General features: G+C 48.5%; 1 protein-coding gene across 1 annotated transcript; it reads left to right on the forward strand.

Annotated features, from left to right (window-relative positions):
* The first annotated feature begins 805 nt into the window (after positions 1-805).
* Positions 806-55,999, forward strand: LOC139276989 (uncharacterized). Its single transcript, XM_070894988.1, has 6 exons — positions 806-900; positions 22,348-22,492; positions 25,695-25,797; positions 36,693-36,764; positions 52,284-52,393; positions 53,952-55,999. Exons 2-6 carry the CDS (start codon positions 22,359-22,361, stop codon positions 55,492-55,494), a joined length of 1,962 nt encoding a protein of 653 aa, XP_070751089.1. The 5' UTR covers positions 806-900; positions 22,348-22,358; the 3' UTR covers positions 55,495-55,999.
* The last annotated feature ends 16,090 nt before the right edge of the window (positions 56,000-72,089 follow it).

Raw genomic sequence — 72,089 nt, forward strand, 5'->3', positions numbered from 1 at the left:
AGGGGTATATGGGGGTGAGGGGGTATATTGAGGGTTATATGCAGGGTGAAGGGTATATTGATGGGTATATTCGGGATAAGGGGGTATATTGATGGGTATATGCGGGGTGATGGATATGCGAGGTGAGGGGATATATTGAGGGGTATATGCGGGGTGAGGTGTATATTGAGGGGTGAGGGGGTATATTGAGGGGTATTTGCGGGGTGAGGGGGTATATTGAGGGGTATTTGCGGGGTATATGGGGGTGAGGGGGTATATTGATGGGTATATGGGGGTGAGGGGGTATATTGATGGGTATATGCGGGGTGAGGGGGTATTTTGAGGGGTATATGCGGGGTGAGGGGTATATTGGGGTGTAGATGCAGATTGAGGGGTATATGCGGGGTCAGAGTATATTGAGGGGTGAGGGGTATATTGAGGGGTACATGCGGGGACAGGAGGTATACAGGGGGAGGGACTCAGTCCACTCCCAGGTTACTCACGATGGCCCGTGGCCGAGTTGCGCGGTGCCGCGCTTTGGCTGACTCGTTCCCATGGCAACGCTTGGCGCCATTGCACATGCCGTTGAGGGTCGACGTAACTGGATTCACATCAGGGCTGACCTATCAGTGGAACTGAAAGCCATTAACCATTGGTTGTGGGACCAATCAGCAGAGCGCTAGTGTGGCCGCCCTGTCACGCCAGGCAGCCGCGGAGCCTTGCATGCTGGGAGCTGTAGTTTACTTCCTGCTCTCTGGCCCGCGGTGCCCGTGCAGAAAGACTACAGCCCCCAGGAGGCTGTGCGCCGGGTGAAGCGGTCTGTCGGGCGCTGTTTGTTTTCAGTATTGAGCAGGAGACGAGAGCGCCGAGAGAGGGGCCTGGTCCACTTCACCTCACCGTCCTCTACAGGCCGGCCGGTCGGTGAGTGCACTCACTGTTCATCACAACAACTGGATCTTTCATATTAATGTACCATTAAATGGAAATACAGTCTGTTATTCCCATTACTATTTACTCTCTGATAGATACCATCGATATAGATTTATTCTGTATATATACACCATCGATATAGATTTATTCTGTGTATATATACCATCAATATAGATTTATTCTGTGATGAGCATAAGAAATAGGAACACGAGTCGGCCATTCGGCCCCTCGAGCCTGCTCCGCCATTCAATAAGATCATATCTGATCATGGACTCAGCTCCACTTCCCTGCCCACTCCCCATAACCCTTTACTCCCTTATCACTCAAAAATCTATCTCCGTCTTAAATATATTCAATGACCCAGCCTCCACAGCTCTCTGGGGCAGAGAATTTCACAGATTTACAACCCTCTGAGAGAAACAATTCCTCCTCATCTCAGTTTTAAATGGGTGGCCCCTTATTCTGAGACTATGCCCCCTAGTTCTAGATTCCCCCACGAGCTGTTCCAGTACAGCTACAACACTGGCATCTATCCGACAATGTGGAAAACTGCCCAGGTATGTCCTGTCCACAAAAAGCAGGACAAATCCAATCCGGCCAATTACCAGTCTACTCTCAATCATCAGCAAAGTGATGGAAGGTGTTGTCATCAGTGCTATCAAGTGGCACTTACTCACCAATAACCTGCTCACCAATGCTCAGTTTGGGTTCCTCAGGACCACTCGGCTCCAGACCTCATTACAGCCCTGGTCCAAACATGGACAAAAGAGCTGAATTCCAGAGGTGCATCTACCCGGTCAAGCCCCCTCAGAATCTTGCATGTTTCAATAAGATCACCTCTCATTCTTCTAAACTCCAATGAGTACAGGCCCAACCTGCTCAACCTTTGTATGACAACCCCCTCATCTCCGGAATCAACCTCGTGAACCTTCTCTGAACTGCCTCCAATGCAAGTATATCCTTCCTTAAATACGGAGACCAAAATGCACGCACTCCAGGTGTGGCCTCACCAATGCCCTGTACAGTGTAGCAGGACTTCTCTGCTTTTATACTCTATCCCCCTTTTCAATTAAGGCCAACATTCCATTTGCCTTCCGAATTAGTTGCTGTACTTGCATACTAACTTTTATGTTTCACAGAAGAGGACCCTCGGATCCCTCTGTACTGCAGCATTTTATAGTCTCTCTCCATTTAAATAGTAATTTGCTTTTTTATTCTTCCAATCAAAGTGGATAACCTCACATTTTCCCACATTACACTCCACTATATCATTAATATAGATTTATTCTGATATACAACATTAATATAGATTTATTCTGTGATTATGTCCCAATTTTTTTATTTGTTCATGGGATGTGGGCGTCACTGGCAAGGCTGGCATTTATTGCCCATCCCTAATTGCCCCTTGAGAACGGGGTGGTGAGCTGACTTCTTGAACCGCTGCAGTCCGTGTGGTGAAGGTGCTCCCACAGTGCTGTTAGGGAGGGAGTTCCAGGATTTTGACCCAGCGACGATGAAGGAACAGCCGATATATTTCCAAGTCAGGATGGTGTGTGACTGGGAGGGGAACGTGGAGGTGGTGGTGTTCCCATGCGCCTGCTGCCCTTGTCCTTCTAGGGGACAGAGGTCATGGGTTTGGGAGGCGCTGCCGAAGAAGCCTTGGCGAGTTGCTGCAGTGCATCTTGTAGATGGTACACACTGCAGCCACGGTGCGCCGGTGGTGGAGGGAGTGAATGTTGAAGGTGGTGGATGGGATGCCAATCAAGCGGGCTGCTTTGTCCTGGATGGTGTCGAGCTTCTTGAGTGTTGTTGGAGCTTCACCCATCCAGGCAAGTGGAGAGTATTCCATCACACTCCTGACTTGTGCCTTGTAGATGGTGGACAGGCTTTGGGGAGTCAGGAGGTGAGACACTTGCTGCAGAATACCCAGCCCCTGACCTGCTCTTGAACCTCAGTATTTATGTGGCTGGTCCAGTTAAGTTTCTGGTCAATGGTGACCCCCAGGATGTTGATGGTGGGGGGATTCGGCGATAGTAATGCTGTAGAATGTCAAGTGGTGGTTAGACTCTCTTGTTGGAGATAGTCATTGCCTGGCACTTGTGTGGCGTGAATGTTACTTGCCACTTATCTGCCCTAGCGGAATGTTGTCCAGGTCTTGCTGCATGCAGGCATGGACTGTTCCATTATCTGAGGAGTTGTGAATGGAACAGAACACTGTGCAATCATCAGCGAACATCCCCACTTCTGACGTTATGATGGAGGGAGGGACATTGATGAAACAGCTGAAGATGGTTGGGCCGAGGATACAGCCCTGAGGAACTCCTGCAGCGATGTCCTGGGGCTGTGATGATTGACCTCCAACAACCACAACCATCTTCCTTTGTGCTGGGTATGACTCCAGCCAGTGGAGAGTTTTCCCCCTGATTCCCACTGACTTCAGTTTTACTAGGGCTCCTTGATGCCACACTCGGTCAAATGCTGCCTTGATGTCGAGGGCAGTCACTCTCACCTCACCTCTGGAATTCAGCTCTTTTGTTCATGTTTGGACCAGGGCTGTAATGAGGTCTGGAGCCGAGTGGTCCTGAGGAACCCAAACTGAGCATCGGTGAGCAGGTTATTGGTGAGTAAGTGCCGCTTGATAGCACTGTCGACGACACCTTCCATTACTTTGCTGATGATTGAGAGTAGACTGATTGGGCGGATTGGATTTGTCCTGCTTTTTGTGGACAGGACATACCTGGGCAGTTTTCCACATTGTCGGATAGATGTCAGTGTTGTAGCTGTACTGGAGCAGCTTGGCTAGAGGCGCGGCTAGTTCTGGAGCACAAATCTTCACCACAACGGCCGGGATGTTCTTGGGTTGAATAGCCTTTGCTGTATCCAGTGCACTCAGCCGTTTCTTAATATCACATGGAGTGAATTGAATCGGCTGAAGACTGGCTTCTGTGGGGACCTCCGGGGGAGGCCGATATGGATCATCCACTTGGCACTTCTGGCTGAAGGTGGTTGTAAACGTTTCAGCCTTGTCTTTTGCACTCACATGCTGGGCTCCGCCATCATTGAGGATGGGGTTATTTATTCATGGAGCCTCCTCCTCCCGTTAGTAGTTTAATGGTCCACCACCATTCACAACTGGATGTGGCAGGACTGCAGAGCTTTGATCTGATCCGTTGATTGTGGGATCGATTAGCTCTGTCTATAGCATGCTGCTGCCGCTGTTTAACATGCATGTAGTCCTGTGTTGCAGCTTCCCCAGGCTGGCATCTCATTTGTAGCTGCTCCTGGCATGCTCTTCTGCACTCCTCATTGAACCAGGATTGGTCCCCAGGCTTGATGGTAATGGTAGAGTGAGGGATATGCCGGGCGTGTGGCGGAATACAATTCTGCTGCTGCTGATGGCCCACAGTGCCTCATGGATGCCCAGTTTTGAGCCACGAGATCTGTTCTGAATCTATCCCATTTAGCAGACAACACGATGGAGGGTGTCCTCAATGTGAAGACAGGACTTTGTCTCTACAAGGACTGTGCGGTGATCAATGCTACCAATGCTGTCATGGAAAGATGCATCTGCGACAGGTACATTGGTGAGGACGAGGTCAGGTAGGTTTTTCCCTTGTGTTGGTTATCTCACCACCTGCTGCAGGCCCAGTCTGGCAGCTATGTCCTTCAGGTCTCGGCCAGCTCAGTTAGTCGTGATGCTACCGAGACACTCTTGGTGATGGACATTGAAGTCCCCCACCCAGAGTACATTCTGGGCCCGTGCTATCCTCGGTGTTTCTTCCAAGTGGTGTTCACCATGGAGGAGTACTGATTCATCAGCTGAGGGAGGGCGGTAGGTGGTAATCAGCAGGAGGTTTCCTTGCTCATGCTTGACCTGAAGCCATGAGACTTCATGGGGTCCGGAGTCAATGTTGAGGACTCCCAGGGCCACTCCCTCCCGACTATACCACTGTGTTGCCACCCCTGGTGGGCCTGTCCTGCCGGTGGGACTGGACATACCCAGGGATGATGAGCGAGGAGTCTGGGACATTGGCTGAAAGGTATGAGTATGATTCTGTGAGTATAACTGTGTCAGGCTGTTTGTTGCTTAACTAGTTGTCCTAATTTTGGCACGTCCCCAGATGTTAGTGAGGAGACAGGACATACCCAGATTTACTCTGATATATACATTGATATAGATTTATTCTGTGATACATACCATTAATATAGATTTACCATTAATATAGATTCATTCTGTGATATATGCCATTAATATCGATTATTTATAAATGTATATATATATATATGTAGATATCAGCCATGTCTCAGTGGGTAGCACTGTTGCCTCTGGGTCAGAAGGTTGTGCGTTCAAGTCCAGCTGCAGAGACAATATCCAGGCTGACACTCCAGTGCAGTACTGAGAGAGTTCTGCACTGTTGGGGTTGCCGTTTTATAAATGAAACGTTAAACCGAAGTCGGACAAGGTGGATGTAAGAAATCCCATGGAGTTCTCCCAGGTGTTCTGGCCAATATTTATCCCTCAACCAACACGACTAAAAACAGATTATCTGGTCATTATCACGTTACTGTCTGCGGGAGCTTGCTGTGCGGAAATTGGCTGCTGCGTCTCCTACATTACAACAGTGACTACATTTCAAAAAGTGCTTCATTGGCTGTAAAGTGCTTTGGTACGTCCTGAGGTCGTGAAAGACGCTATATAAATGCAAGCCTTTCTTTTTACATTGATTCATTATGTGATACATAAATTAACTGTGATTTATTCCTGTAATATAGATTATTTGTGGGTGCAGTAGCATAGTGGTTGTGTCACTGGACCAGTAATTCCGAGGCCTGGACTAATGATCCGGAGACGTGAGTTCCAATCCCACTATGGCAGCTGGGGAATTTAAATTTAGTTAACTAAATAAATCTGGAATAAAAAGCTAGTGTCAGTAACGGTGACCATAAAACTATCGGATTGTCGAAAAAACCCATCTGGGTCACTCCTTCTTCTTCTTCTTTCATATGGTAGTAGCAAAGTAAATCAAACGTCCGTATCCAAGTTGAATATCCAGGCCAAAGCTTCCGGTGTAACAGCGTGGATATCTTGTAGGCTGCCTGAAAATTTCCTCTGAGGGCAGTGCTCGATGATGTGCTCCAAACATCATGTGCTCCACTGATGGGGCTGCTTTAATATTCCACCTAATCTTGTTCACTGATGTCTTTTAGGGAAGGAAACCTGCTGTCTTTACCCATACTGGCCTATATGTGACTCTAGACTCTCAGCATTGTAGTTGACTCTTAAGTGCCCTCTGAAATGGCCCAGCAAACCTCGATGAAAAAGTATAATAATAAAACCGGATGGACCGCCGGGCATCGACCTTGGCACCGGCTATGGACATGACAACGGCACACCCAGCCCAGTCAACCCTGCATAGTCCTCCTCAGCAACATCTGGGGACTTGTGCTAAAATTGGGAGAGCTGTCCCACAGACTAGTCAAGCAACAGCCCGACAGAGTCATACTCACAGAATGATACCTTTCAGCCAATGTCCCAGACTCCTCCATCACCATCCCTGGGTATGTCCTGTCCCACCGGCAGGACAGACCCACCAGAGGTGGTGGCTCAGTGGTTTACAGTCGGGAGGGAGTGGCCCTGGGAGTCCTCAACATTGACTCGGACCCCATGAAGTCTCATGGCTCGGTAGCATCACACCGATCTGGCCGCGTCCTGAAGGACATGGTTTCCAGACTGGGCTTACGGCAAGTGGTGAGTGAACCAACACAGGGGAAAACTTTTTGATCTTGTCCTCACCAATCTATCTGTTGCAGATGCATCTGTCCATGGCAGTACTAGTACGAGTGATCACCGCACTGTCCTTGTGGAGATGAAATCTTCACACTGAGGACACCCTCCATCATGTTGTGTGGCACTACCACAGTGCTAAATGGGATAGATTCAGAACAGATCTGGCAGCTCAAAACTGGGCACCCATGAGGCACTGTGGGCCATCAGCAGCAGCAGAATTGTATTCCACCACAATCTGTAACGTCATGGCCTGGCATATCCCTCACTCTACCATTACCATCAAGCCCGGGGACCAACCCTGGTTCAATGAGGAGTGTAGAAGAGCATGCCAGGAGCAGCACCAGGCGTACCTAAAAATGAGGTGCCAACCTGGGGAAGCTGCAACACAGGACTACATGCATGTTAAACAGCGGAAGCAGCATGTTATAAACAGAGCTAGGTGATCCCACAATCAACGGATCAGATCAAAGCTCTGCAGTCCTGCCACATCCAGTCGTGAATGGTGGTGGATCATTAAACAACTAACTGGAGGAGGAGGCTCCATGAATAACCCCATCCTCAATGATGGCGGAGCCCAGCACGTTGGTGCAAAAGACAAGGCTGAAGCGTTTGCAACAATCTTCAGTCAGAAGTGTCAAGTGGATGATCCATATCGGCCTCCTCCTGAGGTCCCCACCATCACAGAAGCCAGTCTTCAGCCAATTCGATTCACTTCACGTGATATCAAGAAACGGTGAGCGCACTGGATACAGCAAAGGTTATGGGCCCCGACAACATCCCAGATGTTGTGCGGAAGACTTGTGTTCCAGAACGAGCCGTGCCTCTAGCCAAGCTGTTCCAGTACAGCTACAACACTGACATCTACCCCACAAAGTGGAAAACTGCCCAGGTATGTCCTGTCCACAAAAAGCAGGACAAATCCAATCCGACCAATTTCCACCCCATCAGTCTACTCTCAATCATCAGCAAAGTGATGGAAGGTGTCGTCGACAGTGCTATCAAGCAGCATTTACTCACCAATAACTTGCTAACCCATAGCCAATTGGGTTCTGCCAGGACCACTCCGCTCCAGACCTCATTACAGCCTTGGTTCAAACATGGACACAGAGCTGAATTCCAGAGGTGAGGTGAGAGTGACTGCCCTCAACATCATGGCAGCATTTGACCAAGTGTGGCATCAAGGAACCCTAATAAAACTGAAGTCAGTGGGAATCAGGGGGAAAACTCTCCACTGGCTGGAGTCATACCTAGCACAAAGGAAGATGGTTGTGGTGGTTGGAGGCCAATCATCACAGCTCCAAGACATCGCTGCAGGAGTCCGTCAGGGCAGTGTCCTAGGCCCAACCATCTTCAGCTGCTTCATCAATGAGCTTCCCTCCATCATAAGCTCAGATGTGGGGTTGATTGCACAGTGTTCACCCTGCCTTGATAATCCACGGCATTACAATTGCTGAATCTCCCATCATCAATATCCTGGGGGTCACCATTGACCAGAACCTTAATTGGACCAGTCATGTAAATACTGTGGCAACAAGAGCAGGTCAGAGGCTGGGTATTCTGCAGCGAGTGACTCACCTCCTGACTCCCCAAAGCCTTTCCACCATCTACAAGGCACAAGTCAGGAATCTGATGGAATACTCTCTGTTATATATGTAAACTTGTATTTACTCTGTATAGCCACCAGAGGGCTCATCCCCTGGAGTCCAATGGATCCCATAATCCCTTGGGAGCACAGGTATTTAAGGAGGCTTCACAGGTTGGAGAGGCACTCTGGAGACCTGCAATAAAAGACTACGGTCACACTTTACTTTCAGTCTGACTCTTTCTCTACACATAACAACTGGCGACGAGATACAGATAACGAACCCAAAGATGCAGAGAACAGTGGGCATCCTGGTAAAATTCTCGGAGGGAGATGATTGGGAAACTTTTGTAGAGCGACTCAACCAATACTTCATGGCCAACGAGCTAGATGGGGAAGAGAGCGCTGCCAAACGAAGGGCAATCCTCTTCACCGTATGTGGGGCACCAACGTATGGCCTCATGAAGAATCTGCTCACTCCAGCGAAACCCACGGAGAAATCATTCGACGATTTGTGCACACTGGTCCAAGAGCATTTGAACCCGAAGGAAAGCGTTCTGATGGCAAGGTACCGGTTCTACACCTACAAAAGGTCTGAAACCAGGAAGTGGCAAGTTATGTCGCCGAGCTGAGACGCCTTGCAGGACATTGTGAATTTGAAGGATATTTGGAGCACATGCTCAGAGACTTTTTCGTACTTGGCATTGGCCACGAAACCATACTTCGCAAACGCTTGACTGCAAAGACCCCAACCTTGAGTAAGGCCATAGCGATAGCCCAGGCGTTCATTGCCACCAGTAACAATACTAAGCAAATCTCTCAGCGCACAAGTGCTGCTACAAGTACTGTGAACAAAGTGATGTTGCTTTCCAATCGTAACATACAGGGCAGGTCACACATACCTGCAGCAACACGTCCGCAGTTGTCTCAGAGTTCACCATCAAGGGTGATGAATGCAAGGCCATTAACACCTTGTTGGTGCTGCGGGGTTGATCATCGTTTCCATTCACCACGAATTGTCCCCAGATAATGCTGAATGTTGAACTAAATGGACTCCCGGTGTCAATGGAGCTGGACATGGGCGCGAGCCAGTCCATCATGGGCAAAAAGACTTTCGAAAGGTTGTGGTGCAACAAGGCCTCAAGGCCAGTCTTAACTCCAATTCGCACGAAACTAAGAACTTACACAAAAGAACTGATTCCTGTAATCGGCAGTGCTACTGTAAAGGTCTCCTACGATGGAGCGGTGCACAAGCTATCACTCTGGGTGGTACTGGGCGATGGTCCCACGCTGCTCAGCAGGAGCTGGCTAGGAAAGATACTCTGGAACTGGGACGACGTCCGAGCACGATCGCCCGCTGACGACACTTCGTGTGCCCAGGTCTTAAACAAATTTCCTTTGCTGTTCGAACCAGGCATCGGGAAATTCCAAGGAGCAAATGTGCAGATCCATCTAGTTCCGGGGCACCATCACAATGCGAGAGCAGTATTGTACATGATGAGAGAAAGGGTAGAGATCGAGTTAGATCTGCTGCAAAGAGAGGGCATCATTTCACTGATTGAGTTCAACGAGTGGGCCAGTCCTATTGTCCTAGTCCTCAAGGGAGACGGCACTGTCAGAATCTGTGGTGATTACAAAGTATCTATCAATCGTTTCTCCCTGCAGGACCAATACCCACTACCAAAAGCCGGCGACCTCTTTGCAACGCTGGCGGTAGGAAAGACGTTCACGAAGCCGGATCTGACCTCAGCCTACATAACGCAGGAACTGGAGGAATCATCCGAAGGCCCCCACCTGCATCAACACGCACAAAGGTCTTTTTGTTTATAACAGATGCCTGTTTGGAATCCGATCAGCGGCGGCGATATTCCAGAGAAACATGGAAAGTTTACTGAAGTTGGTCCCACACACCGTGGTCTTCCAGGACGACATCTTGGTCACAGGTCGGAACACAGTCGAGCATCTGCAGAACCTGGAGGGAAGTTCTTCGTTGACTCAACCGCGTGGGGCTCAGGTTAAAATGCTCGAAGTGCATTTCCTGGCGCCTGAAGTGGAGTTTTTGGGAACGAGGATTGCGGCGGATGGCATCAGGTCCACCAACGCGAAGACGGAGGCAATTGAGAACGCACCCGAGGCCACAGAACGTGATGGAGCTGCGATTGTTTCTGGGACTCTTGAACAACTTTGGTAACTTCTTACTGGGTCTCAGCACACTGTTAGGGCCCAAGTTTCCACACGAAAAAAAACGGCGCCTAAAAAAAACCGCGCTATTCTCGAGCGCCCTGCAGCTCCTTGTCTGCCTGGCACAGCGTGCAGGGGGGCGGAGCCTACACTCGCGCCGATTTTGTAAGTGGGAGGGGGCGGGTACTATTTAAATTAGTTTTTTTCCTGCCGGCAACGCTGCGCGTTGGAGCGTTCGCGCACGCGCTGTGTGAAGGAAACATTGGCACTCGGCCATTTTTGTAGTTCTTTGTAGCTGTTTAATTTTTGAACATTTTTTAATAAAAGCACATTGCCATCAGCACTGAGGCTTCTTGCAGCAGTGAGAAAGCCTCAGAAAGTTGAGGCAGCCGTTTCCCTCCCCACCCCCGCCCGCCGTCGGGAATGCACTGAACGGCTCTCCCCCCCCCCCCCCCCCCCCCCCGCCTCCCGCCCTCGCGGGAATGCACTGAACGGGTCTCCCCCCCCCCTCACGCCCCGGCGGGAACGCACTAAACGGCTCTTCCCCCCCCCCCCCCGCCCCTGGTGGGAACGCACTGAACGACTCTCCCCCTCCGGGAACGCACGGAACGGCTCCCGCCCCCGCGGGAACGAACGATGGCTGAAGCACTTTCACACAGGTAGGAAGATGGTTTATTTAATCTTTTCTTTGCTTATAAATGTTTATTCAGGTTGGATTTATTTGTATAATATTTGTAGAAGTATAAATAAGAATTTATTGTAGAATTTCATGACTTCCCTTCCCCCCCCCACTTCGTTCTGGACGCCTAATTTGTAACCTGCGCCTGATTTTTTAATGTGTAGAACAGGTTTTTTCAGTTCTACAAAAATCTTCACTTGCTCCATTCTACTATAGTTTGGAGTACGTTTTCACTGTGGAAACTTTCAAATCAGGCATCAGTGGCTGGACACGCCCCCTTTTGAAGAAAAAATTCTGTTCCAAAGTAGAACTGTTCTACCTCACTAGAACTGCAGAAAAAAAAATGTGGAGAATTGCGATTTCTAAGATAGTTCGTTCTCCACCAGTTGCTCCTAAAAATCAGGCGCAAATCATGTGGAAACTTGGGCCCTAAGAATCACTGCATGTCCAACTACGAAAAGGGGGCGAATGGGTTTGGGGTAAAAGCCAAGAAAATGCCTTTGTAAAAGTGAAAAAATTGTTATGCTCAAACAAATTGCTTGTGTTGTATGATCCATGTAAGCCTTTGGTACTAGCATGTGATGCATCGTCATATGGCATCGGGTGTGTATTGCAACAAGCTAATGATTTCTGGAAACTGCAACGGGTTGCTTATGCATCCAGAAGTCTGTCTAAGGCTGAGAGATACTACAGCATGATTGAGAAAGAATTGTTAGCGTGTGTCTATGGGGTAAAGAAAATGCATCAATACCTGTTTGGGCTAAAATTCGAATTGGAAACTGACCATAAGCCACTTATATCTCTGTTTTCCGAGAGTAAAGGGATAAATATCAATGAATCGGCCCACATCCAGAGATGGGCGCTCATGTTCTCCGCATACAACTACGCCATCCGCCACAGGTCAGGCACAGAAAACTGCGCCGATGCTCTCAGTAGACTGCCATTGCCCACCACGGTGATGGAAATGGGGCAGCCCGCAGATCTAGCCATGGTTATGGAAGCATTTGAGAGTGAGCAATCACCCGTCACTGCCCGTCAGATCAAAACCTGGACAAGCCAGGACCCCTTATTCTCGAGTCAAAAGCTGTGTGCTTCACAGGAGCTGGTCCAGTGTCCCAGTGGAAATGCAGGAAGAGATAAAGCCGTTCCAGCGCCGCAAAGATGATATGTCTATACAGGCAGACTGCCTTCTGTGGGGCAATCGAGTAGTGGTTCCCAAGAAGGGCAGAGACACCTTCATCAATTACCTCCACAGTATCCACCCAGGCATCGTAATGATGAAAGCGATAGCCAGATCCCACGTGTGGTGTCCCAGTATCGATGCGGACTTAGAGTCCTGCGTTCACAGATGTACGACATGCTCGCAGTTAAGCAATGTATCCAGGGAGGCGCCGCTAAGTTTATCGAAACATAGAAACATAGAAAGTAGGTGCAGGAGTAGGCCATTCGGCCCTTCGAGCCTGCATCGCCATTCAATGAGTTCATGGCTGAACATGCAACTTCAATACCCCATTCCTGCTTTCACGCCATACCCCTTGATCCCCCTAGTAGTAAGGACTACATCTAACTCCTTTTTGAATATATTTAGTGAATTGGCCTCAACAACTTTCTGTGGTAGAGAATTCCACAGGTTCACCACTCTGGGTGAAGAAGTTTCTCCTCATCTCGGTCCTAAATGGCTTACCCCTTATCCTTCGACTGTGACCCCTGGTTCTGGACTTCCCCAACATTGGGAACATTCTTCCTGCATCTACCTGTCTAAACCCGCCAGAATTTTAAACGTTTCTATGAGATCTCCTCTCATTCTTCTGAACTCCAGTGAATACAAGCCCATTTGATACAGTCTTTCTTGATAGGTCAGTCCTGCCATCCCGGGAATCAGTCTGGTGAACCTTCGTTGCACTCCCTCAATAGCAAGAATGTCCTTCCTCAAGTTAGGAGACCAAAGCTGTACACAATACTCCAGGTGTGGCCTCACCAAGGCCCTGTACAACTGTAGTAACACCTCCCTGCCCCTGTACTCAAATCCCCTCGCTATGAAGGCCAACATGCCATTTGCTTTCTTAACCGCCTGCTGTACCTGCATGCCAACCTTCAATGACTGATGTACCATGACACCCAGGTCTCGTTGCACCTCCCCTTTTCCTAATCTGTCACCATTCAGATAATAGCCTGTTTCTCTGTTTTTATAACCAAAGTAGATAACCTCACATTTATCCACATTATACTTCATCTGCCATGCATTTGCCCACTCATCTAACCTATCCAAGTCACTCTGCAGCCTCATGGCATCCTCCTCGCAGCTCACACTGCCACCCAACTTAGTGTCATCTGCAAATTTGGAGATACTACATTTAATCCCCTCGTCCAAATCATTAATGTACAATGTAAACAGCTGGGGCCCCAGCACAGAACCTTGCGGTACCCCACTAGTCACTGCCTGCCAATACCCATTTACTCCTACTCTTTGCTCAACCAGTTCTCAATCCACGTCAGCACACTACCCCCCAATCCCATGTGCTTTAACTTTGCACATTAATCTCTTGTGTGGGACCTTGTCGAAAGCCTTCTGAAAGTTCAAATACACCACATCAACTGGTTCTCCCTTGTCCACTCTACTGGAAATATTCTCAAAAAATTCCAGAAGATTTGTCAAGCATTATTTCCCATTCACAAATCCATGCTGACTTGCACCTATCATATAACCTCTTTCCAAATGCGCTGCTATGACATCCTTAATAATTGATTCCATCATTTTACCCACGACCGATGTCAGGCTGACCCGTCTATAATTCCCTGTTTTCTCTCCTTTTTTAAAAAGTGGGGTTACATTGGCTACCCTCCACTCCATAGGAATTGATCCAGAGTCTATGGAATGTTGGAAAATGACTGTCAATGCATCCGCTATTTCCAAGGCCACCTCCTTAAGTACTCTGGGATGCAGACCATCAGGCCCTGGGGATTTATCGGCCTTCAATCCCATCAATTTCTCCAACACAATTTCCCGACCAATAAGGATTTCCCTCAGTTCCTCCTTCTTACTAGACCCTCTTACCCCTTTTATATCCAGGAGGTTGTTTGTGTCCTCCTTAATGAATACCGAACCAAAGAACTTGTTCAATTGGTCTGCCATTTCTTTGTTCCCAGTTATGACTTCCCCTGATTCTGACTGCAGGGGACCTACGTTTGTCTTTACTAACCTTTTTCTCTTTACATATCTATAGAAGCTTTTGCAGTCCATTTTAATGTTCCCTGCAAGCTTCCTCTCGTACTCTATTTTCCCTGCCCTAATCAAACCCTTTGTCCTCCTCTGCTGAGTTCTAAATTTCTCCCAGTCCCTGGGTTCGCTGCTATTTCTAGCCAATTTGTATGCCACTTCCTTGGCTTTAATACTATCCCTGATTTCCCTTGATAGCCACGGTTGAGCCACCTTCCCTTTTTTATTTTTACGCCAGACAGGGATGTACAATTGTTGTAGTTCATCCATGCAGTCTCTAAATGTCTGCCATTGCCCATCCACTGTCAATCCCTAAAGTTTCATTCGCCAATCTATCCAAGCCAATTCATGCCTCATACCTTCAAAGTTACCCTTCTTTAAGTTCAGGACCATGGTCTCTGAATTAACTGTTTCATTCTCCATCACAATGTAGAATTCCACCATATTATGGTCACTCTTCCCCAAGGGGCCTCGCACAACAAGATTGCTAATTAATCCTCTCTCATTACACAACACCCAGTCTAAGATAGCCTCCCCCCAAGTTGGTTCCTCGACATATTGGTCTAGAAAACCATCCCTTATGCACTCCAGGAAATCTTCCTCCACCGTATTGTTTCCAGTTTGGTTAGCACAATCTATATGCATATTAAAGTCACCCATGATAACTGCTGCACCTTTATTGCATGCATCCCTAATTTCCTGTTTGATGCCCTCCCCAACATCATTACTACTGTTTGGAGGTCTCTACACAACTCCCATTAGCGTTTTCTGCCCTTTGGTATTCCGTAGCTCCACCCATACCGATTCCACATCTTTCCTTACAATTTCATTAATTTCCTCTTTAACCAGCAACGCCACCCTGCCTCCTTCTGTCTATCCTTCCTAAATGTTGAATACCCTTAGATGTTGAGTTCCCAGCCTTGGTCACCCTGGAGCCATGTCTCCGAGATGCCAACCACATCGTATCCGTTAACTGCTATCTGCACAGTTAATTCGTCCACCTTATTCCGAATACTCCTCGCATTGAGGCACAGCGCCTTCAGGCTTGCCTTTTTAACACACTTTGACCCTTTAGAATTTTGCTGCAAAGCGGCCCTTTTTGTTTTTTGCCTTGGGTTTCTCTGCCCTCCACTTTTACTCATCTCCTTTCTGTCTTTTGCTTCTGTCTCCATTTTGTTTCCCTCTGTCTCCCTGAATCGGTTCCCATTCCCCTGCCATATTAGTTTAACTCCTCCCCAACAGCACTAGCAAACTCTCCTCCTAGGACATTGGTTTCGGCCCTGCCTAGGTGCAGACCGTCCGGTTTGTACTGGTCCCACCTCCCCCAGAACCGGTTCCAATGCCCCAGGAATTTGAATCCCTCCCTGCTGCACCACTGCTCAAGCCACGTATTTATCTGAGCTATCCTGCGATTCCTACTCTGACTAGCACGTGGCACTGGTAGCAATCCCGAGATTACTACTTTTGAGGTCCTACTTTTTAATTTAGCTCCTAGCTCCTTAAATTCGTCTCGTAGGACCTCATCCCGTTTTTTACCTATATCGTTGGTACCAATGTGCACCACGACAACTGGCTGTTCACCCTCCCTTTTCAGAATGTCCTGCACCTGCTCCGAGACATCCTTGACCCTTGCACCAGGGAGGCAACATACCATCCTGGAGTCTCGGTTGCGGCTGCAGAAACGCCTATCTATTCCCCTTACAATTGAATCCCCTATCACCGTCGCTCTCCCATTTTTCCTACCCTCCTGTGCAGCAGAGCCAGCCACGGTGCCATGAACTTGGCTGCTGCTGCCCTCCCCTGATGAGTCATCCCCCTCAACAGTACCCAAAGCGATGTATCTGTTTTGCAGGGGGATGACCGCAGGGGACCCCTGCACTAACTTCCTTGCACTGCTCTTCCTGTTGGTCTTCCATTCCCTATCTGGCTGTGGACCCTTTACCTGCGATAAGACCAATTCGCTACACGTGCTAATCACATCATTCTCAGCATCGTGGATGCACCAGAGTGAATCCACCTTCAGCTCCAATTTTGCAACGCGGTCCGTCAGGAGCTGGAGGCGGATACACTTCCCGCAGATGTTGTCGTCAGGAACACCGGAAGTGTCCCTGAGTTCCCACATGGTACAGAAGGAGCATATCACGTGACACGTGACCGAGCTCTCCTGCCATGACTTAACCGTTAGATACACTTAATTTGGCGACAACAATGTTAACAGGTTTCTTACTGATATAAGAAGAAAAAGAAAAGCTACTTACCAATGACCAGCCAATCACTTACCCCTTTGGCTGTAACGTCACCTTTTGATTTCTTTCTACTTTTTTGCTTTCTCTCCCCGCTGAAGCTGCACAAGCTGGGCCTTTATAGGCCTCACCAACACTGCTCCTGGCTCTCGCCGAGTGCCGCCGCCTCTCGACCTCCCGCTGGGCCTTTTACAGGCCTCACCAACACTGCTCCCGGCTCTCACCGACTGCCGCCGCCTCTCGACCTCCCGCTGGGCCTTTATAGGGCTCACCAACCTGGTCTTGGCCCTCCAAACCGTGGTCTAGGGTATACGTCAACTATGCAGTCCCATTCTTAGGTAAAATGTTCCTTGTGGTTGTAGACACGTACTCCAAGTGGATTGAATGTGAGATAATGTCGGCTAGCACGTCCGCTGCCACCACTGAGAGCCTGTGGGCCATGTTTGCCACTCACGGCTTACCCGATGTCCTGGTGAGCGACAACGGGCTATGTTTTACCAGTGTTGAGTTCAAAGAATTCATGACCCGTAACGGGATCAAACATGTCACATCTGCCCCGTTTAAACCAGCGTCCGGCAGAGAGAGCAGTGCAAACCATCAAGCAAGGCTTGAAGAGGGTAACTGAAGGCTCACTGCAAACTCGCCTATCCCGACTCCTGCTTAGTTACCACACTCACTCACTGGGATCCCACCTGCTGAACTGCTCATGAAAAGAGCTCTTAAGACAAGGCTTTCGTTAGTTCACCCTGATCTACATGAACTGGTAGAGAGCAGGCGGCTTCAACAAAGTGCATACCATGATAGTGCAAATGTTTCACATGAGATTGGAATCAATGATCCTGTATTTGTATTAAATTATGGACAAGGTCCCAAGTGGCTTCCCGGCACTGTCGTGGCCAAAGAGGGGAGCAGGGTGTTTCGGGTCACACTTAGACCAAATCGACCTCAGATTCACGGACTATCCTGAGCAACCCACCTTGGATCCTACCTTTTTTGTTCCCCCAACACACACACCAGTGGCAACTGGCACCAAGGTTGACCATGAAGCAGAACCCATCATCCACAGCAGCCCAGCAGGGCCCAACACACGAGGCAGCCCAGCAAGGCCAGCTGCATAGCAGCCCAGCGAGGGCCCAACAAATGATTCAACAACACCAGCTTTCACACCGAGTCGATCAACCAGGGCAAGAAGGGCCCCAGATCGACTCACATTGTAAGTAGTTACACTATTGGGGGGACCAGAGGGCTCATCCCCCGGAGTCCCAAGGGATCCCATAATCCCTTGGGAGCACAGGTATTTAAGGAGGCTCACAGGTTGGAGAGGCACTCTAGAGACCTGCAATAAAAGACTAAGGTCACACTTTACTTTGAGCTCACAGTGTTCAGTCTGACTGACTCTCCATACATAACACTCTCCACTTGCCTGGATGAGTGCCGCTCCAGCAACACTCAAGAAGCTCGACACCATCCAGGACAAAGCAGCCCGCTTGATTGGCATCCCATCCACCACCTTCAACATTCACTCCCTCCACCACCGGCGCACCGTGGCTGCAGTGTGTACCATCTACAAGATGCACTGCAGCAACTCGCCAAGAAGGACAAGGGCGGCAGGCACATGGGATCACCACGACCTCCACATTCCCCTCTAACTCACACACCATCCTGACTTGGAAGTATATCACCATTGCTGGGTTGATCGTCGCTGGGTCAAAATCCTGGAACTTCCTCCCTAACAGCACTGTGGGAGCAACTTCACCACATGGACTGCAGCGGTTCAAGAAGGCGGCTCACCACCACCTTCTCGAGGGGCAATTAGGGATGGGCAATAAATGCCGGCCTTGCCAGCAATGCCTGTGAATGAATAATTAAAAAAATGATTATACCATTAATATTACTTTGTGATATATACCAATAATATAGATTGAATTTGTGATGTATACCATCAATATAGATTAGCTGTGGGATAGATACCATTAATATAAATTAATTGCATGATATATGCTATTAATACAGATTTAATGCGCAATGCACACCATTAATAAGAACATAAAACATAGGAGCAAGAGTAGGCTAGTTGGCCCCTCGAGCCTGCTCTGCCATTTAATAAGATTATGGCTGATCTGATCATGGACTTGGCTCCACTTCCCTGCCGCTCCCTATAACCCTTGACTCCCTTATCTTTCAAAAATCTGTACCTTCAATGACCCTGCCTCCACATCTCTCTGAGGCAGACAATTCAAAAGATTCGCGACCCTCTTGAGAGAATAAATTCTTTCTCATTTCAGTTGGACAATCCCATATTCTGAAATGATGCCCCCTAGTTCTAGATTCCCCCACGAGGGGAAACATCCTCTCTGCATCCACCCTATCAAGACCCCCTCAGAATCTTGCACGTTTTAATAAGATCACCTCTAAGTCTTCTAAACTCCAATGAGTATAGACCCAACCTGCTCAACCTTTCTTCATAAGACAGCCCCTTCATCTCAAGAATCAACCTCATGAACCTTCTCTGAAGTGCCTCCAGTGCAAGTATATCCCTCTTTAAATACGGAGACCAAAACTGTACGCAGTACTCCAGGTGTGGCCTCACCAACGCCCTGTGCAGTTGTAGCAGGACTCCTCTGCTTTTATACTCTATCCCCCTTGCAATAAAGGCCAACGTTCCATTTGCCTCCCTGATTACTTGCTGTACCTGCATGCTCAGTTTTTGTGTTTCATGTACAAGGATCCCCAGGTCCCTCTGTACCACAGTATTTTGTAATCTCTCCCCATTTAAATAATAATTTGCTTTTTTATTTTTCCTATCAAAGTGGATAACCTCACATTGTCCCACATTATACTTCATCGTATAATCTGGATTTACTGTGTGATATATGTTCCTTGTCCTCCTCCCTCTATTTAACATGAGAATATTTGAGGTTCACTATTCATAGAAACATAGAAAATAGGTGCAGGAGTAGGCCATACAGCCCTTCTAGCCTGCACCGCCATTCAATGAGTTCATGGCTGAACATGCAACTTCAGTACCCCATTCCTGCTTTCTCGCCATACCCCTTGATCCCCCGAGTAGTAAGGACTTCATCTAACTCCCTTTTGAATATATTTAGTGAATTGGCCTCAACTACTTTCTGTGGTAGAGAATTCCACAGGTTCACCACTCTCTGGGTGAAGAAGTTTCTCCTCATCTCGGTCCTAAATGGCTTACCCCTTATCCTTAGACTGTGACCCCTGGTTCTGGACTTCCCCAACATTGGGAACATTCTTCCTGCATCTAACCTGTCTCAACCCATCAGAATTTTAAACGTTTCTATGAGGTCCCCTCTCATTCTTCTGAACTCCAGTGAATACAAGCCCAGTTCATCCAGTCTTTCTTGATAGGTCAGTCCCGCCATCCCGGGAACCAGTCTGGTGAATCTTCGCTGCACTCCCTCAATAGCAAGAATGTCCTTCCTCAAGTTAGGAGACCAAAACTGTACATAATACTCCAGGTGTGGCCTCACCAAGGCCCTGTACAACTGTAGCAACACCTCCCTGCCCCTGTACTCAAATCCCCTCGCTATGAAGGCCAACATGCCATTTGCTTTCTTACGCCTGCTGTACCTGCATGCCAACCTTCAATGACTGATGTACCATGACACCCAGGTCTCGTTGCACCTCCCCTTTTCCTAATCTGTCACCATTCAGATAATAGTCTGTCTCTCTGTTTTTACCACCAAAGTGGATAACCTCACATTTATCCACATTATACTTCATACTTCATCTGCCATGCATTTGCCCACTCAGCTAACCTATCCAAGTCACTCTGCAGCCTCATAGCATCCTCCTCGCAGCTCACACTGCCACCCAACTTAGTGTCATCTGCAAATTTGGAGATACTACATTTAATCCCCTCGTCTAATTCATTAATGTACAATGTAAACAGCTGGGGCCCCAGCACAGAACCTTGCGGTACCCCACTAGTCACTGCCTGCCATTCTGAAAAGTATCCATTTACTCCTACTCTTTGCTTCCTGTCTGACAACCAGTTCTCAATCCATTAATTAACACCGAGATCATGCTATAATTTTATAAAACTCTAGTTAGGCCTCAGCTGGAGTATTGTGGACAATTCTGGGAAAGATGTAACGGCCTTAGAAAGGGTACACAGGTGTACTGGGATAGTGGCAGGGATGAGGAAGTTCGGTTATGAGGAGAGGTTGGGAAAGTTAGGGCTGTTCTCCTTGGAACAGAGAAGGTTAAGAGATGACCTAGTGGGTTTCATGGTGATGAGAGGATTTGATAGAGTGGACAGAGAAACAATTCTCTATGACAAGTGGGTCAATAACCAGAGGTCATAGATTAAAAAATCATTGCCAAAAGATCTCGAGAGGAGATTAGGAGAAATGATTTCACTCAGAGTTATCGGGATCTGGAACGCTCTCCCTGAAAAGGTGGTGGAAGCTGATTCCAGCAATAAATTTAAAAGGGAGTTGGAGAGATGCTGGAGGATGAGGAACCTACGGGGTTACTGACAGAGGGCAGGGATGTGGGACAGAGCCAGCACAGGCACGGCGGGCTGAATGGCCTCCTTCTGTGCTGTAAGTTGCTATGATTCTATGAACAAAATCAGATTGACATTTGCTGCAGGAAACACACTGGGACGTGCATGAAGAGTAATCAAGTTGTGCCTGGTGACACTGATCGGCAGCTGTCTGAGCAATAAAAGCTGATGATTTTGCTGCTGCAGAATTATAAGGCAACTGATAGCGTGCATTACATGGCTAACATCGAGATCTGGCAGTGATTGGAAAGCTGCAGTACCATTAGGTGTTGTAAACGGTAGCTTTAGTTTTTGAGTAGCTATAGCTGTCACCTGAAGTCCCAAAAGGAGAAAGTGATAAAAAGGCACGACAACAACAACTGCATTTATACAGCTCCTTTAACGTAGCCAAATGTTCCAAGGCACTTCACAGGAGTGTTATCAGTCAAAGTTTGACACTGAGCCTCATAAGCAGATACTAGGGCAAATGACCAAAAGCTTGATTTAAAGAGGTAGGTTTTAGAAAAAAAAGAAAGATTTGCATTTATACAGCGTCCTTCATGACCACCATACATCCCAAAGCACTTTACAGCCAATGAAGTACTTTTGAAGTGTAGTCACTGTTGTAATGTAGGAAACGTGGCAGCCAATTTGTGCACAGCAAGCTCCCACAAACAGCAATGTGATAATGACCAGATAATCTGTTTTAGTGATGTTGATTGAGGGATTAATATTGGCCAGGACACCAGGGAGAACTCCCCTGCTCTGCTTCGAAATAGTGCCATGGGATCTTTTACATCCATCTGAGAGTGCAGACGGGGCCTCGGTTTAATGTCTCACCCAAAAGACGACATCTCTGACAGTGCAGCGCTCCCTCAGCACTGCACTGGAGTGTCAGCCTAGATTTAAGTGCTCAAGTCTCTGGAGTGGGACTTGAACCCACAACTTTCTGACTCTGAGGCAGCTGAGCCACAGCTGACACTAAGAATCTAAAGGAGGAGCAGGGGGTAGAGAGGCAGGGAGCTCAGTGCCTGGACAGCTGAAGATTGTCGGTGGTGGGGTGAAGGGAGTGGGGGATCGACAAGAGATGCACTGGACATTGACCCTCCCAGCATTCCTGTTGAGAAGCTCTGTAGATGATGTGGGTGAGGCCCATGACGCTGGGTTGTAAGGCCCTCTGATTTCTGGCTGTTGACTCTTTCCGTATGCTGTGTTTGTGTTTTTCGCAGCGTGCAATGCAATGGGTCCGGACCGATTACCGCACCGGGTGTATATGACCCTGACCGCTGACACCTGGGAAGCCAGCAGACTCCAGAACATGAGCAGCAAACCAATTGTGGTCAAGAAAGGATCAATGCCCGGGAATGGAAGCGGGTAAGAGTTTGTGTAAACTCCAGTCACACTGCACCGACGGCAGCACAAGAGAATTAGACTAGGAGACTCCGATACATTTCCTGGCTAATGGGATCTGGGTAGGGAGATATCAGGAAATGGCAGGGTGACACGTTGGCCTGAAACCAGCTCAGGTTACGGATTGTGTGATTTTCTGGGGGGACCTTTTATTCGGGCGGACATTGCTCGCTTGTAATTGATGAAGAGCACCATAACCCGTATGATGCTAATGAACTTTAATGTAACTTCACAATGCAAACAGCTGATCGCACTGTGTGTCGTCCCCCCGCCGCCCCATATAACTCACACTCTGCGCTTTCTTAAAGGTTCATTGTTTGAATTTGATTGCTGCGGCCACAGTCATGAAAATGGGTCTAACATTCAGCGCTCCTCACACCTCAGTTTTGTCTGGAGGATGACTGAAGAGATACTTGGGAGGTTCCTGTGCAACACAGGTCTGCATGCACCCACCATTCCCCACAAAGATATGCCTACAGACCCAGCTCAGCTAACTGGGCCTGTCGGGAAAGGACTGCCTTCGCTGGCTGAGGTTTACTGGTAGGGAGGCCAGTGGTGGAGTGGACCAGCAGCCAATCTCAACCAATGCCATTGTGTCTGGGGCCTTGATGGGGGCCACCAGTAACATCCACAGCTGCCCTCAACATCTGTGCTTTGGGGTCCCTCCCGACCGGTGTGGGGTAGGCCAGTCAGCAGTGTCAAAATGCTTGGAGCTTATCGCCAGAGAAAACACCATTTCCACTTTCGGGGCAAGAAACAGAACCAGAGAATTCTTCCACATCACCAAACTCGTCAAAGTAAATGTCAGCATGAGGCCATCCAGGCCTCTGGGCACAATGCCATGATGCTCAGCACTCACCACAGCTTCCACTCCTGTAATGTATTTGCTTCATGGGTCCTTTGCTTAAGAATTCATGGCAACACATTGCTATTAAGAACGAGTTGGTTTATTAGCAAAAGGTTTAACAATCACACTAAACATTACCAGTTCATCCACTGGGCTCACAACCACCTGCCTCATCGTGGATCCCCCGAACCCAACTGGCTGGGGTTTTATTGAGTCTTGTGAACATCACATGACTGGCTAAGCCACTCCCAACTCAAACCCGTGAGCATACTCACACGTGCATACATTACAACTCCCATGTTCAGATGCTCAGTGGCCAGTAACACAGAGCCATGTGGAATAGAGCACACTGCTCAGGCTGCATTCACACTCCTTTTATATCACAGCAACCCTCTTTGCCTGGGTCATTTCAACGAGATATCATTCTTCCGTGATGGTTCCTGGGAGAGAAAGGCTACCCTCAGCAGCCTGGGTATTGACAGCCTAGTCAGAAAGTGAATGCAGATACCTCGGTGTTCATGTATCTACCAGGCTGATGGAACAGAAGCCTGGGCAGGTCACGGTGTCATCCATCGCTGTCTCCATGATCACAGTTCTCTCATGCACACTCCGCAATTTAAACACAGCTCAGATTCATTGAGGAGATCGCCATCTCTCACCCAGTGACTGTACTGTCTGTATTGTGTCTCTGTCTCTCACACTGCTTGCACTGTCTGTCTCTCTCTCTCACACACTGCCTGTACTGTCTGTCTCTCTCACACACTGCCTGTTACTGTCTCTCCATCTCTCTCTCACTGCCTGTACTGTCTCTCCATCTTGCGCACACTGCCTGTACTGTCTCGCCATTTCTCACCCTGCCTGTACTGCCTCTCTCACACACTGCCTGTACTGTCTGTCTCTCTTTCATACACGGCCTGTACTGTCTGTCTCTCACACACTGCTTGTACTGCCTCTCTCTCACACGGCCTGTACTGCCTCTCTCACACACGGCCTGCACTACCTCTCTCACACACGGCCTGTACTGCCTCTCTCACACACGGCCTGTACTGCCTCTCTCACACACGGCCTGTACTGCCTCTCTCACACACGGCCTGTACTGCCTCTCTCACACACGGCCTGTACTGCCTCTCTCACACACGGCCTGTACTGCCTCTCTCACACACGGTCTGTACTGCCTCTCTCACACACGGCCTGTACTGCCTCTCTCACACACGGCCTGTACTGTCTGTCTCTCACACACTGCTTGTACTGCCTCTCTCACACACGGCCTGTACTACCTCTCTCACACACGGCCTGTACTGCCTCTCTCACACACGGCCTGTACTGCCTCTCTCACACACGGCCTGTACTGCCTCTCTCACACACGGCCTGTACTGCCTCTCTCACACACGGCCTGTACTGTTTCTCTCACACACGGCCTGTACTGTTTCTCTCACACACGGCCTGTACTGCCTCTCTCACACACGGCCTGTACTGCCTCTCTCACACACGGCCTGTACTGCCTCTCTCACACACGGTCTGTACTGCCTCTCTCACACACGGCCTGTACTGCCTCTCTCACACACGGCCTGTACTGTCTGTCTCTTACACACTGCTTGTACTGCCTCTCTCACACACGGCCTGTACTACCTCTCTCACACACGGCCTGTACTGCCTCTCTCACACACGGCCTGTACTGCCTCTCTCACACACGGCCTGTACTGCCTCTCTCACACACGGCCTGTACTGCCTCTCTCACACACGGCCTGTACTGTTTCTCTCACACACGGCCTGTACTGCCTCTCTCACACACGGCCTGTACTGCCTCTCTCACACACGACCTGTACTGCCTCTCTCACACACGGTCTGTACTGCCTCTCTCACACACGGCCTGTACTGCCTCTCTCACACACGGCCTGTACTGTTTCTCTCACACACGGCCTGTACTGCCTCTCTCACACACGGTCTGTACTGCCTCTCTCACACACGGCCTGTACTGCCTCTCTCACACACGGCCTGTACTGCCTCTCTCACACACGGCCTGTACTGCCTCTCTCACACACGGCCTGTACTGCCTCTCTCACACACGGCCTGTACTGTCTCTCTCACACACTGCCTGTACTGTTTCTCTCACTCACACTGTCTGAATTGTCTCTCCATCTCTCTCTCACCGCCTGTACTATCTCTCCATCTCTCTGTCACTGCCTGTATTGTCTCTCCATCTCTCTGTCACTGCCTGTACTATGTCTCCATGCCTGTACTGTCTCTCTCACTCACACTGCCTGTACTTTGTCCTTGTTTCTGTCAGCCACACTGACTCTACTTGCTCTCGATTTCCAGGAGCTGTAAAAAAAGGAATTGTTCACCTAACAAAGTGAGGAGGAGCCAGACTAAAGCACAGTCTTACAATTTAAGCACGATTGATAAAGCACATTTTGAAGAGGTGAGTTGATGTGAGATACTACTTTAGATTCCAACTCATTTGTATTATGTATGTACAGAATTGGACAGGAGCAAACCAGCTTTGCCCGCCTTGCACTGTCCTACTGTCCCAGTGAAACTGCCTTACACCGTCACCCCCCCCCCCCCAACCCATTCAGTGAAACTGCCTTACCCCATCACCCCCCCCCCCCCAACCCATTCAGTGAAACTGCCTTACCCCGTCACCCCACCCCCCCCACCAACCCATTCAGTGAAACTGCCTTACACCGTCACCCCCCCCTCCACCCTCCCCCAACCCATTCAGTGAAACTGCCTTACACCGTCACCCCCCCCCCCACCCCCAACCCATTCAGTGAAACTGCCTTACACCGTCACCCCCCCCTCCACCCTCCCCCAACCCATTCAGTGAAACTGCCTTACACCGTCACCCCCCCTCCCCCCAACCCATTCAGTGAAACTGCCTTACACCGTCACCCCCCCCTCCACCCTCCCCCAACCCATTCAGTGAAACTGCCTTACACCGTCACCCCCCCTCCCCCCACCCCCAACCCATTCAGTGAAACTGCCTTACACCGTCACCCCCCCTCCCCCCACCCCCAACCCATTCAGTGAAACTGTCTTACCCCCCCCCCCTCCACCCCTACCCCCCCCCCGAACCCATTCAGTGAAACTGCCTTACCCCGTCACCCCCCCTCCACCCTCCCTCCCCCCCCCCCCCCCCCGCCAGCCCATTCAGCTCCTCAAGCCTGTTCTGCCATTCAGTCACATCATGGCTGATTTGTCACCTCCATTTTCCTGCCTTTACCCATTATTATATATTAATTTCAGTCTTAAAACATCGAATTGTCGCCCAAAGGCGACCAAATAATCCCCAGGAGGCCATGGTGGCTCTCTACCAACCTACCCTCTATATGTCATTATGTTTGCTACCAGGAACTCGTCAAAATCCTTTTTGAATACACTTAATTTGTTGCCAACAACGCAGCTGGAAATTAGCCAGACCTCCTAGGTGCCACATGTTGGGGTTTGTGGCAACTTCAGGCTTAACATAGGAAAAGGTTCTCTCCAGAGCTACGGATTTATGGTTAGCTGAGCCTCTGCTATCCATTCAAAGCAAGATTGGCAGACTGGCGCATAGTGATACTGGTATAGATTGACAGTGTGTGGAAAACTGAGCATGCATTCGAAGGTTGGAAACTGATGGTTTACTCCTGACTTTGCTAGTTAATGAGTGGCACCATCTTCAGATTTTTGTCTTAGATATTGCTGCTTCAGTGTCATAAGCCACTCCCATAAATAGACCTCACGCACTCTACCATCTGGAGTGCACCCTTTTCTGCCCAATTTTTGGTTAAACGAGACCCAGGACCGTCAATAAAAAAACATTAGCTATCTATGTAGGGTTTGTTTATTGGGCTTGAAAAGTCATGAATCAACCTAGACTTTAATATGAATTTCTAATTTTATTCTCATTTAGACACGAATTTTATAGATCAGAACATAGGAACAAGAGGCCATTATGACCCTCAAGCTTGTTCTGCCATTCAGTAAGATCATGGCTGATCTGTATCTTAACTCCATTCATCTGCCTTTGCTCCATATCCTTTTATTGCCTCGGCTAGCAAAAATCTATCCATCTCACAATTAACATTATTCATTGAGCTAGCATCTACTGCTTTTTGTGGGAAAGAGTTCCACACTTTTTTTTATTTGTTCCTGGGATGTGGGCCTCACTGGCAAGGCCGGCATTTATTGCCCATCCCTAATTGCCCCTTGAGAAGGTGGTGGTGAGCCGCCTTCTTGAACCGCTGCAGTCCTTATGGTGAAGGTGCTCCCACAGTGCTGTTAGGGAGGGAATTCCAGGATTGTGACCCAGCGACGATATATTTCCAGGTCATGATGGTGTGTAACTTGGAGGGGAACTTGGAAGTGGTGATGTTCCATGCGCCTGCTGCCCTTGTCCTTCTAGGTGGTAGAGGTCGCGGGTTTGGGAGGTGTTATCAAAGAAGCCTTGGCGAGTTGCTGCAGTGCATCTTGTAGATGGTACACACTGCAGCCACAGTGCGCCGGTGGTGGAGGGAGTGAATGCTTAAACATAGAAACATAGAAAATAGATGCAGGAGGAGGCCATTCGGCCCTTCGAGCCTGCACCACCATTCAATAAGATCATGGCTGATCATTCACCTCAATACCCCTTTCCTGCTTTCTGTCCATACCCCTCGATCCCTTTAGCCGTAAGGGCCATATCTAACTCCCTCTCGAATATATCCAATGAACTGGCATCAACAACTCTCTGCGGTAGGGAATTCCACAGGTTAACAACTTTGAGTGAAGAAGTTTCTCCTTATCTCAGTCCTAAATGGCTTATCCCTTATCCTTAGACTACGTCCCCTGGTTCTGGACTTCCCCAACGTCGGGAACATTCTTCCTGCATCTAACCTGTCCAGTCCCGTCAGAATTTTATATGTTTCTATGAGATCCCCTCTCATCCTTCTAAACTCCAGTGAATACAGGCCCAGTCAATCCAGCCTCTCCTCATATGTCAGTCCTGCCATCCCAGGAACCAGTCTGGTGAACCTTCGCTGCACTCCCTCAATAGCAAGAATGACCTTCCTCAGATTAGGAGACCAAAACTGAACACACTATTCCAGGTGAGGCCTCACCAAGGCCCTGTGCAACTGCAGTAAGACTTCCCTGCTCCTATACTCAAATCCCCTAGCTATGAAGGCCAACATATTATGTGCCTTCTTCACCGCCTGCTGTACCTGCATGCCAACTTTCAATGACTGATGTACCATGACACCCATGTCTCGTTGCACCTCCCCTTTTCCTAATCTGCTGCCATTCAGATAATCTGCCTTCGTGTTTTTGCCCCAAAAGTGGATAACCTCACATTTATCCACATTATACTGCATCTGCCATGCATTTGCCCACTCACCTAACCTGTGCAAGTCACCCTGAAGCCTCTTAGTGTCCTCCTCACAGCTCACACCACCACCTAGCTTAGTGTCATCTGCAAACTTGGAGATATTACATTCAATTCCTTCATCTAAATCATTAATGTATATTGTAAATAGCTGGGGTCCCAGCACTGAGCCCTGCGGCACCCCACTAGTCACTGCCTGCCATTCTGAAAAGGACCCGTTTATCCCGAAGGTGGTGGATGGGCTGCCAATCAAGCGGGCTGCTTTGTCCTGGATGGTGTTGAGCTTCTTGAGTGTTGTTGGAGCTGCACTCATCCAGGCAAGTGAACAGTATTCCATCACATTCCTGACTTGTTCCTTGTAGATGGTGGAAAGGCTTTGGGGAGTCAGGAGGTGAGACACTTGCCGCAGAATACCCAGCCTCTGACCTGCTCTTGTTGCCACACTATTTATGTGGCTGGTCCAGTTAAGTTTCTGGTCAATGGTGATCCCCAGGATGTTGATGGTGGGGGATTTGGCGATGGTAATGCTGTTGAATATCAAGGGGCGGTGGTTAGACTCGCATATTGGAGATAGTCATTGTCATTGCCTGGCACTTATCAGCCCAAGCCTGAATGTTGTCCAGGTCTTGTAGCATGCAGGCATGGACTGCTTCATTATCTGAAGAGTTGCGAATGGAACTGAACACTGCAATCAAACGAACATCCCCACTTCTCACCTTATGATGGAGGAAAGGTCATTGATGAAGCAGCTGAAGATGGTTGGGCCCAGGCCACTACCCTGAGAAACTCCTGCAGCGATGTCCTGGGGCTGTAATGATTGACCTCCAACAACCACAACCATCTTCCTTTGTGCTAGGTATGACTCCAGCCAGTGGAGAGTTTTCCCCCTGATTCACATTGACTTCAGTTTTACTATGGCTCCTTGATGCCACACTCGGTCAAATGCTGCCTTGATGTCGAGGGCAGTCACTCTCATCGCACCTCTGGAATTCAGCTCTTTTGTCCATGTTTGGACTAAGGCTGTAATGAGTTCTGGAGCCGAGTGGTCCTGGCGGAACCCAAACTGAGCATCGGTGAACAGGTTATTGGTGAGTAAGTGCCGCTTGATAGCACTGTCGACAACACCTTCCATCACTTTGTTGATGATGGAGAGTAGACTGATGGGGCAGTAATTGGGCGGATTGGATTTGTCCTGCTTTTTGTGGACAGGACATACCTGGGCAGTTTTCCACATTGTGGGATAGATGCCAGTGTTGTAGCTGTACCGGATTAGCTTGGCTAGAGGCGCGGCTAGTTCTGGAACACAAGTCTTCAGCACGACAGCCGGGATGTTGTCAAGGCCCATAGCCTTTGCTGTATCAAGTGTGCTCAGCCGATATCACGTAGAGTGAATCGAATTGGCTGAAGACTGGCTTCTGTGATGGTTGGGACCACAGGAGGAGGCCGATATGGATCATCCACTCGACATTTCTGACATGAAGATGGTTGTAAATGTTTCAGCCTTGTCTTTTGTCTTTTGAGGATGGGGATATTCATGGATCCTCCTCCTCCCGTTAGTTGTTTAATGGTCCACCACCATTCACGACTGGATGTGGCAGGATTAGAGAGCTTTGATCTGATCCGTTGATTGTGGGATTGCTTAGCTCTGTCTATAGCACGCTGCTTCCGTTGTTTAGCATACATGTAGTCCTGTGTTGCAGCTTGCCCCAGGTTGGCACCTCATTTTTAGGTATGTCTGATGCTACTCCTGGCATGCTCTTCTGCACTCCTCATTGAACCAGGGTTGGTCCCCGGGCTTGATGGTAATGGTAGAGTGAGGGATATGCCGGGCCATGAGGTTACAGATTGTGGTGGAATACAATGCTGCTGCTGCTGATGGCCCACAGCGTCTCATGGATGCCCAGTTCTGAGCTGCTAGATCTGTTCTGAATCTATCCCATTTAACACTGTGGTAGTGTCACACAACACGATGGAGGGTGTCCTCAGTGTGAAGACAGGTCTTCGTCTCCACAAGGACTGTGCGGTGGTCACTGCTACCAATGCTCTCATGGAAAGATGCATCTGCGACAGGTAGATTGGTGAGGACGAAGTCAGGTAGGTTTTTCCCTCGTGTTGGTTCTCTACGTGCCGTAGGCCCAGTCTGGCAGCTATATCCTTCAGGACTCAGCCAGCTCGGTCAGTAGTGGTCCTACCGAGACACTCTTGGTGATGGACATCATCACCCTTTGCATGAATGGCCTGGCTCTAATTTTAAGGTTTTGTCGCCTTTTCCTGGACTCTCCCACCAGCGGAAGAAGTTTCTCTCTATCTAACCTATCAATTCCTTTCAAAATCCTTACTACCTCAATCAAATAATCCCTTAGCCTTCTATGAATGCAAGCCTAGTTTCTGTAGTCTCTCCTGATAATCTAACCCTTGGAGCCCGGGTAACATTCTGGTGAATCTGCACTGTGCTCCTCCCAAGGCCAGTATATCCTTCCTCAGATGTGGTGCCCAGAACTGTACTCGGTGCTCCAGGTGTGGGCTAACCAGGGCTTTATATTCTAGCCCTCTAGTTATAAAGCCGAATGTTCCATCAGCCTTTTTGATGAATTTATGTACCTGATTAGTAGATTTTAGTGATCTGTGTACATGGATATCTAAATCTCTTTTAGCTTTTCACTATTTAAAAAATACTTAATCTTATCGTTTTTTTGGTCCAAAATGGATGACCTCACACTTGCCTCCACTGAAATCTATCTGTCACAGTTTTCCCCACTCACTTAATCTATCGATGTCGCTTTTATAATTCTATGTTTCTTTCTACACTACTTACTATACCTCCAATATTGATTTCATCAGCAAACTTGGATATACGGCTCTCTATTGTGTCATCTATGTCATTATGCACAAGATAAAAGTTCACAGGGTTGGGGGTAATATATTAGCATGGATAGAGGATTGGCTAACTAACAGAAACCAGAGAGTCGGGATAAATGGTTCATTCTCTGGTTGGCAATCAGTAACTAGTGGGGTGCCGCAGGGATCAGTGCTGGGACCCCAACTATTTACAATCTATATTAATGACTTGGATGAAGGGACCGAGTGTAACGTAGCCAAGTTTGCTGACGATACAAAGATGGGAGGAAAAGCAATGTGTGAGGAGGACACAAAAAACCTGCAAAAGGACATAGACAGGCTAAGTGAGTGGGCAAAATTTTGGCAGATGGAGTATAATGTTGGAAAGTGTGATTGTGCACTTTGGCAGAAAAAAATCAAAGAGCAAGTTGTTATTTAAATGGAGAAAAATTGCGAAGTGCTGCTGTACAGCGGGACCTAGGGGTACTTGTGCATGAAACATAAAAGGTTAGTATGCAGGTACAGCAAGTGATCAGGAAGGCAATGGAACCTTGGCCTTTATTGCAAAGGGGATAAAGTATAAAAGCAGGGAAGTCTTGCTACAGTTATACAGGGTATTGGTGAGGCCACACCTGGAATACTGCGTGCAGTTTTGGTTTCCATATTTACGAAAGAATATACTTGCTTTGGAGGCAGTTCAGAGAAGGTTCACTAGGTTGATTCCGGAGATGAGGGGGTTGACTTATGAGGAAAGGTTGAGTAGGTTGGGCCTATACTCATTGGAATTCAGAAGATTGAGAGGTGATCTTATCGAAATGTATAAGATTATGAGGGGGCTTGACAAGGTGGATGCAGAGAGGATGTTTGCACTGATGGGGGAGACTAGAACTAGGGGGCATAATCTTAGAATAAGGGGCCGCCCATTTAAAACTGAGATGAGGAATTTCTTCTCTCAGAGGGTTGTAAATCTGTGGAATTCGCTGCCTCAGAGAGCTGTGGAAGCTGGGACATTGAATAAATTTAAGACAGAGATAGACAGTTTCTTAAACGAAAAGGGGATGAGGGGTTATGGGGAGCAGGCAGGGAAGTAGAGCTGAGTCCATGATTGGATCAGCCATGATCGTATTAAATGGCGGAGCAGGGTCGTATGGCCAACTCCTCCTATTTCTTATGTTCTTATTAATAAATATAGTGAATAGTTGAGGCCATAGCACAGATCCTTGTGGACACCACTCGTTACTTCTTTCCAATTCAAGATACCCATTATCCCTACTGTCTGTCTTCAACTGCCTAACCGATCTCCTAAGCAGGTCGATTATTTGCCTCTAATGAGCTTTTATTTTAGCAACAGTATCTTATGTGGAACCTTATCGAATGCTTGCTGCAGTTCATGTAAACTACATCCATAGACATTGCCCTGTCTACTACTTTAGTTACTTCCTCAAAACATTCAATGAGGTTCTTTAGACATGACCTACCCATTACAAATCCATGTTGGCTCTCTCTAATCAGATCAAATTTTCTACCTGCTCAGACACTTTGTTCTTAATTATAGATTCCAATAACCCCACAACAGCTGTTAGACTAACAGGTCTAATAATTTCCGGCTTTGTCTCTCACATTTATTAAAAATTGGCATTGCTTGCGTACTCCCTTTTCCGGGGAATACAACGTAGAGAAGCTACCATTACATGCTGTCTCAAGGCAGCTCTTGTGTACACAGGCCCATGATGGCTTTCGATCTTGGTCAAGTTAGCAATTATGGCCTTAGAGATGGAGAGACAGTACAGGCAGTGAGAGAGAGATAGAGAGACAGTACAGGCAGTGAGAAAGAAAGAGGAAGACGGAGAGACATTACAGGCAATGAGCGCGAGAGAGACGGAGACAGTACAGGCAGTGACAGAGAAAAAGATGGAGATACAATATAGGCAGTGAGAGAGAGGGAGACAGAGAGACAGTACAGGCAGTGAGAGAGAGATGGAGAGACAGAAAAGGCAGTGAGAGAGAGAGATGGAGAGACAGTACAGGCAGTGAGAGAGAGAGAGATGGGGAGACAGTACAGGCAGTGAGAGAGAGATGGAGAGACAGTACAGGCAGTGAGAGAGAGGGAGAGAGAGATGGAGAGACAGTACAGGCAGTGAGAGAGAGAGAGAGATGGAGAGACAGAATAGGCAGTGAGAGAGAGAGAGATGGAGAGACAGTACAGTTAGTGAGAGAGATGGAGAGACAGTACAGGTAGTGAGAGAGATGGAGAGACAGTATAGGCAGTGAGAGAGAGATGGAGAGACAGTACAGGCAGTGAGAAAGAAAGAGGAAGACGGAGAGACATTACAGGCAATGAGCGCGAGAGAGACGGAGACAGTACAGGCAGTGAGAGAGAAAAAGATGGAGATACAATATAGGCAGTGAGAGAGAGGGAGAGAGAGATGGAGAGACAGTACAGGCAGTGAGAGAGAGAGAGAGATGGAGAGACAGTACAGGCAGAGAGAGAGAGAGATGGAGAGACAGTACAGGCAGTGAGAGAGAGAGATGGAGAGACAGTACAGGTAGTGAGAGAGATGGAGAGACAGTATAGGCAGTGAGAGAGAGAGAGATGATGAGACAGTACAGGCAGTGAGAGAGAGAGATGGAGAGACAGTACAGGCAGTGAGAGAGTGATGGAGAGACAGTACAGGCAGTGAGAGAGAGCGAGGGAGACTGAGAGATAGTACAGGCAGTGAGAGAGAGAGAGAGAGAGAGAGAGATGGAGAGACAGTACAGGCAGTGAGAAAGAGAAAGAGGGAGATGGAGAGGCAGTACAGGCAGTGAGAGAGAGAGATGGAGAGACAGTACAGGCAGTAAGAGAGAGAGAGATGGAGAGGCAGTGAGAGAGAGAGATGGAGAGACAGTACAGGCAGTGAGAGAGAGAGATGGAGAGACAGCACAGGCAGTAAGAGAGAGAGAGAGATGGAGAGGCAGTGAGAGAGAGAGATGGAGAGACAGTACAGGCAGTGAGACAGAGATGGAGAGACAGTACAGGCAGTGTGAGAGAGAGAGAGAGAGATGGAGAGACAGTACAGAGAGAGAGAGAGATGGAGAGACAGTACAGGCAGTGAGAGAGAGAGAGATGGAGAGACAGTACAGGCAGTGAGAGAGAAAAAGATGGAGATACAATATAGGCAGTGAGAGAGAGGGAGAGAGAGATGGAGAGACAGTACAGGCAGTGAGAGAGAGAGAGAGATGGAGAGACAGTACAGGCAGAGAGAGAGAGAGATGGAGAGACAGTACAGGCAGTGAGAGAGAGAGATGGAGAGACAGTACAGGTAGTGAGAGAGATGGAGAGACAGTATAGGCAGTGAGAGAGAGAGAGATGATGAGACAGTACAGGCAGTGAGAGAGAGAGATGGAGAGACAGTACAGGCAGTGAGAGAGTGATGGAGAGACAGTACAGGCAGTGAGAGAGAGCGAGGGAGACTGAGAGATAGTACAGGCAGTGAGAGAGAGAGAGAGAGAGAGAGAGAGAGAGATGGAGAGACAGTACAGGCAGTGAGAAAGAGAAAGAGGGAGATGGAGAGGCAGTACAGGCAGTGAGAGAGAGAGATGGAGAGACAGTACAGGCAGTAAGAGAGAGAGAGATGGAGAGGCAGTGAGAGAGAGAGATGGAGAGACAGTACAGGCAGTGAGAGAGAGAGATGGAGAGACAGCACAGGCAGTAAGAGAGAGAGAGAGATGGAGAGGCAGTGAGAGAGAGAGATGGAGAGACAGTACAGGCAGTGAGACAGAGATGGAGAGACAGTACAGGCAGTGTGAGAGAGAGAGAGAGAGATGGAGAGACAGTACAGAGAGAGAGAGAGATGGAGAGACAGTACAGGCAGTGAGAGAGAGAGAGATGGAGAGACAGTACAGGCAGTGAAAGAGAGAGATGAAGAGACAGTACAGGCAGTGAGAGAGAGAGATGGAGAGACAGTACAGGCAGTGAGAGAGATGGAGAGACAGTACAGGCAGTGAGAGAGATGGAGAGACAGTACAGGCAGAGAGAGCGAGATGGAGAGACAGTACAGGCAGTGAGAGAGAGAGAGAGATGGAGAGACAGTACAGGCAGAGAGCGCGAGATGGAGAGACAGTACAGGCAGAGAGATGGAGAAACAGTACAGGCAGAGCGAGAGAGATGGAGAGACAATAGAAGCCGAGACAGCGAGATGGAGAGACAGTACAGGCAGTGACAGAGAGAAAAAGATGGAGATACAATATAGGCAGTGAGAAAGAGGGAGACAGAGAGACAGTACAGGCAGTGAGTGAGAGAGAGAGATGGAGAGACAGAAAAGACAGTGAGAGAGAGAGATGGAGAGACAGTACAGGTAGTGAGAGAGAGAGATGGAGAGACAGTACAGGCAGTGAGAGAGAGAGAGAGATGGGGAGATAGTACAGGCAGTGAGAGAGAGAGAGATGGAGAGACAGTACAGGCAGTGAGAGAGAGGGAGAGAGAGATGGAGAGACAGTACAGGCAGTGAGAGAGAGAGAGAGATGGAGAGACAGTACAGGCAATGAGAGAGAGAGAGAGAGAGATGGAGAGACAGTACAGGTAGTGAGAGAGATGGAGAGACAGTATAGGCAGTGAGAGAGAGAGAGATGAAGAGACAGTACAGGCAGTGAGAGAGAGAGATGGAGAGACAGTACAAGCAGTGAGAGAGAGAGAGGGAGATGGAGAGATAGTACAGGCAGTGAGAGAGAGAGAGAGAGATGGAGAGACAGTACAGGCAGTGAGAGAGAGATGGAGAGACAGTACAGGCAGAGAGAGTGAGATGGAGAGACAATACAGGCAGTGAGAGAGCGCGAGATGGAGAGACAGTACAGGCAGAGAGATGGAGAGACAGTACAGGCAGAGCGAGAGAGATGGAGAGACAATAGAAGCCGAGACAGCGAGATGGAGAGACAGTACAGGCAGTGTGAGAGAGAGAGAGAGATGGAGAGACAGTACAGGCAGTGAGCGAGAGAGAGATGGAGAGACAGTACAGGCAGAGAGATGGAGAGACAGTACAGGCAGAGAGAGAGAGAGATGGAGAGACAGTACAGTCAGTGAGAGAGATGTAGGTGAAGAGCATCAGTCCTGTAGAATTGTTCTGGTCCTAACTCCAGTTCCTCTTTCACTGCAGGTGTCACACAGAGAGTGTGCGAACAAACTAAAGAATCTGTCTTTGGTTCACAAGGACAGGAATTCAAAGAAGGTAAGGTGTTTCTATCACTTCTCACAACGTTACTACAGCTGTGCCATCAGAACATTATCACAGTGTCGGACAATTAGTAACCCAAGATCTGGCTCGAACTAACTCCAAACCAACTCATTGCACCTACCCACTGTTTGACACCCCTTCCCAATTGTGGTGTCCTTACACCTTACAATAGAATCACACGAGGCATGTACTGCAGACAAGGTCACTACGTGACCTGAACCTTTATTCCCAGGACCAAGAAGTGATGACCCTGCGTGGGACCTCCCTTTGTAGAACTGGATGACCAGGTGAGGAGTGTCTCCCACAAATTCACCCCCTGTGGTCAAGGTGTGCATTTCTCAGGTGTATGCAGTATACAGTGTTGATACATAAAGGTTACAGTTATGTGAAGTTAACAAACATGACATCACCTCCCCCCCAACGTCTTTGGGTCGTGGAGCGCCGCAGTTTGGGCTCTGGTTGTTGAGCCTTGGCATGCATCTCTGTCGCCTGTGGTGATTCCGGCTCGTCCGGGCTGGCCGCAGGGACGGTGCATGCTGTTGAATGTCCTTGTTGCTTGTCCACTGGCAGTGGTGTGGGTGACATCTCGTGGTCTTACTCAGGTTCCAAAGTGTCCATGCTGAACCTTTTTTTTTTACTTGGTCCAGGTGTTTGCGGCATATCTGTCCATTGTTAAGTCTGACCCCTATTCCCCTCTTTGCCTATTACAGTGCCCTCAAGCCACTTGGGTCCCTAAGCGTGATTGAGAACGAATACTGGATCATCAATTTCTATGCATCTCCCCACTGAGTTGCGATCATGGCACTCGACTTGGGACTGGCGCTTGCCCTCAACAATGTCTGACAAGGCTGGATGAATGAGGGACAGCCGCATTTTAAGCATGTGTTTCATGAGTAGTTCCGCGGGCGGGACTCCCGTGAGTGAATGCGGGCGGGACCTATAGGTCAGCAGGAGGCGCGATAGGCAGTACTGAAGGGAGGGTCCTTGAATCCGGAGCATGCCCTGTTTTATGATTTGAACCACACGTTCCGCCTGGCCATTGAAAGCCGGCTTGAACGGTGCTGCCCTGACGTGTTTGATGCCATTGCCCGACATAAACTCCTGGAATTCATAGCTAGTGAAACACGGGCCATTGTCGCTAACCAGGATGTCCGGCAAGCCATGGATCGCAAAGACCGTGCGCAGACTCTCCACAGTGGTGGATGTCGTACATGAATTCAATATGATGCATTCGATCCATTTCGAGTATGCATCGACAACGATCAAGAACATTTTTTCCATGAACGGGCCCGCGTCGTCTACGTGAATGCGTGACCGTGGCTTGGTGGGCCAGGGCCACGGGCTGAGTGGGGCCACCCTAGGGGCATTTCCCAGCTAAGCACATGTCGTGCACCTGCAAATGCAGTGTTCCAGGTCTGAGTCAATTTCCGGCCACCATACATGTGACTGGGCAATGGCCTTCATTAGCATGATGCCTGGGTGCTCGCTGTGGAGTTCCCTGATGAATGCTTTCCTTCCTTTCTGGGGCATGACTACCCGGCTGCCCCATAGCAGGCAGTCGGTTGAATGGAGAGCTCATCCATCCGTCTGTGAAACGGTCTGACCTCCTCGGGGCACGCTCCGTGTGCGGGCGCCCAATCCCCAGTCAGGACACATTTCTTTATCAGTGATGGGAGAAGATCTCTGCTGGTCCAGATTTTGATCTGGCGGGCTGTGATGGGAGAGCCTGCGGTGTCGAAAGCCTCAACGGCCATGACCATTTCCGCGCTTTGCTCCGACGCCCCCTCTGTGGTTGCCAGTGGGAGCCTGCTGAGCGCGTCAGCGCAGTTTTCGGTGCCTGGCCGGTGTCGTATGGTGTAGTCATACGCAGCCAGTGTGAGGGCCCACCGCTGTATGTGAGCTGATGCATTGGCATTGACAGTCTTGCTGTCGGACAACAGGGATGTTAACGGCTTGAGGTCCGTTTCCAATTCGAACCTTCCGCCGAAGAGGTACTGGTGCATCTTTTTCACCCCGTATACACATGCGAGTGCTTCCTTTTCAACCATTCCATATCCCCGCTCTGCCTGGGAGAGCGACCTGGAGACATAAGCCACAGATTGAAGTCGGCCCTCATCATTACTCTGCTACAACACACACCCAACCCCATAGAATGATGCATCACATGTTAAAACCAGTTTCTTACCGGGGCTGTACAAGGTCAACAGCTTGTTAGAACAAAGCAGGTTCCGCGCCCGATTGAAAGCCCTTTCTTGACAGTCCCCCCAAAACCATTCGCAGCCCTTACGTAGGAGCACGTGTAGCGGCTCAAATAATGTGCTTAAGTTCAGCAGAAAGTTCCCAAAGTAGTTCAAGAGTCCCAGGAATGACCGCAACTCCGATGTGTTGCCGGGCCTGGGCGCACGACGGATCGCCTCCGTTTTGGATTCGGTAGGCCGGATCCCGTCTGCGGCAACCCTCCTGCACAAAAACTCGACCTCTGTGGCCAAAAACACACACTTGGACTTCTTAGACGCAGACCTACCCGGTCCAATCGGCGTAGCATCTCCTCCAGGTTGTGGAGGTGTTCCTCGGTGTCACGACCAGTGATTAGGATGTCATCTTGGAATATGATTGTGCCATGAACGATTTAAGCAAACTTTCCATGTTCCTCTGGAAGATAGCGGCCGCTGAACGAATGCCAAACGGACACCTGTTGTAAACAAATAGCCCTTGTGTGTAGTGATGGTGGTCAGAAGCTTGGCTTCTTCAGCCAGTTCCTGAGTCACGTAGGCTGAAGTGAGGTCCAACTTGGTGAACAGCTTGCCGCCTGCCAGCGTGGCAAAAAGGTCCTCCTCCCTTGGAAGCGGGTATTGGTCCTGTAGTGACACTCGGTTGATGGTGGCTTTGTAGTCGCCACAAATTCTGACCGAGCCATCAGCTTTAAGGACAGGAACGATGAGGCTTGCCCACTGAACTCAACAGGCGAAATTATGCCCTCTCTTAGCAGCCTGTCCAATTCACTCTCAATTTTCTCACACATCACCTACGGCACGGCCCTGGCTTTGTGGTGCACTGGTCTGGCGTCTGGGGTGATGCGTATCACTACTTTGGTGCCCTTGAAAGTCCCGACACCTGGTTGAAAGAGTGACTCTAATTTCTGTAGGACCTGTGAGCATGAACTTCGCTCCACAGATGAAATGGCGTGCACATCCCCCCATTTCCAGTTCATCTCGGCTAGCCAGCTCCTCCCCAAGAATGCGGGACCATTTCCCGGGACAATCCAGAGTGGCAGCCGGTTCTCCGATCCGTTGTGTGTGACCACCAAGTTTGCACTGCCTAGCACTGGGATGATCTCTCTGGTGTACATCCGTAACTGCATGTCAATGTGTTCCAGTTTGGGCCTGTTAGCTTTGTGTGGCTGTAGTCTCTCAAATTGTTGGGCGCTCATAAGAGACTGGCTAGCTCCTGTGTCCAGCTCCATGCATACCGGGATGCCATTTAATAGAACTTTCATCATCATAGGTGTCGTTTTGTTATATGAACTGTGGGTATCTGCCATGTGAACCCTCTGGACTTCGGCATCCATGGCTTTGCCCCAAGCATCAATCTGCCTTGCAGACCCCTCGTCTAGTTCCTCTGCCTCGTAAACTAGCCTCGCTACGGGCTTTCTGCACATCCTGGCCAAATGTTCACTGAAATTGCAGTTCCTACAGATAAATTGCTGAAACCTGCAGGTTTTCGCTACATGTCTGTCACCGCACCTCCAGCATGAGCTGAGGTTGTTGTGAACAAAGGGACTGTTACCAGGCATTCCTCTCTGATTGTCTCTTAGATTACTCCTGAGCACTCTGTTAGTGAGTGTCAATGGTCCCATCCCGGGACGCATTGTCCCTTGTCACGGCGTGAATTGCCGATCCCCCTACCATTGTCTCTGTTGCTGGCCCACCCTAGAGTCTGTTGCTGCCTGGGCAGTGTCGAATTGTCCTTGCCTGCCTGCGGGGATCTGTGTCGCGTTTACAATGTTAACTCCCTGGTCCATCGACACGTTTGAACCAGGGCGGCGCACGTAAATTATCTTGGTCTCCTCTTCCCCTGCCATGAAGGTCTGAGCTATCAAAGCGGCCCTTTCCAAAGTCAAGTCCTTGGTCTCAATGAGCTTCCTGAAAATCCCGGCATGACCAATGCCTTCAATGAAGAAATCCTTTAACATCTTCCCCCTGCAGGCATCTGTGAACTTACACCAGCTCGCCAAACGCCGAAGGTCCGCAACGATGTTCGATACGCTTTGTCCCTCCCGACGCCGGTGTGTATAGAACCGGTGCCGGGCCATGTGTGTACTGCTCACTGGTTTGAGGTGCTCACCGATCAGTGTGCTGAGCTCCTCAAAGGACTTGTCCGCCGGCTTCTCAGGTGCGAGCAGGTCTTTCATCAGCGCATACGTCTTGGATCCACAGCTGGTCAGTAGATGCGCCCTCCGCTTGTCAGCCGCGTCCGCTCCCAGCCAGTCCTTCGTGACAAAACTCTGCTGGAGCTTCTCAACGAAATCGTTCCAGTCCTCACCGACACAGTACCGTTCCTCTGTACTACCGGTGGCCATTCTCGTGGGTCGTCGATTCCCGTTTCTCGTCACCAAATGTGGTGTCCTTGCACCTTACTATAGAATCACACGAGGCATGTACTGCAGACAAGGTCACTATGTGACCTGCACTTTTATTCCAAGGACCAAGAAGTGATGACCCTGCGTGGGACCTCCCTTTATATACCTGGATGACCAGGTGAGGAGTGTCTCCCACAAGTTCACCCCCTGTGGTCAAGGTGTGCATTTCACAGTTGGGTACAGTGTACAGTGTTGTTACATAAAGGTTACAGTTATGTGAAGGTTACAAACATGACACCAATAATACTAGGCACCAAGAACCGATCGTTCACTTCATATCCCAGCCACTCAGTCACTAGTTCACTGACTCTCAGACACTTGTCAGGGATTTGTCAGTCCCGGCAGTGTGTGTGAGAGATGGGGAGACAGTACAGACAGTTAGAGAGAGAGAGGAAGTACAGGCAGTGGGAGGGAGAGAGAGAGAGTACAAGCAGTGAGCGAGAGAGACAGTACAGGCAGTGAGAGAGAGAGAGAGCGAGACAGTACAAATAGTGAGAGAGAGAGAGAGAGAGAGATGCAGAGCTAGTCCAGGCAGTGAGAGAGAGAGACAGGGCAGTTAGTTAGAGAGAGAGAGAGAGACAGTACAGGCAGTGAGAGAGAGATGCAGTACAGGCAGTGAGAGAGACAGTACAGGCAGTCAGAGAGAGAGAGAGAGAGAGACAGTACAGACAGAGAGAGAGAGGCAGTACAGGCAGTGAGAGAGACAGTACAGGCAGTGAGAGACAGTGCAGGCAGAGAGAGAGAGACAGTACAGGCAGTGAGAGACAGTACAGGCAGAGAGAGAGAGACAGTACAGGCAGTGAGAGAGAGAGAGACAGTATAGGTAGTGAGAGACAGACAGAGAGAGAGAGAGAGAGACAGTACAGGCAGTGAGAGAGAGAGACAGTACAGGCAATGAGAGAGAGAGAGACAGTACAGGCAGTGTGAAAGAGAGAGAGAGAGACAGTACAGGCAGTGTGAAAGAGAGAGAGACAGAGACAGTACAGGCAGTGTGAAAGAGAGAGAGAGAGAGAGACAGTACAGGCAGTGAGAGAGAGAGAGACAGTACAGGTAGTGTGAGAGACAGTACAGGCAGTGAGAGAGAGCTCAAGAGACGTAAGAACATAAGAAATAAGGGCAGGTGTAGGCCATTTGGCCCCTCGAGCCTGCTCCACCATTCAATGAGATCATGGCTGATCTGATTTTGGCCTCAACTCCACTTCCCTGCCTGCTCCCCATAACCCTTTACCCCCTTATTGCTCAAAAATATGTCTGACTCAGCCTCCACATCTCTCTGGGATAGGGAATTCCAAAGATTCACGGCCTTCTGAGAAGAAATTCCTCTTCATTTGCGTTTTAAATGGGGGACCCCTTATTCTCAAACTATGCCCCTAGTTTTAGATTTCCCCACAAGGAGAAATATCCTCTCTGCATTTACCCTGTCAAGCCCCCTCAGAATCCTATACGTTTCAATTAAATCACCTCTCATTCTCATAAACTCCAATGAGTATAGACCCAAACTTCTCAACCTATCTCTATAAGACAGCCCCCTTCATCTGCGGAATCAACCTCGTGAACCTTCTCTGAACTGCCTCCAATGCAAGTATATCCTTCCTTAAATACAGAGACCAAAACTGTACGCAGTACTCCAGGTGTGGCCTCACCAATACCCTGTACAGTGTAGCAGGACTTCCCTGCTTTTAAACTCTATCCCCCTTGCAATAAAGGCCAACATTCCATTTACCTTCCTGATTACCTGCTGTACCTGCATACTAACTGTTTGTGTTTCATGTACAAGTACTCCCAGATCCCTCTGTACTTGCAGCATTTTGTAATCTCTCCCCATTTAAGTAATAATTTTCTTTTTTATTTTTCCTACCAAAGTGGATAACCTCACATTTTCCCACATTATACGCCATCTGCCAAATTTTTGCCCACTCACTTAACCTGTCTATACCCCTTTGCAGTTTCTTTGTGTCCTCTTCACAACTTGCTTTCCCACCTATCTCTATCATCAGCAAATGTGGCTACATTACACTCTTCCTTCATCCAAGTCATTAATATAAATTGTAAATAGTTGAGGCCCCAGCACTGATCCCTGTGGCACCCCACTAGTTACAGTTTGCCAACCTGAAAATGACCCATTTATCCCGACTCTCTGTTTTCTGTTAGTTAGCCAATCCTCTATCCATGCTAATATATTACCTCCAACACCGTGAGCTCTTATCTTGTGTAGTAACTTATTATGTGACACCTTATCGAATGCCTTCTGGAAATCCAAATACATGACATCCACTGGTTCCCCTTTATCCACCTCAAAGAACTCACAATTTGTCAAACATGATTTCCCTTTTATAAAAACATGCTGACTCTGCTTGACTGTATTATGATTTTCTAAATGTCCTGCTACTACTTCCTTAATAATGGATTCCAACTGGAAAATGACCCATTTATCCCGACTCTCTGTTTTCTGTTAGTTAGCCAAACTTCTATCCATTCTAATATAGTACTCCCAACCCCGTGAGCTTTTATCTTGTGCAGTAACCTCTTATGTCATAATCATAGGCAGTCCCTAGAACGAGGATGACTTGCTTCCGCACCAAAAGGGTTAAGTTCACAGATGTTCCAATGAAGGACCCGATATTCCAGTCCTGAACTCCAATTGAGGGGGTGGAAGATGCCTGTGCGTGGATTTTTCTAACGTGTAGTGACGGTTGCACATCAGCCACCACACGGGCTTGACAGAGCTAGACCTTTATCCAGTGGCAAGGGTTAACTAGGACGACTGGTGATCTGCTCTGCTGCACGGACCTAGTGCACACACATATCGCAGTGTGGGCTGGCCTGTGCTGCCCCTGGGCCCTCTGCTCTTCTGGGCCCTGGACCCTCATTCGCCGCTCCTTCTCCACGATCTCTCACCGCACCTCTGCACCAAACATTCACCGCACCTCTGCCACGATCACTCGCCGAATCTCAGCTATGATCTCTCACCGCTCCTCCGCCCCAATCATTTGCCGCACTTCTGCCTCGATTTCTCGCCGCTTCTCCGCCTCAAACATTCGCTGCACCTCCGCCACGATCTCTCGCCGCTCATCTGCCCTGACCTCTGGGCCCTGCCGATGTTCCTCCCCACACTCCAAACGGCGAGCTGGGTTTTGAACCTCTTATGTGGCACCTTATCGACTGCCTTCTGGAAATCCAAATAGACCGCATCCACTGGTTCCCCTTTATCCACCCTGCTTGTTACATCCTCAAAGAACTCCAGCAAATTTGTCAAACATGATTTCACTTTCATAAAACCATGCTGACTCTGCTTGCTTGAATCATGCTTTTCCAAATGTCCCACTACTGCTTCCTTAATAATGGACTCCAGCATTTTCCCAACGACAGATGTTAGGCTAACTGGTCTATAGTTTCCTGCTTTTTGTCCACCTCCTTTTTTAAATAGGGGCTTTACATTTGCGGTTGTCCAATCCGCTGGGACTGCCCCAGAATCCGAGGAATTTTGGTTGATTACAACCAATGCATCCACTATCTCTGCTGCCACTTCTCTTAAGACCCTAGGATGCAGGCCATCAGGTCCAGGGGACTTGTCCACCTTTAGTCCCATTAGTTTGCCAAGTACTTTTTCTCTAGTGATAGTGATTCTTTTAAGTTCCCCCCCTCTGAATAGCCCTTTGATTATCAATTATTGGGATGCTTTTAGTGTCTTCTACCGTGAAGACCGAAACAAAATATTTGTTCAAAATCTCTGCCATTTCCCTGTTTCCCATTATTAATTCCCCAGTCTCATCCTCTAAGGGACCAATGTTTACTTTAGCTACTCTCTTCCTTTTTATATACCTGTAGAAGCTCTTGCGGTCTGTTTTTATATTTCATGCTAGTTACTCTCGTAAACTATTTTCTCTTTATTATTCTTTTAGCCGTCCTTTGCTGGTTCTAAAAATTTCCCAATCCTCTGGCCTACCACTATTCTTTGCAATGTCGTAGGTTTTCAATTTGATACCATCCTTTACTTCCTTAGTTAGCCACAGATGATTCATCCTTCTCTTAGAGTCTTTCTTTCTCACTGGAATATATCTTTGCTGACACCTGTCCATGTCATAACTATGAAATATCTCCTTAAATGTTTACCACTGCTCGTCTTACCCTTTAATATATTTTCCCAGTCCACTTTAGCCAACTCTGCCTTCATACCTTTGTAATTGCCTTTATTTAAGTTCAGGACACTAGCTTTCTCACCCACAAACTGAATTTGAAATTCTAACATGCTATGATCACTCTTCCCAAGAGGATCCTTTACTATGAGATTGTTAATTAATCCAGACTCGTTACACATTACCAGATCTAAAATAGTCTACTCCCTGGTTGGTTCCACAACGTATTGTTCTAAGAAACCATCCCACATTCACTATGAATTTGTCCTCAAGGTTACCTTTGCCAATTTGATTTGTCCAATCAATATGAAGATTAAAATCACCCATGATTATTGCCATACCTTTCTTACAAGCCTCCATTATTTCTTGATTTATACTCTGCCTTCAGTGTCGCTACTGTTAGGGGCTCTGTAGACCACTTCCACCAGTGACTTCTTTCCCATATTATTTCATATCTCCACCCAAACTGATTCTTATAGTTTGAACTTCTGAGCCAATATCAATTTTCACTACTGCACTGATCTCATCCTTTATTAACAGAGCTACCGCACCTCTTTTTCTTTTCTGCCTATCCTTCCGAAATGTCAAATACCCCTGAATATTTAGTTCCCAGCCCTGGTCCCCTTGTAACCACGTCTCTGTAATGGCTATCAGATCATACCCATTTATTTCTATTTGTGCCGTCAACTCATCTATCTTTGTACGCAACATTCGTAACTTCAGATAAAGAATTTTAAATTTTGACTCTTTCACATTTTTCCCTATTCTGACCCCACTTTCTGATGCACTCATGTTTATACACTCTGTCCCTTCCTGTCACACTCTGGTTATCATTACCCCTATCGCTACCCTGCTCTATAGCCTTCTCCTTTCTCTTTGACTTTTTAAATTTCTGCTCACCTGAATACAGTGCTCTAAATGGGGTCATAGAAACATAGAAAATAGGTGCAGGAGTAGGCCATTCGGCCCTTCGAGCCTGCACCACCATTCAATATGATCATGTCTGATGCAACTTCAGTACCCCATTCCTGCTTTCTCTCCGGACCCATTGATCCCTTTAGCCATAAGGGCCAAATCTAACTCCCTTTTGAATATATCTAACAAACTAGCCTCAATAACTTTCTGTGGAAGAGAATTCCACAGGTTCACAATTCTCTGAGTGAAGAAGTTTCTCCTCAACTCGGTCCTAAATGGCTTACCCCTTATCCTTAGACTGTGACCCCTGGTTCTGGACTTCCCCAACATCGGGAACATTCTTCCTGCATCTAATCTGTCCAATCCCGTCAGAATTTTATATATTTCCAAGAGATCCCCTCTCATTCTTCTAAATGCCAGTGTATATAAGCCAAGTCAATCCAGTCGTTCTTCATATGTCAGTCCCGGGAATCAGTCTGGTGAACCTTTGCTGCACTCGCTCAATAGCAAGAATGTCCTTACTCAGATTAGGAGACCAAAACTGTACACAATATTCAAGGTGTGGCCTCACCAAAGCCCTGTACAACTGCAGTAAGACCTCCCTGCTCCTACACTCAAATCCTCTCGCTATGAAGGCCAACATGCCAATTGCCTTCTTCAGCGCCTGCTGTACCTGCATGCCAACTTTCAATGACTGATGTACCATGACACCCAGGTCTCGTTGCACCTTTCCTTTTCCTAATCTGTCACCATTCAGATAATATTCTGCCTTTCTGTTTTTGCCACCAAAGTGGATAACCTCACATTTATCTATATTATACTGCTTCTGCGATGTTTTTGCCCAATCACCTAACGTGTCCAAGTCACCCTGCAGCCTCTTGGCATCCTCCTCACAGCTCACACTGCCACCCAGCTTACTGTCATCTGCAAACTTGGAGATATTACATTCAATTCCTTTGTCTAAATCATTAATATATATTATAAATAGCTGGGATCCCATCACTGAACCTTGCGGTTCCCCACTAGTCACTGCCTGCCATTCTGAAAAGGACCCGTTTATTCCTACTCTTTGCTTCCTATCTGCCAACCAGTTCTCTATCCATGTCAATACATTACCCTTAATACCATGTGCTTTAATTTTGCACACTAATTTCTTGTGTGGGACCTTGTCAAAAGCCTTTTGAAAGTCCAAATACACCACATCCACTGGTTCCCCCTTGTCCACTCTACTAGTTACATCCTCAAAAAATTCTAGAAGATTTGTCAAGCATGATTTCCCTTTCATAAATCCATGCTGACTTGGACCGATCCTGTCACTGCTTTCCAAATGCGCTGCCATTACATCTTTAATAATTGATTCCAACATTTTCTCCACTACTGATGTCAGGCTAACCGGTCTATAATTACCTGCTCTCAATAATTTCTTTCATAGTAGGGCGTATAAGGGATAACCTGGTTTTGAGCGTCCTTTTCATTAGCAGCTCTGCGGGTGGAACCCCTGTGAGCGAGTGTGGTCGGGATCTATTGGCCAACAGGAGGCGTGATAAGCGGCTTTGTAGGGAACCCCCTTGGATTCTGAGCATCCCCTGTTTGATTATCTGCACTGCTCATTCCGCCTGGCTGTTTGAGGCCGGCTGGAACGGTGCCGTTCTGACATGATTGATTCCAATGCCTGCCATGAAGTCCTGGAATTCAGTGCTTGTGAAGTGTGGGTCATTGTCGTTGACCAAGACATCCGGTAGACCATGGGCGGCGAACATTGCCTGTAGACTTTCTACCGTGGCAGAGGATGTGCTTGAATTTAAAATGGCACACTCAATCCATTTGGAGTAGGCGTCTACTACAACCAAAAACATTTTTCCCATGAAAGGACCTGCGTAGTCCACATGGATGCGTGACCATGGCTTGGCGGGCCAGGACCAGGGGCTAATGGGGGCTTCCCTGGGTGTGTTGCCCACCTGAGCACATGTGTTGCACCTGCGAACACAAAGTTCCAGTTCTGCATCTATCCCTGGCCACCAAACGTGTGACTTGGCAATTGCCTTCATCATGACAATGCCCGGGTGCTCATTGTGAAGTTCTCTGATGAACACCTCTCTGCCCCTCTGGGGCATGACTACTTGGTTTCCCCACAGTAGGCAATCGGCCTGAATCGAGAGTTCATCCTTGCACCTATGAAACGGTTTAAATTCCTCAGGGCATGCCCCGTACGTGGCTGCCCAGTCCCCATTCAGGACACATTTCTTAACTAAAGGGTCTTTATTTGTCCAGACTTTAATCTGACGGGCTGTCACAGGTGAGCCTTTGCTTTCGAAAGCTTCAACAGCCATGACCATCTCAGCATCATGCTCAGTTGCCCCCTCAGTGGTGGCTAGTGGGAGCCTGCTGAATGCATCGGCGCAGTTTTCAGTGCCCGGTCTGTGCCGAATTGTGTAGTCATAGGCGGCTAACGTAAGTGCCCACCTCAGTATGCGGACCGATGCATTCTCATTTATGGCCTTGTTGTCGGCCAAAAGGGACGTTAGGGGTTTGTGATCTGTCTCCAGCTCAAATTTCCTGCCAAATAGGTACTGGCGCATTTTTTTTTACTGCATATACACATGCAAGCGCTTCCTTTTCTACCATCCCGTAGCCCCTTTCTGCCTGGGACAGACTTCTGGAGGCATAAGCTTACCGGCTGTAACTGACCATTGGCATTCACATGCTGCAACACATACCCGACCCCATAGGACGACGCATCACACGTTAGAACAAGTTTCTTACATGGGTCATATAACGTTAACAGTTTGTTAAAGCACACAACTTGTTATGCTCCATCAAAAGCCCTTTCCTGGCTGTCCCCCCAGACCCAATCACGACCTATGCGTAAGAGCATGTGTAGCGGCTCTAATAGCGTGCTCAATTTGGGAAGAAAGTTACCAAAATAGTTCAGGAGCCCCAGGAACGAACGCAGCTCCGTCGTGTTACGGGGTCTGGGTGCTCTCTGGATCGCTTCCGTTTTGGACGCAGTGGGTCTGATCCTGTCTGCTGCTACCCTCCTCCCCAGGAATTTTACCTCTGGAGCTAAGAAGACGCATTTCGCCTTTGTCAGTCGCAGCCCTACCCGGTCCAGTCTGCGTAGCACCTCCTCCAGGTTGTGGAGGTGTTCTTCAGTATCGCGACCCATGATGAGGATGTCGTCTTGAAATACCACCGTCCTTGGAATTGACTTGAGGAGCCTTTCCATATTTCGCTGAAAGATCGCGGCGGCCGAACGAATCCCGAACGGACATCTGTTATACTCAAACAACCCCTTGTGTGTCGTGATGGTGGTCAGCTTCTTCGACTCACTCGCCAGCTCCTGGGTCATGTAAGCTGAGATCAGGTCCAATTTTGAAAAAAGTTTGCCACCGGATAGCGTCGCAAAGAGGTCCTCCGTTCTCGGTAGCGGGTACTGGTCTTGGAGTGACACCCGATTGATGGTGGCCTTGTAATCACCACATATACTGACCGACCCATCTGCCTTGAGCACCGGCACAATCAGGCTCGCCCAGTCACTGAATTCGACTGGCGAGATGGTGCCTTCCCTCAGCAGGCGGTCCAATTCGCATTCTATCTTTTCCTGCATCATGTACGGCACCGCTCTGGCCTTGTGGTGTACTGGCCTGGCGTCCGGGTTTATGTGAATCACTACCTTGGCCCCCATGAAAGTGCCGATGCCGGGTTGAAATAATGAGTCAAATTTGTCCAGGACCTGTGAGCATGATACTCGCTCCACAGAAGAAATTGCATTGACATTGCCCCATTTCCAGTTCATGACAGCAAGCCAACTCCTCCCCAGTAATGCGGGACCCGTCCCCAGGGACAATCCAGAGTGGCAACCTGTTCTCCGAATCTTTGTGGGTCACGACTACCGTGGCGCTGCCTAGCACCAGAATGATCTCCTTTGTATATGTCCATAGCTGTGCGTCAATTGGCAATAATTTTGGCCTCCTGGCCTTGGACACCCACAACCTTTCGAACTGTTTGATACTCATCAGGAACTGGCTGGCCCCCATGTATAGCTCTGTTAGATCTCTTAATTTTCAATGAAATGCGAACTCCGGTTGTTGTTTTAACATAACTTTCTTATTTTGGCAGCAGCAACAAGCTTCTGGCTTTAAGCCAGGCTTTTGCCCTTCTGAGACCACATGGCCAAAATGGCTGTACTTATACCTGACTCAGTTTACAGAAAAGAACGCGCCTTCTTTGACCTTATTGACTCAATTGATATACTGTTAACCTTTAATTGGTTCGCTACCAAAGATCCTAAAATGTCAAGTTGATTGATGACTTAATGCAACATGCTCCCACTCACGTAACAACTATGACTTGGAAGTCTGTGAATTCTCACAGCTTGTCTGAATGCAGTCTGTTTGAATTCTCTATCAAGCTCATTTAATATTGGGATGCCATTGAGGAGCACTTTCATCATTATCGGTGGCGTCCTGGTATATGAACTGTATATGTGCTCCACATGAACTCACTGAACTTCAGCTTCCAGCGATTTCCCCCAGTATTCATTTGGCCTGAAAGGGCTTACATCGGGCCCGTCCTCCTCGTACATCAACCTGGCTGCAGGCTTCCTGCACATACGCACCAAGTGACCGCTGACGTTGCAGTTTCTGCAAGTATATTGCTGATACCTGCAAGCTCTGGCTGGGTGTTTGCCTCCACACCTCCAGCATGAGCTGGAGGCCCCGTTGTTGGAAACAAAAGGTCCATTACCAGTCGATCGTCTCTGACTGTCTCTGTAACTGTCCTTAAGCACATCATTAACAGGTGTTGATGGCCCCATTACTGGCCGCATTGTCCATTACGATGGCATGAATCGCCGTTCAGCCAGCCATTGTCTATGTTCAATTCCCCCTTTGGGTTCGACTACATGCTGGGGCATGTACGATTGCCCTTGTCTGCCTAGAGAACTGTGTGCCGCGTTAACAATGTTGACTCCCTGGTCGTTTGCCGCATTTGAGCCAAGATTTTTGTCATACATCATTCTGGTCTTTCCTCCCCCGAGATGTCTGGGCTATCAGAGCCGCCGCTTCCAAGGTCAAGTCTTTGGTCTCAATCAGTTTCCTGAAAACCCCAGCATGCCTGACGCCCTCAATAAAAAAGTCTTGCAGCATCTCCGCTCTGCATGCATCTGGGAACTTACATAGGCTCGCCAGTCGCCTGAGATCTCCCACGAAGTCAGGAACGCTTTGCCCTTCTCGCTGCCGGTGTGTGTAAAACCGGTGTCTCGCCCTGTGCATGCTGCTCGCCGGTTTAAGGTGTTCCCCGATCAACTTACTGAGCACTTCGAAAGTCTTGTCCGCCGGCTTCTCTGGCGCTAGAAGTTCCTTCACCAGGGAGTACGTTTTGGCTCCACAAACCGTCAGGAGATGAGCCCTGCGTTTGTCGGCCGCATCCTGTCCCAACCATTCCTTCGTGACAAAACTTTGCTGTAGTCTCTCAATAAAGTCGTCCCAATCATCACCAACACAGTACCTCTCTTCTGTGCTGCTAGTGGCTATGATATGTCCTCACTCTACAGTATAAATGCACACGAGGCCCATATTTGAGAGAAGGTCACTCTGTGACCAGTTACCTTTATTACCAAGAATTCAAGAGGCAGACAGTGGGTGGAGCTTCCCCTTTTATACCGGAAAGTCCAGGTTAGGAGCGTCTCCCACAAGTTCACCTGCTGTGGTCAATGTTCTCAAGGTGTACAACTTAGGTCAGCTTATACATGCGCCACAATGATAGTTGACTACATGACATTAATGATGTGAGAAGTGTTCTGAGTGCCGTTATGTTTTACAGACTGCCAGGAACACACCCAGCCCAGTCAGGAAGGGCAGCTTTCTGCTGCGAGCTAGCAATTCTACTGCGAAGAAAGCCATCAGTGGCCATTCGACTGAGGTTCACCTGAGGTACTTTGTACAAAACCCCAGTAATCCTCGCAACTCCACAAAACGTCTTTGATTCACGGGGGTTTGTAACATAGAAAGAGAAATAAGCAAAGCCTGTCTCCTGGGCTTCTCATTCCTGCACTACAGCGGGCCTCTTAGCCTGCTCAGCTTTTTACATTTTATTTTTGCACGGGCTGCTTGCGTGTAGGGGGTATGTTTGTGTGAACACGATTTGCTCGCTATACTCGCTTTACACGATGGCTGATGGATTTCTGTGTCCCTCACAGTCTGTCACTTTAAAATCATAGAATGATGCAGCACAGGGGAGACTATTCAACTCATTACGCCAGAGCGATCCAATTAGTCCCACTCGCCCCGCTCTTTCCCCACAGCCCTACAATCTTTTCCTTCAAGTATTTATCCAATTCCCCTTTGAATGTTACTATTGAATACCCTTTCAGGCAGCGCGTCCCAGACCACAACTCGCTGCATAAAAACATGATTCCTCAGGTTGCCTTTGGTTCCTTTGCCAATCACCTTCAATTTGTGCCCTCTGGTTACCAACCCTCCTGCCCTGGAAACAGTTTCTCCATATTTACTCTAAACCATTCATGTTTTTGAACACCCCTATCAAATCGCCACTTAACCTTCTTTGCAGTAAGGAAAACAACTCCAGCTTGTCGCGTCTCTCCACAAACTGAAGTTCCTCATCCCTGTGCCATCCTCGTAATTCTCCTCCCCACCCTCTCTAAGGCTTTCACATCCTTCCTAAAGTGCGGTGCCCAGAATTGGACACAGTACTCCAGCTGAGGCTTAACCAGTGTTTATAAAGGTTTAACTTAACTTCCTTATTTTTGTACTCTATGCCTCTATTAATAAAGTCAAGGTTTACATGTTTTTTAATGGCCTGTCTTCAAAGATTTGTGTACAGACACCCCCAGGGCTCTCTCTTCCTGCACCCCCTTTAAAATTGTACCATTTAGTTCATATTCCGTCTTCTGAATCTTCCTACCAAAATTTATCAGTTCAAACTTCTCTGCGTTAAATTTCATCTGCCTTGTCTGCCCATTTCACCAGCCTGTTTATCTCCTCCTGACGCCTAATCCTATCCTGCTCACTCTTTACTGCATTTACAAGTTTTGTGCCAACTGCAAACTTTGAAATCATGCCCTGTATACCCAAATGCACATCATTAATATATATGAAAAAGAGTAGTGGGCCTAATACTGACCCTGGAGAACACCAGTGTATAGTTCCCTCCAGTCTGATAAACAACCGTTCCCCACTACACTCTGTCCTCTGTCCCTCAGCCAATGTATCCACACTGCCACTGTCCCTTCAATCCCACGGGCTTTAATTTTGCTAACAACTCTATAATGTAGGTGGGGGGGCTGTGCACAGTTGCACTCAGAGTGTACACAGGTTCCTTCTTCAGTTATTGTCCACTTTCGAACATCAGTGCTCGGACTGAACTTGCAAGTGAGATGTGTGGTTTGGAACTGATGTGTTGGATTAGCCAGCGTGGAAAGCCCCAAGCTCCAAATCCACTCAATAACATTTTTGGGTTTTATTCTCACAGAAACACCAAGTCAGCAGCAAATTTGAAACAGCCATCACGATCTTCGGCCTCCCAGGGGACGGTGCTCCAGTTCTCCATGGCAATCAGAGACTCGCCTTCCAACGTCAGACCAATGCCACAGATTCTGTCAGCGGGTTGCGCAGTGCTGGAGAGCTTGCCATTTGATACTGAGGAATCCAGCACACAGCAAGCGAAAGTCCTCAGTACCCACTGCCATAACTCTGACTGCCATCCTCCAACAAACCCACTGTTTTGGAGCTTTGAACTACCAGCGACAGTAACTGACGCGGATGAGGACAGTGCAAGCGATCTGTCGGATTCTGAGAGAATTCCCTTTGTCCCGACCCGTTGCAAACCCCCGGACCTGAAGCTCCGAGCTGAAGTGATCGCCCCAGCGGAGTTGGCATGTTCGCCCAAGTGGGAGCATACTTCGAGCTGCTTTGACTTTAACTACCCGGACTTCCTGCCGCCGCCGTTCGCCAGCTGGAACCTGCGAGAGCTGTCCCTGTTGGTCAACACTGGCAGCAACACAAGAGGCCCCATCACAGCCCAGCCTCTGGGGCTTTTGGAGAGCTTGGTGGGGCGGCTGCTGGACCTGGAGTGGCTGCAGCTGAAGACGGTGGAGGTGGAGAGAGGCAAGTCCATGCGCCCGCGCCCCAACACCGCCCCAGGCAGCTGTGTCTCTGCAAGAAACCCCGGGAGGGGAAAGAAAGCCTGCCTGGTGGTATCGGCGAACAAGCTGCTGGCCAGCCCGGGAGACCTGGCCACTGACACAGTTTGCAGTGCTGCCAGCTTCTGCAGTCACTGCCAGTTACACTACCCCTACTGCAATGGCACCTGTCGCCCATACATGTATCAAAACTACTCGCGCACTCCCAGTGCTCAACATCACGGCACAGACTCTCTGCTGAAAGCTTTCAATCAGCCCAGGGCAAGGGGTAAGGAAGCGCCCTCCCTCAGCACCAAGGAGGTGGTGCTTGGGAGGGGGTCCTCAGATAGCACACCCTTGTGTTGTGCCACGACCGTCATTAAAGCCAAGACACGGAAGCAGCCCTCACGCCCGGGCCAGTGCCCCCCTGCCCCCTCGCTTGGGGTGCTGTGCCCCCCTGCCACCCCACACCCAGGCCAGTGCCCCCCTGCCTCCTCACTCGTGGTGCTGTGTCCCCCTGCCCCCTCGCGCCTGGTGCAGTGCCCCCCTGCCTCCTCACCCATGGTGCTGTGTCCCCCTGCCCCCTCGCGCCTGGTGCAGTGCCCCCCTGCCTCCTCACCCATGGTGCTGTGTCCCCCTGCCCCCTCGCGCCTGGTGCAGTGCCCCCCTGCCTCCTCACCCATGGTGCTGTGTCCCCCTGCCCCCTCGCGCCTGGTGCAGTGCCCCCCTGCCCCTCCGAGGCCATTCAGTACACATCAGGTAACTGACACAAAGAAAATGTGGCGCATGGACGAGAGCATTGTGTTGGAGAAAGGTATTTGTCTGGACCGCAAAACCCAAAGGAACAGCAACTCCAGTGGAAAGGCAAGGCGACCACACACACAGCCAATATAGGGAAGAGCGGCTGAGGTGGGGGAAGGTGCCGTGGTCTGAGACCCGACTCCTTGCTAGTATTCGTTTTGTCATGGCACATCCTTCATTCAATTTCTCTTACATTGACATCTGCTGCCACATCCCGCTGCCCAATGCACAGTCCGTTGCCCACCCCAGTGCCCACAGCCCAATGCACATCCCACTGCCTGCTGTGCATCCTGCCACCCACTGCACGTGCTGTTACACAGAGTAAACCTGTCACTGCAGCCAGGCAAGGCGTGGCCTCCAATCATATTTATCAATTCTCCTAAACTGTTCATCTGGCTGTTGTACAAAGCAGCTCTGCAACCCGAAAAGCTGCTGCACAGGAGGGTTGTTTGGTCAGACTGCATCGAGAACACAGCTGTGTGTGGTCTACGGGGCGAAGTGCTTTACTGAGCTGCACTTAGACCACTGTGGATCGATAGGTATCTGGACTCTCGAGTACACAAAAATACACATTACAGAGGGAATTGTACACAGAGGGAGGGAGGGAGAGTGTACAGGGATATGGGCTCGGGGGGGAGGGGGCGAGGTGTACAGGGACACCAGATGCAGTGGGGGGGTGTACAGGGACACCAGATACGGGGGGGTGGGGGAGTGTACAGGGACACCAGATACGGGGGGGGTGGGGGAGTGTACAGGGACACCAGATACAGTGGGGGGGGTGTACAGGGACACCAGATACGGGGAGGTGGGGGGGGGGGTGGGGTGTACATGGACACCAGATACAGTGGGGGGGGGTGTACAGGGACACGAGATATGGGGAGGTGGGGGGGTGGGGTGTACAGGGACACCAGATACAGTGGGTGGGGTGGGGGAGTGTACAGGGACACCAGATATGGGGAGGTTGGGTGTACAGGGTCACCAGATACAGTGAGTGGGGTGTACAGGGACACCAGATTCAGTGGTGGGGTGTACAGGGACACCAGATACAGGAGGGGTGGTGTACAGGGACACCAGATACAGTGGGGGGGGGGGGGGGGGGGTGTACAGGGACACCAGATACAGTTGGGGGGGGGGTGTACAGGGACACCAGATACAGTGGGGGGGGTGTACAGGGACACCAGATACAGTGGGGGGTGGTGTACAGGGACACTAGATACAGTGGGGGGGGGGTGTACAGGGACACCAGATACAGTGGGGGGGGGTGTACAGGGACACCAGATACGGGGGGGGTGGGGTGTACAAGGACACCAGATACAGTGGGGGGTGATGTACAGGGACACCAGATACGGGGGGTGGGATGTACAGGGACACCAGATACAGTGGGGGGGGGGGTGTACAGGGACAACAGATACGGGGGGGGTGGGGGAGTGTACAGGGACACCAGATACAGGGGGGGAGTGCACAAGGATACCAGGATGGGTGGGGAGTGTACAGTGATTTAAAGAATCGTTTAACTGTCCTGTCCTATCTCTGCCTCTTTATCTTGCCAGTATTGGCTTTGTTTCCTTTGTAGGATGTAGTAATGGTGGATTGTGTGTGTTAATGTGTTATTTATTGGGTTTTCCGTCCAGTCACACTTCAAACTGTGAATGAGGACCAAAGCTGAGGGCAGCTCTTCTTTGTTTGCTGTTACTGTATTTTATTTACATCCAGGATTGATCCTATTTATAATAAAGTGATGTCAGTCAAACCTGTCCAGCACTGTCTCTACATCTCACTAAACCTGCCCAGTCCCCTCTCTACATCTCATTGCAACTGCCCAGTGCTGTCAATATCCCATGAAAACTGACCAGCACAGTCGCAACGTCTCATTAAACCTGAAAAGTAACGTATTTACATCTCATCAAACTGCCCAACAATGTTTCTGCATTCTGATCAGCTCTGCCCAGGACTATATTTCAGCATATCTGCCCGGCCTCAGCACTATATAAATGCATCCTATCTAGAAATGTCTATATCTCATCAAACCTGCCAGCACTGTGTGCTGCCCTAATACCTCCTTATGTGGTTTGGTGTCAAATTTTGGTTGATACTGCTCCTGTGAGACGTTAAAGGTGCTATATGAATGCAAGTTGGTGTTGCCTATGTCTTCAATCATGACCAGCAATGTCTCTTAAATGTAACAAGTCAGCTGTGGCTCAGTGAGCAGCACTCTCACCTCTGAGTCAGAAGGTTGTGGGTTCCAGTCCCATTCCAGAGACTTGAGCACAAAAATCTAGGCTGACACTCCCAGTGCAGTGCTGAGGGAGCGATGCACTGTTGAATGTGCTGTCATTTGGATGAGACGTTAAACCGAGGCCCCATCTGCCCTCTCAGGTGATCCCATGGCACTATTCCGAAGAAGAGCAGGGGAGTTATCCTGGTATCCTGGCCAATATTTATCCCTCAATCAACATAACAAAAAAACATTATCTGGTCATTATCACACTGCTGTTTGTAGGAGCTTGTGCACAAATTGGCTGCCGCGTTTCCCACATTACAACAGTGACTACACTTCAAAAATACTTCATTGGATGTAAAGTACTTTGGGATGTCTGATAATTGTGAAAGGCACTATATAAAAGCAAGTCTTCCTTTTTTTCTTTATATCTCATCAAACCTGTCCGATGTATCTACATCTCACCAAACCTGCCCAGGGCTGCCGAGATCTCATCAAACCTATCACCTAATGTATATATATCGCCTCAATCTTGCATCACTCTGTCTCTGAATCTCATCAAATCTGCCCAGCAATGTCTCAGAATCTCTTCAGATATGGCCATGTCTGACTATATAACAACTAACCTACCCAGGAAAGACTCTACATCTCATCAAACCTGCCCAGGGCTCTCAACACCTCATCAAAACTGACTAGCGATGTCTCTCCCTTGCTTCAAATATGCCCAGGCTGTCTAATCCTCATCAAAATTACCATTAAATCTTGCAATAACTGCCAATATCGTATCAAACCTGCCAGCAATATCCATACATCTCATGCAACCTGCCAGCAATATCTCTATATCATCATAAACATCCTGCAAATGCCTCAACCATCTCTTGAAAGCTGCCCAGCAATCTCTCTACATTTCATCAAACTTGCCCAGCAATGTCACTACATCTAATCCAGCGTTTCATCAAACCTGTGGGCAATGTACCTACATCTCATCAAACCTGCCCAGCACTATCTCTCCATCTCTACATTTACTTAAACTTACCCAGGTCTGTCTATATCTCATTAATCCTGCCCAGCAATATTTCTGCATCATAAGGTTGCGGGTTCAAGGCTCAGTTCATGGACTTGAGTACCAAATCTTCTATGTTCCAGTAATACACAGATTTTCAATGGGTTGTTTGTACACTGCTGTTCTGGGTCAAAAAAGTAGTAAATTCACACAAATTCTGGACATAGACTGATTGGTGAAATGGGCCGAACCATGGCAGCTGAAATTTTTTGACACGAAATATGAAGTGATTATTTTGCTAGAAGAATGAGGAGAGGCAATATGACATAGAAACATAGAAAATAGGTGCAGGAGTAGGCCCTTCGGCCCTTCGAGCCTGCACAACCATTCAATAAGATCATGGCTGATTATTCTCTCAGTACCCCTTTCCTGCTTTCTCTCCATACCCCTTGATCCCTTTAGCCGTAAGGGCCATATCTAACTCCCGCTCGAATATATCCAATGAACTGGCATCAACAACTCTGCGGCAGGGAATTCCACAGGTTAACAACTCTCTGAGTGAAGAAGTTTCTCCTCATCTCAGTCCTAAATGACTTACCCCTTATCCTAAGACCGTCCCCTGGTTCTGGACTTCCCCAACATCGGGAACATTCTTCTCGCATCTAACCTGTCCAGTCCCGTGAGAATCTTGTATGTTTCTATGAGATTCCCTCTCATCCTTCTAAACTCCAGTGAATACAGGCCCAGTTGATCCAGTTTCTCCTAATATGTCAGTCCTGCCATCCTGGGAATCAGTCCTGTGAACCTACGCTGCACTCCCTGAATAGCAAGAATGTCCTTCCTCAGATTAGGAGACCAAAACTGAACACAATATTCCAGGTGAGGCCTCACCAAGGCCCTGTACAACTGCAGTTTGATCTCCCTGCTCCTATACTCAAATCCCCTCGCTATGAAGGTCAACATACAATTTGCCGCCTTCACCGCCTGCTGTACCTGCATACCAACTTTCAATGACTGATGAACCATGACACCCAGGTCTCGTTGCACCTCCCCCTTTCCTAATCTGCCGCCATTCAGATAATATTCTGCCTTTGCGTTTTTGTCCCCAAAGTGGATAACCTCACATTTCACATTATACTGCATCTGCCATGCATTTGCCCATTCACTTAACCTGTCCAAGTCACCCTGCAGCCTTTTAGCATCCTCCTCACAGCTCACACCACCACTCAGCTTAGTGTCATCTGCAAACTTGGAGATATTACACTCAATTCCTTCATCTAAATCATTAATGTATATTGTAAAGAGCTGGGGTCCCAGCATTGAGGCCTGCGGTACTCCACTAGTCACTGCCTGCCATTCTGAAAAGGACCCATTTATCCCGACTCTCTGCTTCCTGTCTGCCAACCAGTTCTCTATCCACGTCAGTACATTACCCCCAATACCATGTGCTTTTATTTTGCACACTAATCTCTTTTGTGGGACCTTGTCAAAAGCCTTTTGAAAGTCCAAATACACTGATTCTCCCTTGTCCACTCTACTAGTTACATCCTCAAAAAATTCCAGAAGATTTGTCGAGCATGATTTCCCTTTCATAAATCCATGCTGACTTGGACTGATCCTGTCACTGCTTTCCAAATGCGCTGCTATTTCATCTTTAATAATTGATTCCAACATTTTCCCCACTACCGATGTCAGGCTAACTGGTCTATAATTACCCGTTTTCTCTCTCCCTCCTTTTTTAAACAGTGGTGTTACATTAGCTACCCTCCAGTCCATAGGAACTGATCCAGAGTTGATAGACTGTTGAAAAATGATCACCAATGCATCCATTATTTCTATGGCCACTTCCTTAAGTACTCTGGGATGCAGACTATCAGGCCCCAGGGATTTATCGGCCTTCAATCCCATAAATTTCCCTAACACAATTTCTGCTTTATAAGGATATTCTTCAATTCCTCCTTCTCACTCGACCCTCGGTCCCCTAGTATTTCCGGAAGGTTATTTGTGTCTTCCTCTGTGAAAACAGAACCAAAGTATTTGTTTAACTGGTCTGCCATTTCTTTGTTCCCCATTATAGTTTCACCTGAATCCGACTGCAAGGGACCTACGTTTGTTTTCACTAATCTTTTTCTCTTCACATATCTATAGAAGCTTTTGCAGTCAGTTTTTATGTGCCCAGCAAGCTTCCTCTCGTACTCTATTTTCCTCCTCCTAATTAAACCCTTTGTCTTCCTCTGCTGTATTGCAAAATTCTCCCAATCCTCAGGTTTGCTGCTTTTTCTGGCCAATTTATATGCCTCTTCCTTGGATTTAACACTATCCTTAATTTCCCTTGTTAGCCACGGTTGAGCCACCTTCCCTGTTTTATTTTTACTCCAGACAAGGATGTACAATTATTGAAGTCCATGTGATCTTTAAATGTTTGCCATTGCCTATCCACCGTCAACCCTTTAAGTATCATTTGCCAGTCTATTCTAGCCAATTCACGTCTCATACCATCAAAGTTACCTTTCCCCAAGTTCAGGACCCTAGTTTCCGAATTAACTATATCACTCTTCCCCAAGGGGCCTCGCACAACAAGATTGTTAATTAGTCCCTTCTCATTACACATCACCCAGTCTAGGATGGCCAGCCCTCTAGTTGGTTCCTCGACATATTGGTTTAGAAAACCATCCCTAATACACTCCAGGAAATCCTCCTCCACCGTATTGCTACCAGTTTGGTTAGCCCAGTCAATATGACCTAAATGGTACAATGTTAAAGGGGTGCAGGAACAGAGACCTGGGAAGCTGGCAGGACAAGTTGAGAAGGCTGTTAAAAAAACGTATGGGGATGCTTGGCTTTATTAATAGAGGCATAGAGTACAAAAGCAAGGGCATTGTGCTAAACATTTATCCAACAGTGGTGAGGCCCGAGCTGGAATACTGTATTCAATTCTGGGCATCACACTTTGAGAAGGATGTCAAGGCCTTGGAGAGGGGGCAAAGGAGATTTACTAGAATGGTACCAGGGATCAGGGACTTCAGTTATGTGGGGAGCCTGGGGTTGTTCTCCTTAGGACAGAGAAGGTTAAGAAGAGCTTTGTTAGAGGTGATAGAGTAAATAAGGAGAGACGATTTCTAGTGGCAGAAAGCTCGGTAACCAGATTTAAGGTAATTGGCAAAAGAACCAGAGGTGAGATGAGGAAATATACTTTTATACAGTGAATTAATCGGCAGACTCAATCACGGCTTTCAAAAGGGAATTAGATAAGCACCTGAAAGAAAAGCATTTGCAGGTCTACGGGGAAAGTTTGGGGGAGTGGGACTAGCTGAAGTGCTCTTACAGAGAGCGGGCACGGGCTCGACAGGCCCAATGGTCTTCCATGCTATGACCATGATTCTATGAGTTGTTATGATCTGGAATGCACTGCCTGAAAGAGTGGTGGAAGCAGATACAATAGTAACATTCAAAAGAGAATGAAATAAATACTTGAATGGAAAACAATTACAGGACTATGGGGAAAGAGCAGGGACTGGGATTCATTGAATCACTACCTAATAATCTTCACAGGCACAATGGGTCAAATCAACTCTTTCTGTGCTGCATCTAACTATTCCAATACCCTCCTGACTGGTCTCATCTTCCACTTAAATTCATCCAAAACTCTGCTGCCTGTATCCTAACTCGCACCAAGTCCTGTTCACCCATTCATCATCATCGTCATCATCATAGGCGATCCCTCGAATGGGGATGACTTGCTTCCACACGAGTTCACAGATGTTTCAATGAATGAGCTGATCTTCCAGCCCTGAGCTCCAATTGAGGGGGTGGAAGATGCCTGTGCTTGGATTTTATTAACGTGGGGTGACCGTTGCACACCAGCCACCACACAGGCTTGACAGAGCTCGGCCTTTATCCAGTGGCAAGGGTTAACCAGGATGATTGGAGACCTGCTCTGCTACACGGACCGAGTGTGCACACATATCGCAGTGGGCTGGCCTGTGCTGCCCCTGGGCCCTCGCCTCTTCTGGGCTCCGTACCCTCATTTGCCGCATCTCTGCCACAATCTCTCGCCGCTCCTCCACCACAAACATTCTCCGCATCTCTGCCATGATCCCTCACCGCTCCTCTGCCACAAAAACACTCGCCGCACCTCCACCACGACTCCTTCACCTCCTTTATGGCACTGCTTAAAAACCTACCTCTGACCAAACTCCCAATATCGTCAGATATGGCTCGGTGTTAAATTTTGACTGATAATCACTCTTGTGAAGTGCCTTGGATCATTTTACTAAGTTAAAGGCGCTATATAAATGCAAGTTGTTGTTGAAAGTCATTTTGAAAGCACAGTGCTGATGATATTTGAGCCTCTGTGGAACAACAGAACTTGAAACTCAGATCAGCCATGATCTTATTGAATGGCGGAGCAGGCTCGAGGGGCCGAATGGCCGACTCCTCCTATTTCTGATGTTTATCCTCACTGTGTTGGGTAAGTAGTGTAACCTCAGGCACTAACTTTTGCGCGGTGTTGCGTGGGTAGTGTAATCTCCAGCCGGCAGTAATTTCCTGTATTGGGCGGGTGGTGTAATCTTCAGCCTGCACGCTCTGTGTTGGGTGGATAGTGTAATCGCCAGCCCACATTCACTGTATGGGGCGGGCAGTTAAATCTCCAGCCCGCACACTCTCACAGTGTCGGGTGGGTAGTGTAATCTCCAGTTTATATTCATTCACTGTAGGTGTATGTGTAATCTCCAGCCTGTACACACTCACGGTGTTGGGTCGGTTGTGTAATCTCCAGTCACACACTGTGTGTGTGGGGGTGGGGGGGGGGGGGACATTCCCCAGTCACTGGGTGGGGTGGGGGGGGACATTCCCCAGTCACTGGGTGGGGGGGGGGGGCGAGGGGGGGGATGACAATCTCCAGTCTCTTTCTCTCTCTCTCTCCGGATCTCTTTACCCCTGTGCTCATTGACCTACTGGTCCGGCAGTGCCTCAATTCTAAAATTCCCATCCTTCTCATTCTCCTCCAGCCCTACAACCCTCCGCGATATCTGCACTCCTTCAATTCTGGTCCCTTGTGCATTCCCTATTTTAATTGCTCCAACATTGGCAGCTATGCTTTCAGCGTCTTAGGCCCTAAGCTCTGGAATTCACTTCCTAAACCTCTCCGCCACTACCTCTCCTCCTTTAAGACGCTCCTTAAAACCGATCACTTTGACCAAGTTTTGGTCATCTGTCCTAATATCCTCTTTTTATGCCTTGGTGTCAAATTGTGTTTGCTGAGGCTCCTGTGATGTTCCTTGGGATATTCTACTACATTAAAGACGCTATATAAGTTCCAAGTTGTTATAGAAACATAGAAAATAGATGCAGGAGTAGGCCATTCGTCCCTTCGAGCCTGCACCACTATTCAATAAGATCATGGCTGATCATTCCCTCAGTACCCCTTTCCTGCTTTCTCTCCATACCCCTTGTTCCCTTTAGCCATAACGGCCATATCTAACTCTCTCTTTAATATATCCAATGAACTGGCATCAACAACTCTCTGTGGCAGGGAATTCCACAGGTTAACAACTCTCTGAGTGAAGAACTTTCTCCTCATCTCAATCCTAAATGGCCTACGCCTTATCCTTAGACTATGTCCCCTAGTTCTGGACTTCCCCAACATCGGAATCATTCTTCCCGCATCTAACCTGTCCAGTCCCGTCAGAAACTTATATGTTTCTATGAGATCCCCTCTCATCCTTCTAAACTCCAGTGTATAAAGGACCAGTTGATCCAGTCTCTTCTCATATGTCAGTCCAGCCATCCCGGGAATCAGTCTGGTGGACCTTCGCTGCACTCCCTCAATAGCAAGAACATCCTCAGATTAGGAGACCAAAACTGAACACAATATTCCAGGTGAGGTCTCACCAAGGCCCTGTACAACTGCTTCCTGCTCCTATACTCAAATCCCCTAGCTATGAAGGCCAACATGCCATTTGCCTTCTTCACCGCCTGCACGCCAATTTTCAATGACTGATGAACCATGACACCCAGGTCTCGTTGCACCTCCCCTTTTCTTAATCTACCGCCATTCAGATAATATTCTGCCTTCGTGTTTTTGCCCCCAAAGTGGATAACCTCACATTTATCCACTTAAACTGCATCTGCCATGCATTTGCCCACTCACCTAACCTGTCCAAGTCACCCTGCAGCCTCTTAGCATCCTCCTCACAGCTCACACCACCACCCAGTTTAGTGCCATCTGCAAACTTGGAGATATTACACTCAATTCCTTCATCTAAATCATTAATGTATATTGTAAATAGCTGGGGTCCCTGCAGCACTCCACTCGTCACTGCCTGCCATTCTGAAAAGGACCCGTTTATCCCGACTCTCTGCTTCCTGTCTGCCAACCAGTTCTCTGCCCACATCAGTACATTACCCCCAATACCATGTGCTTTGATTTTGCACACCAATCTCTTGCGTGGGACCTTGTCAAAAGCCTTTTGAAAGTCCAAATACACCACATCCACTGGTTCTCCCTTGTCCACTCTACTAGTTACATCCTCAAAAACTTCCAGAAGATTCGTCAAGCATGATTTCCCTTTCATAAATCCATGCTGACTTGGACCGATCATGTCACTGCTTTCCAAATGCACAGCTATTTCATTCTTAATGATCGATTCCAACATTTTCCCCACTACTGATGTCAGGCTGACCTGTCTATAATTACCCGTTTTTTCTCTCCCTCCTTTTTTAAAAGGTAGTGTTACATTAGCTACCCTCCAATCCATAGGTGTCCAGAGTCGATAGATTGTTGGAAAATGATCACCAATGCATCCACTATTTCTATTGTTACCATTCTATGATACTATGATCTCAACCAACCTGCCCAGCAAAGTCTTGACATCTCATCAAACCTGCCCTGGGCTGACTATATTTCATCAAACATACCCATCAATTTCTATGTTTATCATCAAACCATCCCAGCACTGTCTACATCTCATCAAAGCTGCCCTGCAACACCTCAAAACCACTGTGCTTTGTAGATTGGATCAACCCTTCCCATTGCTATCTCGACATCTTATCAAACCTGCCCAGCACTGTCTCTATTTCAACAAACCTGCTGTGCTCCTGGGTAGCTGCATTTGTCCTCTGTCCCCTGTCTGCAGTGTGGCTGTGTGCAGGTGGGAAGTTAATGCTGCTGTTGGTCAAATCACCTGCTCGCACTCGCTGTGTGCAGCCATCAATATCCCGCACATTATGTCATGTATCTTACGTTATTATATATAAAACTGTATCCCAACATGCTATACATGACTGTAATAAGATATGACCTGTAACCACCAGCATTCCTTACCACCGGGGGTGCACTTGCAAGAGACAGGTATATAATAAGCACAGGTATCAGGCAAGTGCAGCATTCCAGAGCTGTGAAATAAAAGGTGCAGGTCCAGAGTGACCTTGACTTCACTACATGCCTCGTGTGAATCTATTGAGGGGACAGGACTTTACAGTGGCGACGGATTACGGGATTACAGAATTCACAGAATGGCGAACAACGGATCAGATGAAAAGTACAATGTGGGAGACAATTGGGAGGACTTTATAGAAAGGCTCCAGCAAAGCTTTGTAACCAAAGACTGGTTAGGCGACGATACGGCAGACAAGAGAAGAGCTCATCTCTTGACCAGCTGTGGCTCGAAAACATACGCTTTAATGAAGGATCTGTTGGCACCTGAGAAACCAGCAAGCAAGTCGTTTGAAGAATTGAGCACACTGGTAAGAGACCACCTGAAGCCAGCGAGCAGCCTACACATGGCCAGACACAGGTTCTACAACTACAGACGCTGTGTGGGCCAGAGCATACCCGACTTCGTGGCAGAACTTTGGAGGTTGGCTAGTTTATGTGAGTTCTCCGATGAACTGAGGAGAGAAATGATGAGAGACTTTTTCATTGAAGGAATAGGCCACGCAGGCATATTCCGAAAGCTCATAGAGACCAAGAACCTGACCTTAGAGGCAGCAGCACTGGTTGCACAGACATTCTTGGTAGGGGAAGAAGAAACGAGGTTGATTTACAATGCAGGTATGACAACTAACGAAATAATGGAACAAGGAGTTCACAGCATTAGAAAAGCTGCTACCCCCACCCACAGACAAAACCGGCAGAACAGGCTTTCGACAACAAGCAGTGGCAACAGAAGCCATCAAGGGCCACAGGAACAGCCGTTCACACCTCATCAACCCACAATGCGAGCAATCAACTACAAACTGAGAGAAGCTCAAGAGAGATCAGCCAGATGTAGCTCATTCTTTGCAAGCAGTCTGTGCTGGAGGTGTGGGGGTGGGCACTCGTCAAGGGAATGTTGATTTCAGCAGGCTGTTTGCAGAAATTGTGAATATACAGGGCATTTGGCCTGCATGTGCAAAAAAACGGCAGCTCAGCTGGTAAAAGAATCGGATGAGTCGGAAAGCGGACCAGAAGACGGTGGGACAGTACCCGGGACACCGATGTACAGCGGGTCAACACGATCAATGGCCGCTGCTCCTACGACAGGACGCCTCCTATAATGATGAGGGTCCTACTCAATGGGATATCTGTCAACATGGAGCTGGATACAGGAGCAAGTCAATCTCTCATGGGCGCTCAACAATTTGAACAACTGTGGCCGCATAAAAGAGACAGACCAAAACTCACAAGGGTCGACACCAAACTAAGGACCTATACCAAAGAAATCATTCCAGTCCTCGGCAGCGCCATGCTCTCTGTCACACACAAAGGGACAGTGAACCGACTTCCCCTGTGGATTGTCCCCGGAGACCCCCCAGCACTGCTGGGGAGAAGCTGGCTGGCAAAACTAAACTGGAAATGGGATGATGTCCATGTCATGTCATTAGAGGAACGGACCTCCTGCTCAACAGTTATAAAGCGATTTGAACATCTCTTTCAGCCAGGTGTGGGCACTTTCAAAGGGGCCAAAGTCAAAATCTACATCACACAGGATGCTAGACTGGTCCATCACAAGGCCAGAGCTGTACCCTATGTGATGAGGGAAAAGATTGAACACGAACTAGACAGGTTCTGCGGGAAGGCATTATCTCACCTGTGGAATTTAGCGACTGGGCAAGTCCCATCGTCCCAATCATGAAGCCTGATGGATCCGTACGAATCTGTGGGGACTACAAACCTACCATAAATAGAGTCTCCCGACAGGACCAGTACCTGCTGCCCAGAGCGGAGGACTTATTTGCCTGGAGGTAAACTTTTCTCAAAATTAGACCTCACATCTGCGTATATGACGCAAGAATTGACCGAGGAATCCAAGCTACTCACCACCATCAACACACATCGAGGCCTTTTCATGTACATTCGATGCCCATTCAGCATCAGGTCGGCAGCTGCCATATTCCAGCGCAACATGGAGAGTCTGCTCAAGTCCATCCCAGGGACAGTTGTATTTCAAGACGACATACTTATCACGGGCAGGGACACTGACTCCCATCTCTGTAATTTGGAGGAAGTACTAAAGCGGTTGGATCGGGTAGGCCTACGGGTCAAGAAATCCAAGTGCCTGTTTCTCGCACCCGAGGTTGAATTTTTGGGCAGAAGGATTGCCGCTGATGGAATCCGCCCAACAGAGTCCAAAACAAGCAATTCCCCTGGCACCCAGGCCCTGGAATGTCTCAGAACTGCTCGCCTTTCTTGGGCAACTCAATTACTTTGGGAACTTTATGCAGAACTTAAGCACGTTGCTGGAGCCTCTCCATGTGCTACTCAGGAAGGGGTGCAATTGGTTTTGGGGGGATGCCCAGGAACGCGGCTTCAATAAGGCACGCAACCTTCTGTGTTCCAACAGTGTTTTGACTTTCTTTGACCCAGTTAAAAAGCTAGTTCTCACATGCGATGCGTCAGCGTATGGGGTCGGGTGCATTTTGCAACATGTCAATAGTGCGGGCAAATTACAACCCATAGCTTATGCCTCCAGGTCACTTTCGCGGGCGGAGCGCAGGTATGGAATGGTAGAGAAGGAGGCGCTCGCATGCGTGTACGGTGTCAAAAAGATGCACCAATACCTTTTCGGGGCCAAGTTCGCGTTAGAAACCGACCATAAGCCTCTCATGTCCTTCCTATCCAAGAGCAAGGCAATAAACGCCAACGCCTCGGCATGAATTCAACGGTGGGCACTCATGCTGGCAACCTACGACTATACCATAAGGCACAGACCAGGCACAGACAACTGTGCCGACGCGCTTAGCAGGCTACCCCTGGCGACCACGGAAGGGTCTGACGAACAGGACTGTGAGATAGTCATGGCAATCAATGCCTTTGAGTCCACAGGTTCGCCCAAGACGGCTTGCCAAATCAGAGCCTGGACAGCCAGCGACCCCACGTTATCCTTAGTAAAAAGATGTGTCCTAACTGATGACTGGGCAGAGGCTCGCGATGCCTGCCCCGAGGAATTAAAACCCTTTCACAGGCGCATGCATGAGCTATCACTACAAGCAGACTGCCTGATGTGGGGCAGCTGAGTAGTCATGCCTCTGCGAGGCAGAGAGGCATTTGTCCGTGAGCTCCACCGCGAGCACCCGGAGATCATTCTCATGAAGGCCATAGCCAGATCCCACGTCTGGTGGCCTGGTATTGATGCGGACTTGGAGCTCTGCGACCGAAGGTGCACCATTTGTGCCCAACTCAGCAATGCCCCCAGGGAGGCTCCACTGAGCCCCTGGCCCTGGCCTACCAAACCGTGGTCGCGGGTGCACATAGACTATGCGGGCCCATTCATGGGCAAAATGTTTCTCGTAGTTGTAGATGCATTTTCAAAGTGGATCGAATGCACCATTTTAAACTCGAGCACAACCTCCACCACTGTGGAGAGCCTCGCAACCATATTTGCAATGCATGGAATCCCTGACATATTAGTCAGTGACAATGGTCCGTGCTTCACCAGCGCAGAATTCCAAGACTTTATAATTGACCATGGCATAAATCACGTCAAGACAGCACCGTTCAAGCCGGCCTCCAACGGCCAGGCGGAGAGAGCAGTGCAAATCATTAAACAAGGCATGCTTAAAATCCAAGGTCCCACGCTGAAGGGTCACCTGTCGCGACTGCTGTTGGCATACAGATCTCATCCGCACTCACTGACTGGGATCCCCCTCGCGCAACTGTTGATGAACAGGACTTTAAAAACAAGGCTCTCATTAATCCTCCCAGACATGCACAAAATCGTTGAGGCAATGCGCCGTAAGCTGACTGAGTACCATGACAGAAATTCGAGGGGGAGGTGGAATGAGATAGGGGACAAAGTGTTTGTACTAAACTATGGCAGGGGTCCCAAATGGCTTGCAGGGACAGTAACGGGCAAGGAAGGAAACAGGCTATTGGTAGTACAAATGGACAATGGCAAAACCTGCCGGAGGCATGTAGACCAAGTCAAAAGCAGATTTACCAACTGCACTGCGGAACAAGAGGCAGACTACAATGTGGAACTTGCACCACACCTGGTGGACAGACAGAGGGAACAACCTGAGGAAAGGGCAATCCCAACAGACAGCCCAGGCGAGTCAACAACAATCACACCAATCGAAACAGACAGCCTAGGCGAGATACCAACAACCACACCCAAAGAAAAACAGACACCAAGGCAAACAACTGAACCACAACTCAGACGCTCCACGCGAGAGCATAGACCACCTGAGAGACTGAACTTATAAAGACAATAAGACCTTGGGGGAGGGTGATGCCATGTATCTTACATTATTATATATAACTGTTTCCCAACATGCTATACATGACTGTAATAAGATATGACCTGTAACCACCAGCATACCTTACCACCGGGGGTGCACTTGCAAGAGACAGGTATATAAGCACAGGTCTCAGGCAAGTGCAGCATTCCAGAGCTGTGAAATAAAAGGTGCAGGTCCAGAGTGACCTTGACTTCACTACATGCCTCGTGTGAATCTGTACTGAGGGCACAGGACTTTACACATTATATCCTCTTTATAAATCGCAGCTGTGAAATTCCACAAGACAGGTTTGCATACTGGGGCAAGAACCAGGCATCTACCACTCACTCCATCAACATTAGAACATAAGAAATAGGAGCAGGAGTCGGCCATATGGCCCCTCGAGCCTGCTCCGCCATTCAATAAGATCATGACTGATCTGATCATGGACTCAGCTCCACTTCCCTGCCCACTCCCCATAACTACTTATTCCCTTATCGCTCAAAAATCTGTCTATTTCCGCCTTAAATATATTCAATAACCCAGCTTCCACAGCTCTCTGGGGCAGAGAATTCCACAGATTTACAACTCTCTGAGAGAAGAAATTCCTCCTCTTCTCAGTTTTAAATGGGCGGCCCCTTATTCTAAGACTATGGACTGCAACCTGCACTTTTTTTGCATGCTTAACGCTCACTTAACGCCCATTTTACCGCTGAAATTATGTATTATGCCCAGATATCGCCCATTTAGCCACAAAATGGAAACTGGCAGGCATTTTTTTGAAACTTATCGGCGACCGTTACTTTCGTCATGTGCTTGATACCGGGAAAAAATATTACTGCCCGCCCACTTTTTTTGGGCGGAATCATCAGAATGGGCGAAATCAACGGCCATAATATCACCCAGCGTTACTGTCCGAATGGAATTAATGCCGAGATTCAATATTAATGCCTGCCATTGTTTTTTGTCGTAAAGAACAGATTTACCGAAACTAACGCCCAGCAGATCATCCAACGTCACTTTCACTACCTCGCACACATATCGCCCACAATATCGCTCGCTCAAAAAACCGCCCAGAAAAAGTGGAACTAATCAGACGGACGCCAGCGGTGCAGCTGGCATTTGTTAAATCCCACTCTTACGTGAGGAGCTGATATCGGAAAGATTTGCCTGAAAGAGCGCTGATGTGAGTGACAACGCTGACACTCTGCTGTGTATGTGAAGCTCAGACATCAATGGTGCCCATCACCTTGGTGCCAGTTAAAGTTTATGTTGATTGATGTTAAGTTGTAGTTAACACTTTCATGGTAAGGAATCACCAATGTGTAATGGTCCAGCTATCTGAGACAATGCGCAACAAGGTTATGTTCAATAACAACAATTTTATACCAACATTGGTCTGAAATCATAAGCATCACAGCCAATAACACCCAACCCCCGCCCACACCCCATCTTTTCCACCATTGACATAAATCACATGTTCAACATGTCCAACAACACAGAATACAAAGGCAAAGCAGGAGCGTGGTCCCCAGCCCCCATACATTGCAACAAATTGCATACACCCACCTGCACACATGCACCTCACTTTTCTTCCCCCCTCTTCTCCTTCTCTTGACCTCTACCCCTTCCCCTCCTCGCTCCACGGCGCCTGGCTGAAGAGCTCCTCAGGCGGTGCCTCATTGGAGGGGATGAAGGCAGATGCGGTTGTTGGATGGGTACGGGAGTGGGGAGTGCTGAGGGGACAACATTCTCTGATGCAGA

Source organism: Pristiophorus japonicus, chromosome 12 (genome assembly GCF_044704955.1).
Source record: "Pristiophorus japonicus isolate sPriJap1 chromosome 12, sPriJap1.hap1, whole genome shotgun sequence".
In the NCBI taxonomy this organism is placed as follows: Eukaryota; Metazoa; Chordata; class Chondrichthyes; family Pristiophoridae; genus Pristiophorus; species Pristiophorus japonicus.

Bases quoted from the DNA above. Each gene is read 5' to 3' on its own strand.
- LOC139276989 (XM_070894988.1), top strand. From the start codon at position 22,359: ATGGGTCCGGACCGATTACCGCACCGGGTGTATATGACCCTGACCGCT. The intron at 22,493-25,694 runs GTAAGAGTTTGT...CTCGATTTCCAG, and splicing joins ATGCCCGGGAATGGAAGCGG to GAGCTGTAAAAAAAGGAATT. The intron at 52,394-53,951 runs GTACTTTGTACA...TTATTCTCACAG, and splicing joins TCGACTGAGGTTCACCTGAG to AAACACCAAGTCAGCAGCAA.